At 43.7% G+C, this 71,846-nt stretch overlaps 2 protein-coding genes across 3 annotated transcripts; both read right to left on the bottom strand.

Annotated features, from left to right (window-relative positions):
* Nucleotides 1–23,513: 23,513 nt before the first annotated feature.
* On the bottom strand, nucleotides 23,514–24,780 carry MRPL17 (mitochondrial ribosomal protein L17). Its single transcript, XM_004590110.2, has 3 exons — nucleotides 24,555–24,780; nucleotides 24,303–24,371; nucleotides 23,514–23,982 (listed from the first exon to the last, which is right to left on the bottom strand). Exons 1-3 carry the CDS (start codon nucleotides 24,726–24,728, stop codon nucleotides 23,695–23,697), a joined length of 531 nt encoding a protein of 176 aa, XP_004590167.2. The 5' UTR covers nucleotides 24,729–24,780; the 3' UTR covers nucleotides 23,514–23,694.
* Nucleotides 24,781–35,716: 10,936 nt separating this feature from the next.
* LOC131480202 (interferon-induced very large GTPase 1-like) lies at nucleotides 35,717–64,428 on the bottom strand. Of its 2 annotated transcripts, none has more exons than XM_058663461.1 (2): nucleotides 64,354–64,428; nucleotides 35,717–43,455 (listed from the first exon to the last, which is right to left on the bottom strand). In XM_058663461.1, exon 2 carries the CDS (start codon nucleotides 43,451–43,453, stop codon nucleotides 36,152–36,154), a length of 7,302 nt encoding a protein of 2,433 aa, XP_058519444.1. In that variant the 5' UTR covers nucleotides 43,454–43,455; nucleotides 64,354–64,428; the 3' UTR covers nucleotides 35,717–36,151. The 2 variants fall into 2 exon arrangements, with proteins under 2 accessions (XP_058519444.1, XP_058519443.1); XM_058663460.1 differs by lacking the exon at nucleotides 64,354–64,428 and adding an exon at nucleotides 62,359–62,725.
* Between the last annotated feature and the right edge of the window lie 7,418 nt (nucleotides 64,429–71,846).

Raw genomic sequence — 71,846 nt, 5'->3', positions numbered from 1 at the left:
GTAAAGATAGTATTCAGAGTTCCCACATATCCTTCGCCCAGTTTCCTCTAATTAATGTGTTGGTTAACATGGGTGTGTTATTATTAACTAAAGAGCAGACTCCACCAGTTTTTCCACTAATATTCTGTTCTCTGTTCAGGATTCAATCCAGGAAACCACACTGAATTTGGTCATCATGTTTAATTTCCTTTAGTCTATGACAGTGTCTCCATCTTGTTTTTATGACTATGCCAGTTTTGAAGAGTAGTGGCCAAACATTACGTAAAATGTCCTTCAGTCTGGAAGTATCTGGTATTTTCCTTATGATTCAACTTAGGAGAAAAGGGCACAGGGTGAAGTGCTCTTCTCATCATATAATCTCATATTAGTATGTACGATATCAGTATGAATTTTTCACTGTTATTAATGTTGATCATTGGGATAAGGCTATATGATCCAGATCTTTCTCTTCTAAAGCTACGTTTTTTTCCCCCTTCCCAAATTTTATTTGGAAGTCACTATGTTCTGTACTCAGGGGGGAGAGAGATTAAGCTCTACCTCCTAGAGAGGATATATGTACATGATACATACATAAATATGTGTATAAAATACATATTAGAACAAATTATATGTGTTATTTGAAGTTCTTCCATATGGAGGATTTATCTCTTCTCCTGTCTACTGAATTTTAAATAAATGTTCAAATTCCTATTATAAGTGTACTTAGTTTAAAAACACTTTGTATCAACAACAAATTCATGACTTCCAGGGAGACTCTGGATGGTCTGGGTTGACCCTTGTGTTTAGATCAATCTGGGAAGCAGGGGCCAAGTTCACTTCAATGATGGCAGCTTCCATTCAGACTGACTATTGCAAATGCCTTGGCATAGACTTACCGTGTTCTCTGGGAGTATTTTAGTTCCTTCCTGTTACGTGAGTCCTCACTGAGCCTTCAGGTGTTAGCTGAAGCAACACAGTATCACATTTTCCCTGACCTGTGTGGCTAGGTCAAATCCCCACGTGATGAGTTCTCATGGTGCTTGGTAGTTCTGGGGAGGGTGCAATGATCACAGTTGCAAGTTTACATTCTTTCAAGTATATGAATGTTTGATTAAACGTCTATATGCGTCACTGAACAGTACATGTGGTTTGTTAACATTTTAGCACATACATGGAGTACCTGATTGTAAGTGATAGTCTATCAATATTTGTTAAGTGAGTGAATATCATGAATGAGGGGTATTGTTCCAGAATAAACAGAGAATATTAATGGAACTACTACTCACTGAGTGCCTGGGGAGGAGAGGTGAGGGAAAGTAACAGGATTTGGAGGAAAAGTGGGGAGGGTTAAGGGATAAGCAACAGGAACATGTTTAACACCACAGGTAAGGACCCAATGGGGAGGTAGTAGCTAATGGAGGAAGGGTGCAGAGGGACCAAAGAATTAAACATGACAGCGGGAGGCATTTTTTACAATTTTTATTTTCCATTCTACAGTTTTGTAGGTGTAGGGCTTCTTCCCTTTCCCTTCCTCCTCTCCATCCCCTTTCAAGGGGAATGTGGCTTCCTTCAAGGTGGAAAAAAAGATGGATGAAGATGCAAATAAGTGCATGTGTGACAGCATGTGGCAATGGGGGGTGGGGGGAGAGGATACTGCAGACCGTCGAATCTGATGATCTTGTTCTTTCTGGAAAAAAGTTTGGATTTTGTGAAAAATGGGTTTGAAGGAGGCACTGTTTTAGAAACGTTAAGGGAAGTTTCAAAGGATTGAGACATTATTATTATTTTTTAAAGATTTATTTATTTTTATTGGAAAGTCAGATATACAGAGAGGAGATACACAGAGAAAGATCTTCCGTCTGCTGGTTCGCTGAGCTGATCTGAAGCCAGGAGCCTGGAGCTTCTTCTGGGTCTCCCATACTGGTGCAGGGTTCCAAGGCTTTGGGTTGTCCTTGACTGCTTTTCCAGGCTGCAAGCAGGGAGCTGGGTGGGAAGTGGGGCCGCAGGAACATGAGCCGGTGCCCATATGGATCCTAGCGAGTGCAAGGCAAGGAGTTTAGCCATTAGGCTACAACGCCGGATCCTCAAAGAATTGAGACATTATTAAGGGGAATGACATCTGATAGCCTTACAGGCATAAAGGACCAAGGAACTGAGGGCACTGATGAGAAAACTTAGACTATAAACTCACCTACTCTGAAGTCCTTTTTGACAAAGAGGAAAATAATTTTACAACAACGCTGAGGAGGATAGAGGCTTGTATAATGAGATAAGATTCTCAAAGATTAGCGGATGAAGATAGAGTGGAAAATCTTTATTCTTCAGATAGTTGGAAGAAAGTGTACATGTGGAGTACCTAAGAAAAGCCAGGTCTGGGGCTGGCGTTGTGGCATACCACGTAAACCGCTGCCTGTAGCAACAGCTTCCCATCTGGGTGTCAGTTCGGGTTCCAGCTGCTCCACTTCTGATCCAGCTCTTTGCTAATGTGTCTGGGAAAGCAGCAAAAGATGGCCCAAGTGCTTGGGCCCCTGCAACCACATGGGAAACCTGAAAGAAACTCCTGGCTTCAGTTCAGCTCAACTCTAGCTGTTGCAGCCATTTGGGGAACACATCAGCAAACGAAAAACCTATCTTTTTCGATAGGTTTCTTCCTATTTCTGTATAGCACTCTTCCTCTCAAATAAATATTTTTTTCAATGCCAGGACCCTTGCACAGGAAGTGGGGGCTTAGAAGTGACTCAAGGGCCAGAATTTAGGGTCTTTTCCATAATGAGCTGAAGGTTTCAGAAGAGAAAAAATTGAAAGGTGGGCCCATGATGGGAAGGGCTAAAAGGCCGGGTAGCAGTAGGAGGGCAAATTAACCAAGGACAACAAGGGTTGTCTTTGGGGAGGACCAGACGAGAAAGGAGAAAAAAAAAATGATCCCAGGGATCTATCTTTGGAGCAGTGATCCTGAATGACATGATAGAGGCAGTGTTCACAGGCTGTTATTCATTTATTCCTCCTTAAGGAGGAGGAATCACTGGGTAGCATCAGTGCTAGGGTCCAGACGGCTGCAAGTCTTAGCTCCCTATTCAAAACTCATGGGAAGTAACAAGCCAGTAGAACTTCTCCAGAGAGCCCAGCATCAGAGGAAGTGAGCAGTATTAAAAAAAAAAAAAAAAGAATATGGTATTGATGCATGGATAGAATTGATATCTTTTTATGTGTTAGAACATTCTATTCTCCTAAAGCTGGTTTAATAAAAACAATCAAATTCTAAAAAAAAAAAAAAAGTGACCAGAGTTCAGCACTGATGTGCGATCTTTCAAGAGTATGTTTTCCAGGCTCGGAAGGACTTCAACTCTCTCTAGAGACTTTAGGAACGGAAACTATTTTCTGCCATAGAGCAAAAGCCAGAGAAAGCAGAAGGAGATGAAATCTAGAACACAGGTGCAGGGATTAATTGAGAAGAGGAAGGACTTCTGTCCTCTGGGATGGCAAGTAAGGAAAGCCAGTTTTCAAAAGTAATGGATTTGCTGGAATTTACCTATTTTTGTTAATTTGCTGAAAGTGGGTTCCTTTTAATTATTTGCGTGGTTTAATTATCTGCATAACTGGGCTTATTTTAACTACTTCTTAAGTTTTTTACAAAGCATCAGCTGACCAGTTTTAGTTTAACTTAGTTTTAGTTTTAATTTATTTGCAGCTGTTTCATTGGATTCATTCTGCCATGGTTGGCCAAAGTTCAGAGTATTCTAAGTTTTTCCTTACTTTGGATCTGTGACTTTTGGGAATAGTATTTTCTTCTGCATTTTACTCTCCAAATGTTGTGCAATTATTCAAATGTCAAAAATTTTACAAACAATCTGGGGGGTGTAGGCTCTCTCTTCCAAATAGTTTCAATCTGATAATTTGCCTTTTTCTTTTACATTTTCTGTGTGTTTGTAATTTTAACAGATGTGCAAATGCAGGCTGAAGTTTGACCATCAGGGATTCCCATGCTGATTGATAAACGCCATAATAGTTACTACCATAAAGAGTAAAATAATTATGTGCATTATATAATAAACTCAGCTCAAGGCAATTTTTCTGAGATGTTGTAATGGCTATTGATCCATGGGTCTGCCATGGCATCCATGAAACATTTGTGCTGTTTCTTCTAATTCATTTGTAATAACAATAGGAAGACTGCATTTTAGAAAGATCCCTGCTTATCCTTATGGTTGATTGGGTAATTCTTGTTACTTCTAAATTGCTAACTTTTTACTTGTTTTCATTTTATTAGTGACTTTACTGAGCCATAATGTGAATATCATGAAGTTTATTATTAAAAAACAAAAAGGTAATTTTGTTAGACCTGGCGTGGTAGCCTAGTGGCTAAATCGTCCTTGCATGTGCTGGGATCCCATGTGGGTGCTGGTTTGTGTCCTGGCTGCTCCACTTCCCATCCAGCTCCCTGCTTGTGGCCTGAGAAAGCAGTAGATGATGTCCCAAAGTCTTGGGACCCTGCATCCACATGGGAGAGCCTGAGGAAGTTGCTGGTTCCTGGCTTTGGATCGGCTTAGCTCTGGCTGTTGTGGCCACTTGGGGAGTGAATCAGTGGACTAACGATCTTTCGATCTCTCCTCCTCTCTGTATACCTGCCTTTACAATGAAAATAAATATTTTAAAAAGAAGTATTTTGTTAAAAGAGTAACAGAGAGAGGGAGAGGCAGAGACAGACACTGGTTTACCCTCCAAATGCCCATCAGGGCTGAGGTTGGGGTAGACTGAGGCTAGGATGCCAGGAACTCCATCTGAGTCTCCCAGTGTGTGACAGGCTCCACATACTTGGGCCATCTTCCATTGCTTTGCCAGGCCCCCTAGCAGGGAGCTGGACAGGATGAAGGGCAGCCAGGACTTGAACTGATGCTCACAGTTGGAATAGTGGTGTTACGGGCTGTGACATAATCCATTGCACTATAACATTAGCCACGAAGTTTCTCCCTCCCTCCCTTCCTTCCTACCTTCCTTCCTATTGGAAAGGCAGATTTACAGAGAAGGAGGCAGAAAGATCTTCCATCCGCTGGCTCCCTCCCCAAGTGGTTAAAACAGCCAAAGCTGGACCTATCCAAAGCCAGAAGAAGGAGCTTCTTCCTGGTCTCCTACACAGACGCAGGGTCCTAAGGTTTTGGGCCATCCTCCACTGCTTTCCCAGGTACAGGCAGGAAGCTAGACAGGAAATGGAGCAGTCAGGACATGAACCAGTGCCTATATGGGATCCCAGCACATGCAAGGCAAGGGTTTAGCCACTGAACCATTGCATCAGGCCCAAAGTTCATCCTTTTAAACTGTACAAGTCACAGTCTGCTTTAGTATACTCATAAAATAAAGCATGTATCACACTCAAATTCAGAATATTTTAATCATGCAAAATGAAACCCCATGTCCTATAAATTGACAACCCAAAAATTGTCCCCATAGATGTGGCGGGACTCAGGCCACCTGGCTCTTGGCCTGCCTATGTGGCAGACGCCAGGCTTGTGAGCCCTAGGAGTAGGGGATTGGTGGGGCTCAGTTTGCCTAGCCCTGGTCCTTGGGCTCACTTGCAAGAACATGTCTTCCTCAGTAAAAAGGGCAGAGCAGTGGACACAGACCCTGATGCAAACTGAAAATATGGCAGCTCATTTGGCTCCAAAGCAGAGGAAGGAGAACAGAACAAATTGGACAACCACCCCAGCCAAATGATGACAGCAAAAAATCTTGGTGAATGGAGACCTGAGGTTGACTGTCAGCCAATGGATGTTGGGAGAGCTGCATCATCCTTGGGTAGGTGAAATCGAATGCATTTCAGAACTACCCAAACACTGGAGCAGAACCATCAGAATATGAGCACATTGGGACCCTGGGTTGATATCAGGTGACAGTGTCTCATCCCTGGGTACTGGGACATTTGGAAAGTCTGTGGCTTCCCCCTCTTTCTCTCCCCTCCCACCCGGAAAAAGAAGAAATAGCAAATTTGGAAACAATGATTTCACCCCGGTTTCCCTAAACCTTGATCCTTCCCACCCTGGTCAACCATGTAGTCATTATAAAAAATAAAACTATTATTTAAGAAAGATTATCCCCATTAGTAGTAACTCTGTTTTCTCCTCTTCCCAAATGCTGGCAACAGCAACTAACAAACTACTTTTTATCTAGAAATTTCTGAATACTTTATATAAACTGAATTACACAATCTGTAGTCTTTTGCATTTGGCTTGCTTCATTTAACATGCTGTTTCTAATAATTCTAATATATATCCACATTGTAGTATATATCCTACCTACATTTCTTCATTATTTCACTTGGTTGAATGATACTCTGTTGTATGGCTATACCCCATTTTGTTTTTCTGCTCACCAGTTGATTATATTTGGGTTGTTTCCAAATTCAAGCTTTTACAAATAATCTCGTTATGACCCATTTTTCAGAATTATTTTTATGTAAAAGGCAGAGTTAGACAGTAGGCGAGAGAGACAGAAAGAGAGACAGAGAGAGATTTTCTAACTGCTGGTTCACTCACCAAAGAACCCCTGGCCAATTAGAAGCCAAGACCCAAGAGCTTCTTCCAGGTCTCTCACACAGGTGCAGGATCCCAAGGACTTGGATTCTCCTCCACTGCCTTCCCAGAAAACTAGCAGGGATCTGGATTGGAAGTGGAACCACCAAGACTAAAACTGGCACCCATATGGGATGCTGGCTTTTTAGTTAGAGGCTTAGGTTGCTATGCCACATTGTTGTCCCTATATATTCACATATCTTTTCAGTTCGTCTGGTTGTATACATAAGGCTGTAACTATTGGTATGGTATGTTATATCTATAGCCGTATACTTAACATTAACAATTTTTATTTAAAATGTTGGAGAAAGAGAGAGAGAGAGAGAGAGAGAGAGAGAGAGAGAGAGAGAGAGAGAGAGAGCCTCTTCAATTGGCTGGTTTACTTTCCCATTGTCTGTTAACAGTCAGAGCTGGGCTAGGCTAAAGCCAGAAGCCAGGAATTCCGTCTTCACATCCCGCATGGGTAGCAGAGACCCAAATACTTGAAAATTTTTCTGCTCGGTTCCCAGCTGCATTCACAGGAGACTGGATCAGAAGTCGAGAAGCTAGGACTCTTAACTAGTACTCGTAAGAGGCAGTTCGTCCTGCATGTCTCAATACCAGGATTTATGCTTAACATTTTAAGAAACTGCTTAAAGAAAGTTGTTAAAATGTTTCTTTTTAAAATTTTTATTTTTGAAATTTATCATACAATTCTGTGTAGTGTTAAAATGTTTCTAAAGCTATTGTGTGATTTTACATTTGCACCATTATAACTCATTTCTATGAGTTATAATTTCTCTAGATCCTTGCCAAACTTCATTCTTTGTTTTTAATTGCATTTATCCCAGTGAGTATGAAATGGTATGTTATGTGTATGTTTAATATTTATTTATTTGTAAAGCAGAGTTACAGAGGGAGAGAGAGAGAGAGAGGGAGAGCGAGCACTTCCATGTGCTGGTTCACTTCCCAAATGGCTGTAATTGCTGGAGCTGGGCTGGAGCTGGGCTGGGCTGGTCAGCATACATGTGGGTTGGGTCCCCAAGCCCTAGCTTTCGTGTGTGCTGGTGGATGGTGATCAATGCCAGCTAGCCCAGCCTAGATCTCCCACGTGGGTGGAGGGTTGCCTTGGTCTGACTCAGACACGTCCTCTGCTTTTCCTCCGCCAAACTACTTGACCTCAAGTTCCTTGTTTATCTACGAGTGTAGTGGTCTGGTCCGTACAAGTCCCCTAGAAGTGATTCCTCACCTGTGAACTACTTTCTCAGTGGTCCCCATTCCCATATACCTCCAATCCCCTTCTCTGGGAAATCCACAGCCTTTACACCTGCTTACATGTGAGGCCCCAGGCCTGGTCTTCTGGTGGTGTCCAAATCCTGGGTTTTATTATTTATTTTGGTTATTTGTATCTGGGGGCCAGTATGGCAGGACAACAAGCTAATCCCTTGCCTGCAGTGCCAGCATCCCATATGGCTCAAGTCCTGGCTGTTCTACTTCCTGATCCAGCTCTCTGCTTATGACCTGTGAAAGCAGCTTATGACCTGTGGAAGACACAAAAGAGTCTCCTGGCTCTTGGTTTCACATAGGCTCAGCTCCAGACATTGTAGTCATTTAGGAAATGACCAGCAGATGGAAGATCACTCTCTTTCTCTTTGTAACTCTGACTTAGAAAAATAAATCTTGAAAAAAATTTGCATGTAGGGGATAGCATTGTGGTACAGTGGGTTATGCTGCTGCCTATGATGCCAACATCTCATATCAAAGTGCTGATTAGATTCTTGGCTGTTCCACTTCAGATCCAGGTTCCTGCTAATGTGTCAGGAAAGGCAGCGTAGTACTTGTGTCCCTGCCACCCAAATGGACCAGAACAGAGCTCCTAGATGTGCTGTGGCCTAGCCCAGCCATTATGGCCATTTGGGGAGTGAGCAAGCAGAAGCTGGCTGTATATTTTCAGTTGAATTGTCTTCTTTCCTGTTGGGTTGTAAGTATTCTTAATACATTCTAAATGCAAATTCCTTATCAGATATGAGATTTGCAAATATTTTTTTCCCATTCTGTGAAATGTCCTTTCATTTCCTTGATGGTAAGCTTTAAAGAACATCATTTTAAAAAGATTTATTTTTTTTATTGTAAAGTCAGATACATAGAGTGAGAGACAGAGAGGAAGACCTTCTGTCTGTTTATTCACAGGGGAGTGAATCCAGCAATGGGTGGAGCTGAGCCAATCTGAAGCCAGGAGCCAGGAGCTTCCTTTGGGTCTCCCACGTGGATACAGGATCCCACTGTTTTGGGCTATCTTTGACTGCTTTCCCAGGCCACAAGTAGGGAGCTGGATTAGAACCAGCACTCTGGTCCATGCAAGGCAAGAACTTTAGCCACTAGGCTACCACACTGAGCCCTGAAGAATAGCATTTTAAAAGTTTATGCATTTCAACTTATAATCTTTTCTTATTTTTTTTTTGTGTGTGTGCTTTTGGTGTCATATCTAAGAAATCATTGTTCAAATCAAAGGCAAGATCTATTGATACATTTTCTTTTGACAGCTTTAATAATTTCAACTTAACATTTAGGTTGATGATACACTTGATTTAATTTTGTTTGCTATAGTGTGAAATAGGTGCACGATTTTTTTCTGCATGTGAATATCAGTTGCCCTAGTATCGTTTGTTGGGTCTCCCGCATGAATGACAAGGACCCAGGCATGTAAGCTGTGTGCTGGCTCTCTGTGTGTGCGTTGGGAAGCTAACTCTCAGGTGGCGCAAGGACCTGAAGCCACACACTGTGCTGTGGAATGCAGGTGTTCCACGGGGCATGTTAACTGCTGCGCCATCATGCTCATATCAGGTGTAGCTTGCTTATAATTGCCTTTTCATTAGGCTGAGCTATTTGTCTTTTTGCCACATTTATTGAGTATTTTATAATGAAAAGACACTGAGTTTTGTCCAATGCTTTTTTTGTGGTAAGTTGATTATGTGGATTTATGTTTTACTCTGTTGGCATGTTACATTAATTGATTTTAGGATGCAAGCCAATCTTGAATTCTTGGCAATCTGTGTAATTCTTTTTCTATGCTCTTGGATGTGGTTAGTATTTTGTTGAGGAAGTTCGCATATATATTCTTTTGGGAATATACTTATCTATATTTTTGCTTTGTTATACCTTTGGTGTTAGTATCAGTGTGATATTTGTCTTATAAATGCTCATTTTAGCTATTTTTTAATTCATGGAAGTGTTTGTCAGCTTGATCAAGTGAGTATAATTTGTTTTTTGAGTCTGGAAGACATATCACATACAAAACCTAATATTAAATGCAGTTAAAGTGCATAATTGATCTAATGGAAATACTTTTTTTTTAAAAAGATTTATTTTTATTACAAAGTCAGATATACAGAGAGGAGGAGAGACAGAGAGGAAGATCTTCCATCCGATGAGTCACTCCCCAAGTGAGCCGCAACGGGCCGGTGCGCGCCGATCCGATGCCAGGAACCAGGAACCTCTTCCAGGTCTCCCACGTGGGTGCAGTGTCCCAATGCATTGGGATTAGAACCGGCGCCCATATGGGATCCGGGGGCATTCAAGGCGAGGACTTTAGCTGCTAGGTCACGCCGCAGTTGAGGACGGCCCAAAGCCTTGGGTTCTTGCACCCTTGTGGGAGACCTGGAGGAGGTTCCAGGTTCCTGGCTTCGGATCGGCGCAGCACCGGCTGTTGCGCTCACTTGGTGAGTGAATCATCGGATGAAAGATCTTTCTCTCTGTCTCTCCTCCTCTCTATATATCCGCCATTCCAATAAAAAGAATAAATCTTTAAAAAAACAGTTTGGATAATTGGTAATTTCACCAAATTGGATTTTGAAATGTATAACAAAATTTTTAAGTAGATATACCTGGAAAATTTGATGAATTGATCTTGGGATAGCTTGATCCTTGGGTGAACTGTCATCAGTAAACATAGATACATGTTTATGTTTTATTGGAAAGGCAGATATACAAACAGAAGGAGATACAAGAGAAATATCTTCCATCTGCTGACTCACTCCCCAGGTGGCCACAATGGCTGGAGCTGAGCTGATCCGGGTCTCCCATGCAGGTGTAGGTTCACAAGGCTTTGGGCCGTCTTCTATTGCTTTACCAGGCTACAAGCAGGGAGCTGGATGGGAAGTGGAATGGCTAGGATTAGAACCGGCAGCCCTTTTGGGATCCCGGCACATGCAAGGAAAGGACTTTAGCTACTAGGCTATTGCTCTGGGCCTCAAAGAGGCTATTCTTATAACCTCCCTTCTTCCTCTCCCCACACCCCTTTACATCTGAGAAGTAGGTATTGAGCTTAACTAATGATATTTAGAAGTGAAGGTGATTCCAAGGGTTTAAAAAAACCATTGAAAGTTTGTAGGAATCAATGATGTGGCAGGAGTAACACCCTTGGTTTATTGTATTCTGGGCCAACTTTGTTGGTATCAATTACAATGGTGTGTGGGTTTTTTCGTTTGTTTTTTATTTGTTTTGTTCCTAGAGTGCTTAGTAATGAGGGCACCGGAGTAGAGAAATGTGGTGATTAGAAGATGGCTGGGGGAAAAGACAAGCAGTTGAATAGAGGCTGACATGACAATGGTGAATTGTTGGGATCATGACATGCAGGACGAATTAGGAAGGAAGACAAGCTTGGTACACAGAGGAGAAAGGCAGAGTCCAAAGGACTGAAATTTCAACAGGCTGAGGTTTGCCATCTGTGTGTAAAGCTTATGGAATGAGATTCAGGAGGACACAATCTGAGCAGTAAATCAGATGTGACCATGAAAGGGTCAGAAGGCTGGGTGGACGGCGGCATTATAATAATCCCAGTTCTGTCTCTCCTCTGCTATTGTCATTCTCTGTGCCTGGATTTTTTTTTTTAATAAAAATTTATTTATTTATTTTTTATTGGAAAGTCAGATATACAAAGAGGAAGAGACACAGATAGGAAGATCTTCCGTCCACTGATTCACTCCCCAAGTGGTGCAACAGCCAGAGGTGAGACCATCTGAAGCCAGGAGCCAGGAGCTTCTTCCAGGTCTCCACATGGGTACAGATTCCCAAGGCTTTGGGCCATCCTCAACTGCTTTCCCAGGCCACAAGCAGGGAGCTGGATGGGAAATGGAGCAGCTGGGACATGAACTGGTGATATGCTATACAGGATCCTGGCATGTGCAAGGTCAGGATTTAGCCACTAGGCTATGGCATTGGGCCCCCAGCTTGACTTTTAACTTCTTCCACTTCACAAAACGACACACAATATGTAGCCCACTCCCCCTTTTCTAGTCTACTGATTTGTCAGCTCCTTTCCATCAACCCTGCCGCTGACTTAGTCTAATTTTTCAGTAATTAGCCTTGGATTCCTAAACTAATCTCCTATTTGGTTTCCTTGCTTTTAGTTTTCCCCCTGTAGTTCATCTTCTAGTTTGATCCAAGAATCTTTCTGAAAAGTGAATCTGATCCCTTTTCTCTCCATTTAAAAATCCTTCAGTGGCTTTCCCAGAGATTCAGGATAAAATCCAAACACTTCATCATGTCTTACAGGGCTCTTTGTAATTTGATCTTGCCTGAATTTCTTGCTTTATTTTTCTATACTTTTCTCTCAAATGCTAAATCCCAGCTGTACCAAATAACTAATTGAAATTTCTTATCACTCCATACTTCTTCACAATCCAGTGCACCTATGCCTGCCCATCTTATTGCCTGGTCTGCTCTCCCGTTTAATGAAATCTCTCTTCAATATTCAGCTGTAGCAATTTTCTTCTGAAAAGTCCCCTATCAGCCAACTCTTTCTTTGCTACTACATAGACTTCTACTTTCATAGTGTACAGCTGCTTCAATAGTATCTTAAATACACTGTAATTGTTTGTTTATGATCTTTTTTCTCCAACTAGTCTGTTGGGCCTTGGAGGGGATTATCCCTGTATTCTCTGCATTAACATAATTTTTTAAAGGGAGAACAAATAAGCCTAATAGATTTATTTGATAATTTCTCTTTTCAGTGTTTCCTGTATACAAGGAAGACACTGTGGCAAGTACTCTGATGAATTCTGCAGATTTTTCTTAGGGCAATTTTTCATTCTCCTTCCTAGGTTCTGTATCCTGCCTGTTCTCTAATGTCTGACTTCAGCCTTCCCTCTGCACTCTGAGTCACTCCATCCATTTCCTTAGCTTTAATTGCTGACAACTCCCAAATCTGTTATCCCAGTAACAACCTCCTTCCCAAGATCCAGACGTTCCCAGGCATCTTCAAGTCAGCAAATGCAACCCTGACCTATCCTTTGTTTTGTTCCTTATGGAATAGGAGGAGGAAATAATTCTAAGAAAGTTTTGGCAAATATGTAAAGGAAACATTGTTAGAAATTAAGCTAGAAAAATGTTATTTGAGCTTTCAGTGACATCCCTACATACAGCTTTTGCACTTCCATCTTCTTGAAGCAAACAGAAATAACCTCCTTTCCATACTAGCGTACACAGTGGCAGCGTACACAGTGGCATACCAAGGAACAGATGAAGCTGCAGAGTAAATAAGGTTTGTCTTCTCAGAGTACCAATTTTGGTAGACAAATTTGTGTGTGTGCACGTGGAAGTGCTATAAACTAACTTATAAAAACTAAAAACACAGGCCCGCTCAATAGGCTAGTGACTAAAGTCCTCACCTTGAACACGCTGGGATCCCATATGGGCGCCAGTTCTAATACAGGCTGCTCCACTTCCCATCCAGCTCCCTGCCTGTGGCCTGGAAAGCAGTTGAGGATGGCCCAAAGCCTTGGGACCATGGACCCACATGGAGACCCAGAGGAGGCACCCGGCTCCTGGCTTCAGATGGGCTCAGCTCTGGTCGATGTGGTCAGCTGGGGAGTGAACCAGCAGATGGAAGATATTTCTTTCTGTATCTCTTTCTCTCTACATCTGACTTCCCAATAAAACTAAATAAATCTTTAAAAAGCACTAAAAATTTTACGTCAAAGAGATGCATTATGGAAGAGTATGTAAAAATGTCAGAAAAGTTAAAAAGTTCACAAAAGGTGATTTCCGCTATTAGAGCCTCTGATTTAACCACCAAGTTCATGTCCTAGAGCTAGTGGAAAGCTACACCACACCGATGGATTTGGGAGCACTGAGAGGAAATCCTTGAGGATACGGACATTATCCAAGTTTGAACAAAGAGGAATAAGCTTTGCAGGAAGTTCTTTTTCAGATGAAATAAGAGGAAGCAGGAGAAGGGAGGAGTTAGTCCAAATGCAGAGCCAGGCTCAAGAACTCAGTAAAACATGTTGATTCATTCACTAGACATTTACAGCTGCTTATTTTGTCCCAAGCTCTTTACTGCAGGGTGGGAGAGGTGAATCTGATGTGTTCTCTGTCTTCAGGGAGCTCACTATTCAGTGATTGCCAAACAGTAGAGCTAAGACATCAAAAAGAACAAAAAACCTCATTTACAATAACATCAAAAACTAAACTCTTCAGGAATAAATCAGAGATGAAAGATCTGTGCATTGAAATTTGTAAGATACTGAAAAAGGAAACTGAAGATACTAATAAGTGGAAAGAAATCATGTGTTCATGGGTTGGAATAATGTAATTAAAATGTTCATAGCACCTACTGCTTAAAATGATCGTTTCAATTCAATCCCTATTAAAATTCCAATGACTTTTTTTTTTACAGAATTTGAGAAAATCCTAGAACTCATTTGGAACACAAATAACTTTAGAGAGATAAACAGTTTTATTAGAGAACAAATTTGGTGTATTACTTTCTCTAACTTCAAACTGCATTTAATTTGTTTTTTAAAAGGTTATTACTATTATTTGTTAGATTTTAAAAATATTTATTTACTTTTATTGAAAGTAAGATTTACAGAGAGAAGGAGATATCCCTAGGTGGCTGCAATGGCCGGAGCTGAGCCGATCCAAAGCCAGGAGCCTCTTCCCGGTCTCCCACGCAGGTGAGAATCCCAAGGCTTTGGGCCGCCCTTGACTGCTTTCCCGGACCACAAAGTAGGGAACTGGATGGAAACTGGAGCAGCCAGGATATGAACTGCCACCCATAAAGGATCCTGGCACATGCAAGGCAAGGACTTTAGCCACTAGGCTATCACGTTGGGCCCTCAAACTACATTTTAAAAGAATAGCAATTAAAAAACCTATGGTATTAGAAGAAAAACAGACACCTATACCAACGAATTAGAGAACCCCAAATAAATCCAGGCGTCTATGTCCAACTAATCCTTGACAAGAGTGTTAAGAACATATGATGGAGAAAAGAAAGTCTCTTCTACAAATCATGTTGGGAAGACTGGGTATCCAATTTTACTACATAATTTATTAAAGACTAAAACTGGATCCCTGTCTTACATTATATTAACAAATTAACTTAAACTGAGTTAGACTAAAGTGAGAGATATGAAACTATAAAATTCCTAGAAGAAAACACAAGAAAAAAATTTCCCTAACATTGGCTTTGGTAGTGATTTTTTGGATAGGACACCAAAGTATTACCAAGCCAGCTGGACTAGAGCAAAGTAAAAGCATTCTGCACATCAAAGGAAATAATCAATAAAAAAAGGCAGCTTACAGAAAGGAAAAAGTATTTGCAAATTATATCTGATAAGGGATTGATATCCAAAGTATACAAAGAACTTACATTAAAAAACCTCTACAAATTAAACCAACATACTTAAATAAAAATGGGCAAAGTTTCTGAGTAGACGTTTTTCTGAAAAAGATAAGTATAATTGGTCTGTATGGAAGAGTGCTTAAAATGCTGAGTAACACTAGTCATCAGACAAATCAAACCAAAACCAGTGAGATCCCCATACCTCTTAGTAGGGCAATTATTAAAGATAAGCAATAACAAGTCTTGTTGGTAAGGTTACAGAGAAGTGGAACCCTTGTACACTGTTGCTGGGACCATAAATTGCTGCAGCCATTATGGAAAAAAGTACAGAGATTTGTCAAAAATTAAAAATATAACTGTCATAGCATCCAGCAATCTCACTTTTAGGTATGTATCTAAAGAAAGTGAGATCACTATCTCAAAAAGATATCTGCACTGCCCTGTTCATTGTAGTGCTATTTACACTAGCCATGACTTATAAACATATCTGTCAATACAAGAATGGCATAGGGCCCACCATAGTCTAGTGGCTAATCCTCACCTTGCACTTGCTGGGATTCCATATAGGCACCGGTTCATGTCCTGGTTGCTCTACTTCCCTTCCAGCTCCCTGCTTGTGGCCAGGGAAACCAGTAGAGGACCATCCAAGGTCTCGGGACTCTACCTGTGTAGGAGACCCAGAAGAAGCTCCTGGTATCAGATTGGCTCAGCTCTGGCCATTGCAGCCACTTGGGAGTGAACCAGTGGCCGGAAGACCTTTCTCTCTGTCTCTCTTTCTCTATATATATCTGCTTCTTTGATAAAAATCATTTTTTTTGTTTGTACTTTAAAAAAATTTTTTAAATTATATTTTTGGCGATCTTTACATAGTTAATTAGGGTAAAAAAGGTTCAAGGGCTATAGGAAAGTGGGTAAGACTATTATTTCCATATTGTTTCCTTCATGTTTAAAGGGAGGTATTAAGGGAGAAAGCTCACCCAATTTCCCACCCTCCCCAGGTCCTGGATGTAGAGCATGCTCCGAGGTTCTTGCTCAAGTGGTTTTGATGGTTCACCAATTACGAATCGCTGCCAATCTTGCCACTCCAAGCACGATGAGGTCTTTGAAGAATCCACTGATTGACATAGTCCATCATAGAGTCTCCATTTGCCCAGTATTTCGCTGCCAACATATAGCTGAGGTGGTTGATTCACCTTTTCTGTCTTCTGTCTTTTCTTGGTTAGAGTTCTGAGTCCAGCATTTTGATTGGGGAGATCTCTAAAGAAACTTTATCTGAGGTTTTCTCAGACCACATTCTTGTATGTTCTAGTAAGCACAGGGCCTGGCACAGTCCATCGCCCCGATCAGCTGGTGCTTGCGATCACTGGGTTGGTTCTGTTTTCAGCCCCGACTTCCACTGGAACCAATGGGTGTTGCAGTCCAGCCTGGTTCTGCCCAGCACATACTTGGCCCTCGCATAAACCAGTGGGAGCTGCAGCCTAGTTGGAGCGACCCACAATAACCCCAACCAGGCCCGCCCCCTACCCTGGTTTGCCAGTATGAGTAGCGGACTAGTCCAGTCTGTCCACACCCCATTCGGCTCTCATACATGTCAATGGGTATCAAAGCTTAGTTCCATCTGACCAGCTCCACTGTGCAGCCCACACACATGCTGTTGGGTATCTCTGTCTAGCCACCCCAGCCCCTGTCCTAGTTTTCATGCCCTCCCGTGTAAGTGGTAACCCAAGAGGGAGTAGCCCACTATTTCCCTCCCAGGCCTCTCCCACTCCCGAATTATGCAGTCTCCAGGTAGTTCTATGGTTTGACTTGACAGAATTAGACCCCAGTGCCAGCTTCTGCCAGCTGATGCTGTGGCTAAGCCCAAACAACCCTCAGCCACTCTAATTTTGTTTGTACCAGTAGGAATAATCAGCCCAGCCTGGCTTTTCCCTGATCTGGCCGCATGAGACGCATAGGTGGTGTAGCCCTGCCCAATCTGGTCTGCCCCCATCCCAACTCATGCTCTCCAGTGGGAGTAGCTGTCCAGCAAGGGAACCACCCCTTATTCCCCTGCCGGCTCTGGCCCCCTCCCTTCCTGGTTCTCACGTGTGCTGGTTAGGTGCTACAGTCACATCTAGTACAGGCAACCTCACCTTGGCTTTTTGTATTGTGCACTAGTTTTTGTAGCTACCAAACCTTGTTTGACCCACACTGTTCTGGTGCTCAGATTTGCCAGTGGATGACGTGAACTGATTCAGCCTGATCTGCCCCTGACCCATGCCAAATGTATGCCAGTGGGATACTTTCCATGGCCTCTTCTGGACTGTTTCCTATCATGTTTCTTGCGCTTACCTGCCAGGTCTGTGTCCTGCCAGAGAAGTTGCCCAGGCTCCTCCATCAGAACCCCTCCCAATGCCAGATTTTGTGCATACCAGGGGGTCCATGAGCCAGCCCTACTAAGTTCACTTCCTGTCCTAGCAGGAACAGTGGCTTTTCCTAACTGGCCTGCAACCCAAACTGGTCCTTGCTGTTGGATGTTTCAGCCCAGCCATGGCTCGTCCATACCCACATACGGCTCACACATGGCTCAGTAGGGGTTGAGACCTTGCCTAGTCCATCCCACATCTCCCCTGGTCCTCCAGGACACCAGATGGTGTTGGAGTCTGACCCGGATTGGTGCATCCAATCCCATTCCACACTTGTGCCAAGGGAGGCTACAACCGTTTCCTGATCAGAATGCAGTTTCCATTCCAGCCCACGTGCCCCTTGGTGGGAACCTTGACCCAGTTAGGGTGTCCCCCTAGCTCCCCAGCTGGGCCAGTTCCCAGCCATAGATCATGCGCCTGCCAGTGGTTGCTCTGACTCAGCTTAGCTCAGTCCCTCACCTGTCCCGGCCTCTGCCTTAGACACTGTGGCTTAGCATTCCTGGCTCATGCAGACTAGTAGGTGCAATAGTCTAGCTCAGCATGACCTGTGCTCCATCCTGGTCTCTAGTTTTGCTTGTGGGCTAGGGTTTGCTCAGTCCTGCCCGGTCCACCCTGTTCCATTACCAATTGACACATTGGCCAGCTGTTGGAGTTACTTTGCCCAGCTTGTCCAACACCCAGGTCTGGACCACATGTTCACCAGTGGGAGCTATGACTCGCCAAGGGAGTTTTCCGAGATCCTCCACTTAATTCACTCCCAGACCCAGTTCACATACATGCCATTGGGTTTTAGGCCAGTGCCCGGCGTAGTTTGGCCTTCCATTTGGCCTTGTATGAACTGGTGAACGTTGCAGCCCAGCCCACCCCACACTCTATTCAGGATGCACATTTGGGTGCTGCTGCCTTGACCAGTCCAGACTGTTGCGGGTTCCTTTACCTGTGATTGATGGCAGGCTCCTTGGTCACACCTAGTTTAGTCCATCACCAACCCAAGTCTTGAGCTAACCAGTGGGGCTAGAATTATACAGGGTTTGGCCCACATATTCCTCACAGAATCTACCCCAGGATGTGGTTCTTGAGTGCTAGTTAATGTAATGGCCCTGCTTAATGTGAATCTTCTCCTGATCCATCATCATGTCAGGTAACAGGATATGATTCTGCTGGACAAGCCCCGAGCCATAGATTTTGCATGGACTGGTATTTGGTGGTCAGCGTTGTTCAGTGATTACAAGTTTTTCAAAGGAAGAGTTACTGTCATTGGGAATCTTTACAATTGATTCATGTCCTAGAAGCTCATGTCCTGGAGCTACCTAAGCAGCAATTCAAAGAACCAAAACCCCAGAGCTGCCCGGCCAGGCAGCCAGCAGGTGGAAGCCTTGCGCCAAATGGCGCTCTGGCAGCCTGGGGACAGCTCACCATGTGCACATGGTGAATGGCATCTGGGATTCAGGCATGAGACGCCCCGTCCTGAGACCCACCAGCCCGGCTGCTGGAAGTTTAAACTCCCAAGCCCAAGGTTCCGCCCCTCCCCAATCCCATTCACCGCTCAATGAGAGAGGCGGGTGGGCCCTGGACCTGCCCAGTCATGGAGACCTCCCCCTTCAGTGTACTCACCCCGAAGGGAGCAGCCCCCGTGCCCAGGCAGCCACAGAGACAGCTCACCACGTGCACGTGGTGGCTGGCATCTGGGATCCAGGCATGAGACGCCCTGTCCTGAGACCCACCAATTTTTTTTTTTTTTTAAAGAATGGTAGAGTGTTAGAGTGCAGTTCATAATACCTTCCCCTCCCCCTACCCAGGAATTTTATTCAGCTTAAAAAAAAAAAAAAAAAAAACCTGCGATCATAACATAGAAGGACCTGGAGCATATTTTGGTAAGTGAAAAGTTAGACATCAAAAATACCATGACTTCACCTATATGTAGAAGTCTAAAAAGTCAAACTTGGAGATAATAGAATAGTAGTTGCTAAAGGGTTCAAACTTTGCCAGTTGGATGATGATAGATGTATTAATTTAAAAAGAAAAAGAAATTGAACCACCAGAGTAATATTAAGCTTTGCCTAGGAAAAGGGGTCATCATTCTGTCTGTGAGTTGGTAAGAAATATTCCAGAAAATTGTAATATAAAATATGTGGGAAATGATTTAGACATGTATTCACATTTTTTGACAATCATTGGCATTTAAGTTCCTGGAGAGAAAGGAGACCATTTCTTTTGCCTTAGATACTTATCACTAGAGCTTAGCACTGTCCCTGCAAGTGGTGTTTTAGTCTTATTCATCTCATAATTGAATATGGCACGGATGTAGTTTACTTCTCCTCAGTTAATGAGTACCTATTGAACACCTACTGTTAGCAGGTATTTATCAAGAATGACTCACAGCTCCTAGTGAGCTGAATGGTTAGTTAAATAGTAAAATGTGATGAGTGGTTTGACTAGTGCATAGTTCAGGGCTACAACAGCACATGTGAAGGGACCTAACCCTATTGGGACGGTGACGTGGAGCCTGGAGACTTAAAAAAAAAAAAAACACCTTCTTTCCTAAGCAGAAATTTGAATGATTGAGTAGGAGCTGATATATCAGAGGGAATAACATCATAAAATTATAATATATTCAGAGATTAACAAGTAGTTTCCTATGAAGGATGGCAGACAATACTGTTAGGAGAGGAAGCTAAGTGGCTGACACCAGACCATAGAAAGCCTTTATCATGAAATGTATGGAGTTTAGTGATGGCATTGGAATGCTGGTTGGGACATTTAAAAGGTTATAATCCATTAGGCTCCAAGACCAATTCAGTGAATTAAGACCAGCATTTTATAAAGTGAGCTAGAATACAGCAGAAAAATGCTGGTTTTTAAGCTTTATTTATTTATCTGAAAATCAGCTACAGAGAGCAAGGGAAGAGAGATTGATCTTCCCTTCACTGAGTCACTATCCAGATGACTGCAATAGCAAGAGCTATGCCAGGGCAAAGCCAGGAGCCAGGAGCCAGGAGCTTCTTCCAGGTCTCCCACAAGGCTGCGGGGGCCGGGGGCAGCAAGCACTTAGCTCATCTTCCACTGCTTTCCCCAGGCCATTAGCAGGAAGCTAGATTGGGAGTAGCCAGAATGTGACTAGGTGCCCATGTGGAATGCTGGCATTGCTTTACCCACTATACCTCAGCAGTGGCCCCCACACTTGTATAAAATTTTGTGAAGCATTTATAGCTATTTGAATCATATATATATATGTATTCACTAAAGATGATTGTTTTAGCATAACTTGGGATGTACAGCTTAGCAACTCCACTCTTGGTTGTTCTGTTAGTTCAGTGTCATTTCCATACTACTGCCAATCAACTAGTAATACTCAAAATAAGGTGTTAATTTACCCTTACAGGGAAAGGATTTCTATTGCCTCAAATTAGTTTAGGCCTGTCTCTCCTGAACTTATTCAACAGAAAGATGGAAACAACAGCACTATTAGACTAGTTTCAGTTGGATGTTTGAGAACCGATTGTAACGAATTGGAATGCAATGTGGCAAATTCATGTATTACAGAAACACCATAGAAGTAACTATTTTGAAAAAATGACGAATATAAATATGTTATGGTCACAGAGGTGCTACTCAAGTTTATATACAAATTAGGAAGGTAAAAATGGAAGGGGTCTCTTAGTGGTAGGGAGTTAATGAACAAAAAGGTAGTAAGGGGAGGTGTGCAGAGAAACAGCCACAATAAAAGCTTTTGTGCTTCTAGCATATGTGATTAAGAGGACAGGGAAGTAGCTGAAGCCTAGGCATAGAGATTAACTTCGGGTAAGGAAGCTGTGCTTTGTCCTCTAAGAATGTCACTGGAGAGGGGCTGGCATAGTGGTTTACTGGGATTTTCCTTCACTTGGAGCGCCAGCATCCCATGTAGGTGCCGGTGTGTCCTGGGTGCTTACTTCTGATCCAGCTCCCTGCTTGTGCCCTGGGAAAGCAGCAGAGGATGGCTCAGGTTCTGGGGACCCTGCACCCACGTGGGAGACCTGGGTGTGGATCAGCTCTGGCAGTTGTTGCCATCTGCGGAGTGAACCAGCGATGGAAGATCTTTGTCTCTCCTCTCTGTAAATCTGCCTTTCCAAGAAAAATTAGATGATTGCAGTAATTCAGGATAGCAATGCTTTAGATCTCAATGTAGGAAAAAGTGAGTAAATTTGAGAAACATTATATAAACAAAACTAGTGTGGCTTGTTAATTCCACTCTGGATGAATGTTAAGAAAAAAGTCCTTGGCTAGTCCTCTTAAGTTTAGAGTATCCAGTTAAGCCTAGAGTCAGTTATGTGTGTGTCCGTGTGGGGGACATTACTTCATCAATCTGTTAAGAACCTTAGATGGAGAATCTGACACTGGTGAGTGGGAATTTCTTTCTGGGTCTCTTGGAATTGTAATTTATTAAAGGTAGCCTATTAAAGAATACATTTCACCAAGGTGAAAATTGATCACTTCCAAGCCAGACTACCAATTTATGACTCATTGTAGTTTATTTCTTTGGGATATCCCTGAGCTGTTAGCAAATGTCAGTAAGATGCTCTCTCCATTTTATGAGTGTGAAAAATTAGAAAACACATTGTTCCTTGAAGACACTGTGACACTGGCAGCCCAGACTGTGAATTCCTCAAAGGCAGTTTGTCTATATCCCTAGTATGTGGCTCAAGGGCTAAATTAAGGCAAATACTGATAAAAATGCTAGCCCTAGTGCCTAAAATGTTGGGACCTGCAAATTCTTAGTGCTTAGGGAAGCATCAACAGTCCCAAAGGGAGACATATTTGTGGGGGTAAAAACAAAAGCCATGTGAATCCAACCACAATCTACCTGTTTCCAATACTTCTCAGTACAATGTTCAGGTAAAGCAGGGTTTAGTCTTAACTGAAAAATGTTTAGTGTCCCCATTACTCCAACTGTGATGTTAAGAGCATTTTGGCAACACTTTGAAGACAAATGGTCAGGAGAAATAAGTAGATTCCTACTGGGAGCAGCTAAGTTTCACATTAGGTTAACTGTGGCAGTTACACCAGAATAGATGTTCCCAAGTTCATATCTTTCTGCTAGACCAATAACCCCTCTCCTCTCACCTTTACTTATTAAAATCAACAGTGGATGAGTTCCATTGGCCAGATACTCTTAACAGTTAATTCCACATGAGATACAACCATCATGCCTAGCAGTTAAGAGCTGAAGTCCTTGCCATAACCATCTCCCCTTAGCTGCCTCCTGACATCAGGGAGGGGCAGCATGACTAGGCCAAGCCCAGCCTCCCAGTCATTAGTAGATAAGGGAGTTCCCTGCTTCACATATGCCCTAGCCATTCTGAAGCCGGATTTCCCTTTTCCGAGTTCCCAGAGAGCTCAACTTGACAACAATGAAAACTTCCAGGAAATTCCCAGCAAGTTCAACTTCCTAATTCTACTTATTCAACACACTCCTTTAACCCCTCCCTTAACCACCAAGAGGAAAGAGCTTATCCTAACCGGAACCCAGCATCTGGTGGAATGCCTTCATCCCTTTGGCCAGCAGTAGGGTATCAGCTTTCAGGTCCTCTCCTCTACGGCTTGTTCAGAAACTGAGGGCACCACATGGATGTCAAGTGTGATCCTGTCTACAAACCAAAGAACAGTGGCAGGGCCCCCTGCAGGTACCCACAGTAGTGGATTCACAAAGTTTCACTTGCAGGTGTTCATTTGCCAACCAACAGAAGGAATCTTTAAGAGCTCACGCCTTGCTGGGTGTCAAAGCAATCACCTTCAGAAGCCAGTATGGAATTATAAACTATGTGTCCCATCTGAACTGGCATTCAGAAAAATAAACATCCAGACCTCAATCTAAGAATCACAAAATCAAGCCATGAATTTACTTTCTCAGTTTTACTGAACATCTAGTTCTCATTCTCCAGAAATCCCAGAAGAAGAAGGAAAAAAAATCAAAATTTTACATATTAATGTAAGGAATTTTATCTATGATGCAAATCAAGGGCCATTTGGCTTCCCAGAAGATTCAGGACCCCGTTAAGACCATCCATTTCACAGTTCTCACGGCAGGGCTCCTCAGACAGGGAAGAGCTATGGAGGCCTGTCATTATGGACGCTGGGAGAGCTCCAGGCCCATCAGCTCTAGCTAAGCCCCCCGCGTGGGTGTTGTGTGGAAGCTGCCAGCGCTGGTTGCCTGGGTCCGCCTCAGGTCCTCCTGCAGTCCCTGCAGCAGCTGGTTGAGGAGTGTGAGGTTGCTGTCTCGGCGAGGCAGAGGCAGCGGGGGCAGGCAGTTCCCTTTATACTCGATCACAGCCATCTTGGCCCGATCCTGCTCGCTCCGATTTGGGATCTGCAGCATTCTCGTGTAGCCCCCATTCTGACCTTGGAACCGCGGTGCCAGTACTTTAAACAGCTTTGGGATCAAGTCCTTCTCCTAGAGTGGTGAGAATTATTCAGGAGAGAGTGTCAGGTATAATTGCACAAGTGTTTAATTTCCCATCACTCTCAAAGATAGGGCCCACATACACGCAGAACTCTCCCATCCTCCTCCTACAAGTAGCCCTCAAGATGAAGAATGCCATTTCCAGATAATTGCGGCAGGTGCATATTCACATCATTTTCAACTTAACACACAACTTCCTGAGTTCACAGCAAGGGTCCATGTGTCAGAACCGCAGCTGGATCCTGCCTGGTCTCCCCCTCCTTCCAACAATCCCCTTCTCCGTAAGGGCCAGCTGTGCCCGGGACACTCACCGTGAGCCAGAAGTCAGCCATGCGCATGGCTCGTTCGTTGGTGTCTCCCAGTTTCCCATAGTCGATGAGCTGCGAGGAGATGGCAGTCAGTCCACGGCGTCACTCGCTCAGCCCCCGACCCGGCCTCGGCCTGACACGCCGCGAGCGGACAAGCCCAGGGCCCCGGCCTCTGGGAAGGCTGATGGGGAGGTCCGGCTTCTCGCCAAGTCGGGCAGCCCCGCGCGCGCACCAGGGCGCCTCCTCGTTCCTTACCTTCTCGGCGTAGCCGCGCATCTCGTCCACGCGCGCCCATGACGCCTCGATGCGCTCGTGTCGCACCAGCCCGGTGAGCAAGTTCCGCAGCAGGTGGATGCGGGACTCGGGTCCGAGGCCCAGGCGGCGGAAGACGCGGCCGTGCGAGATGGCGGAGGAGAGAGACAGCCGCATGTCCGCAGCGGGCCCGCCTCCCCCGCAGACGCCGGAAGTGCGAGCCCGGGAGCGGGGCGGGCGCGCAGGCGCCGTGACTCGGCGCGTGGCGGACGTGTCTGCGTGTGCGTACCGCGTGTGCGTACCGCGGACTGCCTCGCTGGCAGCCTGAGGCGGGCGGGGAGTTCGGCGGCCTCCCTCGCTGGGAGCGCGCGCTGCGCAGGCTGGCGGGCCCGAGGCGCCCCCTGGCGGGAGAGCGGCGGTCCCGCGGCGGCGTTGTTCACGCGGCCTGCTAGCGGAGCAAGTCTGAGGGCAGCGGCCCCGGCGAGGCTCGCGCTGTGGCGGGCGGCCCGGAGGATGACCTGCGTGCCCGTGGTAATACCACGGTGTTCAGTAGTAATGGCGAAGGGAATTACCGGGATGCCCGGAAGAGAACGCAGTTGGTGAAGATTTTTCTGTTGTTGAGGTAATCAGCTCTGTGTTTTTTTTTTTTAAACTTCCCCATCGACATTTTTTTTTTTTTGATGTTAATAACCTGCTATTTTTTATAAAGGGAATATTGAGGGAGAAGCCCCACCCAGTCTCCCACCCACCCCAGGTCCCAGATGTAGGGCACGCTCTGAGTTCCTTACTCAAGTGGTTCCGATAGTTCACCAGTCATAAGTCACTGCCAATCTCGCCATTCCAGGCACGATGAGGCTGATGCAGACATAGCCCATCATAGAATCTCCGCTTGTCCAGTATTTCGCTGCCAACATACAGCTGAGGTGGTTGATTGACCTACTCCATCTTCATCTTTTCTTGGTTAATGTTCTGACTCCTCCATTCCGATTGAGGGGATCCCTAGAGAAACTTTGAGGTGTTCCCAGTCCAGGTTCCTATATGTACTAGCAAGCACAGTGCCCGCCACAGTCCATCACCCCATCAGCTGGTGGTTGCAGTTGCTGGGTTGGTTCTATTCTCAGCCCCGACCTCCACTGGAACCAATGAGTATTGCAGTCCATCCTGGCTCTGCACCTAAACCATCATCACGTAATCGGCCCTCACCTAAACCAGTGGGAGGTGTGCTGGTTGGGTGCTACATTTCTATCCGGCACAGGCAGCCTTGCCTTGGCATTTTGTGTTGTGTACTGCTTTTATCGCAACCGAACCTGGCCCGACCCCCACCCAGCTCCGGCGCTCAGACTTGCCAGTGGATGACGCAAGCTGACTCAGCCTGGTCCGCCCCCACCCCGTGCCAAATGTATGCCAGTGGGACACTTTCCATAACCTCTTCTGGGTTGTTTACTTCCATGCTTCCTGCGCTTATTTGTAGGGTCAGTGTCCTGTCAGAGGAGCTGCTCAGGTTCCTCCATCAGACCCCGTCCCGGTGTCAGGTTACTCGCATACCAGCAGGTCCATGGGCCAGCACCGCTCATTTCATCTCTTGTCCCAGCAGGAGCAGTGGCGTTTCTTAACTGGTCTTCAACCCATTCTGGTTCCTGCTGTTGGAAGTTTCTTTTTTGTTTTTATACATTTTATTATTATTGTTATTATTTTATAATACAGTTTCATATTCCCTTATCCCCTCCCCAATTCCCTCCCTCCCCACCTAGTTCCTCTATATCATTAATAACATATAGTTCTTCATACACAGTCATATGTCCATCATTGCGGGCATGGACAGTGGCAGAGAGTCCAGAATCCTATTGTGAAGATAAGTAAACAGTTTAATTGTAAGTCCATCTTTGTCTGGAAGCAGAAATGCATACCACACTGCATCCTCACATCTGGATGTTAGTCTCCATTTCACAGCTACTGTACATCCCCTTAAATGAAAAGTCATGATACAAAATCAACAATAGAAAGAAAAATAGAAATTTACAATGCCATGAAATTAAATGACATGTTACTAGATATGACAGTCTCCATTACACAACTACTGTACATCCCCTTAAATGAAAAGTCATGATACAAAATCAACATCCAGGAGAAAAAAGAAATTAACACCACCAAGAATTTAAATAACATGTTATTAAACAACTAATGTGTAGCTGAAGAAATGAAAATCAAGAACCTTCTTGCAGAAAATGATGCCACTGCATGATCTACGAGTCATTGAATGATTTAATCAGAAGAAAGTGTTTTGAAGAGCTGAAACCAACAGAAAACAACAAAACCCATGTGATATAGTTTCCGCTGATCTTTGTTGAAGTGTGTCTCTTCCAGACAATAAACAGATGGGCTTTGTTTTGTTTTTTAATCCAGTCCACTAATCTATGACATTTGACTGAGCCTAATCCATTTACATTCAGAATTTAATATACGTGGGTGGTACTTTGGTCCTGTCATTTTAGGAATGGGTTGTTCATTGGTTTAGTCTTCTGTTGTCATTTTACTGGGATGTTCTTCCCATTTGCCTTTGGTTTTGGTAGGTGCTATTCCTCTTCTCTGTGAAGAGAACATCTTGAATTAACATTTGTAGGGCAGGTTTGGAAGAGGCAAATTCTTTTAGTTTTTCTTTACTGTGGAAGAATTTTAATTCATTTTCAAAGACAAAAGAAAGCTTTGCTGAATATGTTATCCTAGGCCGACAATTTTTTTCTTTTAGAATCTGAAATATGTCACTCCATTCTCTTCTTGCCTGTAGAGTTTCCTGTGAGAGATTTCCTGTGAGCTTAATTGGCATTCCTTTATATGTCAATTGATTTTTTCCACGTGCTCATTTAAGGATCTTTTCCTTCTGTTCAATTGAAGAGAGCTTGATGATCATATGTCATGGTGAAGATCGTTTTGATCAGGCCTGTTGGGAGTTCTGAAGTTCTGAAGTTCTCTTAGAACTTGTTTCCTAATTCTTTCTCCAGATTAGGGAAATTTTCCTTTATTATTTCAATAAATACATTTGCAAACTCAGTTTCTCTTTCTGCACCTTCTGGGACTCCCATAACTCTTTTTTAAAATTTTTTTTTATTTTATTATTTTTTTATTTTGCATTATGTGACAGTTTCATAGGCTCTGGGGTTCCCCCCACCCCTCCTCATGCCCCTCCCCCACGGTGGACCCCCCTCCCCGTTGCATCGTTACAGTTCAAATTCAATCAAGATTCTTCCTCTGCAAACAGATGCCAAGCATATAGTCCAGCTGCTCATTGTCCAGATGGATTGAACAGCTTCTTGGGGAGACTATTTAGCTGCGATCAACCCCTAGTGGTTTTAATATTTCTCTAGTTATGAATCACTGCTAGTCTCGCCTCTCCCAGCTCGATGAGGTTGTTGTAGAGTTCACTGGTTGACACTGTCCATCATAGAGTCTTCATTCGCCCAGTTTTCGCTGCCAACATATATCCGGGATGGTTGATTGACCCGTTCCGTCCTCCGTCTTATCTTGGCTAGCGTTCTGAGTCCAGCTGGTCATCGCCACAGTCAGTTTGTAGGTGCAATTCCTGGCCTGATTTTGTTTTTGGACTGGAGTTGCTCTGGAACCAGTGGGTGTTGCAGACTAGGTTAATTTTGCCTAGCACGTATTTGGCACTTGTATCAACCAGTGGGGGCTGGAGCCTAGTCGGGGTGACCCACAATAACCCCCACTAGGCCTGCCCCCTATCCTGGTTTGCCTGTGTGTATAGCAGACTTGATTTGCTTTATTGCTTCCTTAAATTCTTTGAACTCTTGCATGAGCTTCTCATTGTTGATCAGAATCTTTAAAATGAGTCTTATGGATTCTGTGTCCCCCATTTTCTCGATATCTTCCTCAGTTAACTCTGAGGTTGGCATAGGATTTTGCTCCTTTGCAGGGGAGTTTTTGGTAATATTCATTGTGCCTTTGTCTCTTCTTTTGCTCTTGATCATTGTGCTTCTGGTTAGCAGAGTCTTCTTCTTGGGGCTGGTTTCTAAGCTGTGTCATCCACAGGTCTACAATGTGATTTTACTTGTTGCAGTTGGTACACAACTTCTTGCTTGCAGTCAATTGTGCCACAACCTCCAGCAAGTTCCAGGTCTGGGTTCTTATGTCAGATTTCCACCATGGTCTCCATAACCCCAGCTCTTGGCTCACCACTCTCCGCCTCCTGTGATACTGTGCTGAGGCTACACTGTTGTCTCTGCAACCTTTCTCCCACTTTCAGTTGGAGCAAGTCCCAAGATTAGGGAGACCCCAGGTGTCCTATTTAATTAGGTTGTTGGTGGCGTAGATCTTGTCGGAACCTGTTGGATGTTAGGTCTGGGTGCCACACGGACCTATTTTGACTGGGAAGATGCCACAGTTGGTATTATTTTCCTGCGGGACCAGTGCAATCCACTGAACTCAGCGAGTTCTCAGGAGCTCAGCACATGCGCAGCTCACTGTTGTCCCCTGCAGTCCCAAAGCTATTGCCACAGTGTACAAAATGGCGCCCGATGTACAACCACTACAGTTCTTGATTTGCTGGCCGTCAGATCTGAGGGCTATCCAAACATGCCCTGAGTGGAACCCGTAGAATGCCACGTCGTTGCAGTTCACTGAGTCAGAAATGAGCTCACTCCCAGCTCAGTGCATGCTCAGTCCTTTCCCTTGCCCTTTCCTCCTTACACAAAATGGTGTCCAATTCAGCTCTAGGGGGCTGACTGGGCTATGAAATCCACTTTGTTCTTGCACTGCCTGTCTGAGATCTGCTGCTCTGTCTCTGTTCCTGGTCAAATCAAACAGACCGGCATGATGGACAAGTCTTTGTCTGGGTTCACCTGCCAAGCTCCCAGTGAAAGTCCCTTCCCACTTGGTTGCTGGTGAGTTCTGGCTGCTGGTGGAGTTCAGATCGCCGTACTGGAGTATCAGTCTCTGCAACACCACACTGCTGTGCCCACTGCTTTCCTGTGTCGGTCATTCTCCAGGTACCCCTCTGCTGTTGTTCTGTCCTTTCCTATTTCCTGGAATGTGTCCTCTCTGCTTCATCCTGATTAAATGTTTTTCCATCCATTTAAGCGTGTCCTTACCCTATTCCGCCATCTTGATTCTCTGCTGTTGGACGTTTCAGCCCAGCCATGGCTCGTCCATACCCACATATAGCTCATATATGGCTCAGTTGGGGTTGAAACCTAGCTTAGTATGTCCCACATCTACCCTGGTCCTCCAGAACACCAAACTGTGGTGCTGTCTAACCCGGCCCGGTGCGTCAAGTCCCAGTCCACACTTGTGCCAAGGGAGGCTACAACTGTATCCCGACCAGAATGCAGCCCCATTCCAGCTCCTGCACCCCTTAGTGGGAATCTCCACCCAGCCAAGGCCTCTCCCTAGCTCCCCAACTGGGCCTGTTCCCAGCCAGTGTTAAGTGTGCCAGTGGTTGTTCTGGGTCAGCTCAGCACATCCCATAGCCTCCTGCCTTGTCACCACCAGCCCTCCTAAGCCATCCAGTGGGGTCAGAATTCCCACGGGGTTTGGCCCACACATCCCCGACACATTCTTCCCCCGGGTATGGTTCTTGAATGCCAGTCAATGTCATGATCCTGCCTACTGTGCCCCCTCTGCTGATCCCTCATCATGTTAGGCAATGGGGACATCCTGCTGGACAAGCCTGGAATTTTGGCTCTTGAATGAACTGGTGTTTGGTAATCTGCTTTATAAAGTGATTACAGGTTCTTCAGAGGAAGATTTACTGCCATTGAGAATCTTTAGGACTGATTCATGTCCCCAAAGCACTGTGGGTTCAGCCTGGAGCTACCCAAGCAGCAAATCAAAGAACCAAAATTCCAGAACTCCCTAGCTGGGCAGCCAGCAGGCGAAGCCTGGCACCAAATGGCGCACTGGTGACTGGGAACAGCTCACCACGTGTATGTGGTAGCTGGTGTATGTTCCAGGCTTGAGACATGCCCATCCCAAGGCCCCCTGGCAGCCGGGTGGCTGCTGGAGGTTTAACTGCTTAGGCCCAGGTCCCGCCCCTCCTGGTTCCTCCCCCAGCTCAAGCCGCATGGTGAGTAGTGGCAAGCCCCAACCCGCTTCACAGATCCCCAGGACTCACCCCCAAAGAGGGTAGTTGACGGGCTCTGGCAGGCCTGGGAGCATCTCACCACATGTACATGGTAGCTCGTGTGTGTTCCAGGCTTGAGACTCACCCATCCCGAGTGTTTCAATTATATTAACCTATTTCTTGAAAGAAGAGTAAAAAACACCCATTTATGTATTGAAGTAAGGTGCAATTAGATTGTTTCTTTCAGTATCAACTATGCAGGTATACTTTATAACAGCATTTATTCACATGTTTGAAAGGCAGAGCAATGGGGCAGTGGGGTTGGGGGGGTGTTGAAGGGATCTGGATCTTGTGTCTGCTGACTAACTCCCCAAATCGTTGCACTTTCAGGTCCGGTCAGGCTGAAGACAGCACTGGGTTCTCCCACGTGAGGCTCACTGCTTGGGTCACCTTGCCCTGCCTTCCCAGATGCCTTGGCAGGGAACTGGAAAGGAAAGGGTGCCCCCAAACTACTGTATTTATAGGTAAGTGAAGGGGACTGAAACCTGGTGGTTTGGAGAGGAGTGAATGAAAGATCTGTTTGGGTCAGACTGATTCACCAGCCCACATGGGAGTTCTGAGGCGGACTTGTTAGCACAAAATATCGCTAACTGCCACACACCAGCCCACACAAAAGCTATGGCTGGGGGCCTGTCTGGCAGGGCTAGATCCCCGTACATGACTGAGTGGCTGAACAGGGGATGAGTCACATTAGGCAGGTTCATGACCCTAACCAACAATGCAAGAGAACCAGGCCCAAGGGTAGATTCTATAATAGACAATTGAGCCAAACCCTGTGGAAATACAAATCCCACTGGTTAGCACAAGAGTTGGGATGCTGATGTGCTGAACTAGATGTGATCATGGAACCCACCAACCCTCACGGGTACTGGGGCTGAGAAAGGTCTGGGCAGGTCCAGGCTGTAGCACCCGCATGTGCATCCTAAAACAGGGTGTGAGGCAGGCAGGGCTGCAACATGCTCTGGCTCATACAAAGGCCAAGATGGAGTGGCAGGCCATGCTGGGCAAGGGTCTAGCACCTGCTGGCACATGTGAGATCTGGGTCTGGGAGTGGGCTGAGTGGGGAACTTGGGAAACTTCCCTACGGCATTATAGCTCCTGCTGGTGAGTACATGGTCCAGAACTAGGGGTTGGGAAGCCTGAGCAAGGCAGTTCTATCCGTTGGTAAGTGTGTGGGTTAGTTCTGGAAGGGGGCAGACCTGGCAAGGCTGAGCCAATCTTACCTCACTGCAAGAGCAGAAACCAGGCTGAAGCACAGGTCAACTCAGCTAGGCTGTTATACCTAGCAGTTTGCATGAGCCAAGCATGGGAGCAGACTGAGCAGAGCCAAGTTCCATCACCCGCCAGCAAGTGGTGAGACTTGGGGTAGGCTGGGTCAGGCCAAGAAACAGCATCCAAAGGCAAAAGCCAAGACTGTTGAGGGACTATGCCAAGCTGGTTCAGAGCAATCACTGTAATGCATGAGATCTGTGGCTGGATTCAGGCCTAGTTGGGGAGCTAAGGGCCTGCCCTGGCTGGATTGTGGTTCCCATTGGTAGGCACGGGGCTGGAATGGAAGCTCTGTTCTGATTTGGACATGGATGCAACATACCTTGGCACAACTGTGGACTGGGGCTGATAGCCCCGAACTGGGTTATACCCCAGCACCAGCTGGTGCACATGAGAACAAGGGTGGGTGAAAGGACAGGCTAGGCTAGGTCTCTGTCCTTGCTGAGCCATGTGTGAGCTGTGACTAGGTGTGGACCAGGCTAGACTGGGCTGTAACACCCAACAATAATAAACAGAATCAGTTGAAGGCTGGTCAGGAAAGGCCATTTTTCCTGCTAGGTCAGGAGGCGGACTGAGTAGGGCTGGCCCATAGACCAACTGATGGGTGAGAGATCTGGCACTGGGAGAGGTTCTGATGGAAGAACTTGGGAAACTCCTCTTTCGGGACACAGACCACACAGGTAAGCACAAGAATCATAAAAGGGAGCTGCCCAGAGCAGGCCAGGAAAGGTTACCCACTGGCATACATTTGGCTCAGGTCTGGGGTAAACCAGGCAGAGGCAGTTCACATCACCTGCTGATAAATCCAAGCACTAGAATGGAGTGTGGGTTGGGTCAGGTTCGGTTGCAACACATACCAGTATAATGAGGGCTTGAAATGGCTGCATACTGGGCTGGGCTAGGCTGTAGCCCCCACCAACCTGAACTGGACAAGGGCGGGGGATGGGCTGTTCCAGGCCAGGTAGAGCACCCACTGGCAAAAGCTGAGGAGAGGCAGGCTATGCCAGACCTAGCCATGGCACCCAACCAGCACACGAAAGACCCCAGGGGCCAAAGTTGATACAGGGATGTGGAGGGCTCCCCTGATGGATCACCACTCCCACTGGAGAGTGTGAGTTGGGATGGGGGCAGACCTGGCAGGGCTAAAACAATTATTGGTTTCACGTGAGCTGAACCAGGGAAAAGTCAGGCTGGGTTGACTGTTCATATTGGTGCAAGAATAGATCAGAGTGGGTGTGGGTGGGTTGGGTTCTGCTGCAGCATCAGGTAGCAGATGTTGTCACGGGGGACTAATTCTGTTAAGCTAAATTGCAGAACCATCTGGAGAGTGCATGATCCGGGAGTGGGAGTGGGCCTAGTAGGGAAACAGTGGGCACCTCCTTTCTGGGTTGCCACTCTATCTGGTGAGCATGGGAACCAGGACTGGGGCAGGCATGGCTAGACAGAGAGTGGCATTTGTCGGCATGTGTGTGGGCTGCATAGTGGGGCTGGTTAGGTTGAACTAGGCTCCTATGCCCATTGACATGTATGAGAACTGAATGGGATGTAGGACAAACTGGACCAGTCTGCTGTACATATTGGCAAGCATGGGAACCAGGGCAGGGAGTAGGCCTGGTGAGGGTTGTTGGGAGTCGCCCCAACTAGGCTGAAGCTTTCACTGGTTTTCAGGGCCAAGTGTGTGGTGGGCAGAATTGGGATGGGCTCCACACACCCATTGGTTTATGTAGAAGATGGGGCTGGAGGTAGAACTGACCCAGCGAGTGCAACCACCAGCATATGCATAGGCTGATAGGGGTGAGGAACTGTGCTGGACACTGCACTGAGATCACCTCAGACGAAGTTTCTTTGGAGATATACCCAACTGAACTGCCAAACTCAGAACCCCACACATGAAGAGAATTGTAGTTTCCATGGTCTGACCATGGAGTGCTTGTGTAAAAGTTGAGCCTCCTCATGGCTCAGACAGAGCTGTGGACAGCATATCCAGTTGCACATGGAGGATATGGTAGTACATTGGAGCCTGCAGAGGACACCTGGTACCATAACAGAGTACAGAACAAATTGATCAACAACCCCAGCCAAGTGTTGGCAGTGAAAATTTGGGCAATAGGAGATGGTAAGGTGGACTATTGTCAGCGGATTCTGAAGATTTCATCATGCTTGAAATGGCAAGAATGGCAGCAATTCAGAACAGTTGAACTATTGAAACCACTTGAGCAGTGCCCTCGGAGCATGCCCCACATTGGGGACACTTGGATGGTTGGGAGGGTGGGTGTGACTTCTCTCTTTGTCTCTCCCTTTCCCTAGATACAGGAAGGAAAAAAGAGAATGTGGAAATAATGGTCTTACCCATTTTTCTGTAGCCCTTGACCCTTACAGCCCTAATCAGCTATGTAAAGATCACCAAATAAAAAAATAAATACAATTAAAATGACTGGAGACCAGCTCCAGCTCACTGGAGAGCTTGCAAAGGATGCGTGGATCGGTGAGAAGATAAGAAAAGGAGACGTGGGCCACTGTAGTATGAAACTCATAATGGACAACTCAGAAAAGTTGCCTTTTTTATACGCAAATCATCACAAGATTTTGCACAACATCAATTTTTTTATTTTTACATCATTATAAAAGAATGATTACAAAAACAATCCTAAAAACATTATTATTATTTTACTACAGAGAAAATATTTTCAGCAAGCTCTTACTCATTCAAACCTACAGTCATCTGGCTCATGCCAGGAACTCCACGGTTGGCAGCACATGCGGTTACATAGTGACAGGTGGTTTACTTATATCCAAAATCAATTTTCACTAAACCTAAACTACTCTTACTTAAAATATCAAAACTACAGAATTAAAAAGAAAGCTCGTAAATGAAAGGAATTTATAAAGGCATATATCATAGATTCTTTTTTTTTTTTAAAGATTTATTATTATTATTGGAAAGCCAGATATACAGAGAGGAGGAGAGACAGAGAGGAAGATCTTCCATCTGATGTTTCACTCCCCAAGTGAGCCGCATCGGGCCGGTGCGCGCCAATCTGAAGCTGGGAACCAGGAACCTCTTCCAGGTCTCCCACGCGGGTGCAGTGTCCCAATGCATTGGGCATCCTCAACTGCTTTCCCAGGCCACAGGCAGGGAGCTGGATGGGAAGTGGAGCTGCCGGGATTAGAACCAGCGCCCATATGGGATCCCAGGGCTTTCAAGGCGAGGACTTTAGCCGCTAGGCCACGCCGCCGGGCCCCATAGATTCTTTCTTAAATCTTGTTATCAGTCATACACTAATTACCATCACCTTCACCTAGTACTGATTCAATTGTTTTCTGTTCTTTTGATCAAGGGCAGTGAAAAGAATCAAGGTTCATATTTGTCTCCCTTTAGAAGATGCCGCATATGCTTTCTGCTTTTGTGGTGATAAACCAATATTTGTCATTTCATGTGTTGTAACAGTTCGAGGCTACAAAGTAAACAAACTCTTTGTACCTCCATGATTGCCATCTGTTCCAAGATATTTTCAAGCCATTTCTTAAGGAAAACATTACTTATATAAGGGTAAGCTCCAGGACAAAGGTGGGCACATAACAGATGTTTGGAGATAATGTGGGCTCAATTGTACTATTTTATGCTTTCAGCTGTGTGTAATTTCCTTAAGCTGCTAAAGATTTATTTATTTTTATTTGAAAGACAGAGTTACAGAGAGGATAGACAAAGAGAAAGAGAGATCTTCTATCCACTATTTCACTCCCCAAATGCTGCCATGGTCAGGAGCTTTTTTTGGGTCTGCCACATAGATCCATGGGCCCAAAGACTCGAGCCATCTTCTGCTGCTCTCCCAGGTCAGAGCAGTGAACTGGAATGGAAGTGGAACAACCAAGATGTGAACTTGCATCCGTATGGGATGCAGACCCTGAAAGCATAGCCTATTATATCACTGCGCAAGCTTCATGAATAGGTGTTGAAGTGGATGATATTGATTTTATTCTGTGTTTGTGTATTTTACAGTTTGTTTTAAATCAGAGGGAGTTGAAGCACAGAGAAATAAAATCCTTTCAAAGGAAATCTGTAATTCCTAAACAGATGAATTGACTTTTATTTGCAGCATGTATTTTGAAAATGGCAGGAGTGTAGTTCTTACTGTGAGGAGGAATTTTGCATTTCTTCAGGTAGATAGATGCTGGGACTCTTGTGACTACAAAAGTATTACTGTTTTTTCAAGTCATCAAGCACTTGCTGCTTTGTGATTCTGGCCCATGCATCAGGGATTTGACCTAAACCTCTAAATTTATAGTTATATTTCTTTTCTAGATTTGATCTGAAGTGAGAGACAAACCACTTCCAATAGGGCTGGGTGGATGAATCTGGAGTGATGCTCCATGTGGCAAAATCCCCTCCTGCCTGTCGGTAGTTCTTGTATGGGTAGCTCCGACCATCATGTGAAATAAATGAGCGGTCACTTGCCACACTGGTAGTACAGCAATCAATGGCAAATATGGAAGTGAAATAGATGTGCCAGCCATCGACTGCCTTAGAACGGTGGAAAGGAACACTGTGGTCTCCATCATGTTCAGGTATTGTGTTTGTGCAGATGGCTTTGCAGAATGGACACTGTTTCCAGCAGCCACACAGGTGTTCAGAAAGTATTTTCTCAATCACAGGAACCATTTCATCTACAGGCTGACTCAAACAATTTTGTTCAACTATCTTTATTGCAGGATCCAAAGCTGCACTCATGGCATGCTTGAGAAACTGCATGTCTTTAATCTCCTGGTGTTCAATGCTTACCAAGTCACTTCGTGGAAAGGTGAGACAGCTCGCCAGGTGACCACAGAACAAATCCAGCCACTCAGAGGCAGTGCTGCTTTCTTCTTTAACTTCTTCTGTGGATTTATGAATAGCAGAGAGCAGGACATTCTTGATATAATCTAAACTTTGCTTTAAACTATCCTGTATATTTTGAGCTCCTGATCCGAAACAGTACTTTCTAACTCGCGTTTCAATGTAACTCCTGAAAAATGATTTTGGATCATGAATATATTGCCAGTACTTTTCAAAGTTCTCTTCCTCTGCCAGAAAGATAAGAATGTGTTTCTCCAAGTTAGATCTGTTTCCATTGAATTCAGGGCAAGTATTTCTCATATCCCCAGCAATTTTAGGGACTGTTTTTTGCCTTATGGTGGTGGACACAGCTGGAGAGAGCTTGTTCCACAGAAAATCAACAAATGCTTTGGTAGAAGTTGCTCCTTGGCAGGAGATTTTAAAACTCATGAAGAAATCATCTTTCTTAGACTCCAAATAGTTAACAGGGTCATTTGCTTTCTTGAATGCACTGTGTATTTCCTTAAAACACTGTGAAGCTCTTCTAAATAAACACAAAGAAATGTCAATCTTATATTTGTTTGTAAATGAATATCTTTCTTCTGTGCGTGCAGATTTCACTTCCTCTTCTATTATTTTTAGGATTTCATGGAAGTCACTGCAATCATAATCACGCCGTTGCAAGCGAATGTGGTCAATAGTTTCCTCAAATTTTCTAAAGATGTGGTTAGTAGTCACTTTAATAGATTCTTCATCACGGGGCTCTAAGTGCTTTGGGATAATGTGAAGTGTCTTACTCATTTTAACATGTGTGGGGTAATCAATTTGAAAATTCTCTGTGGAACTTTTCTTCAGTGCCTCCACCACATAGTTATTATCACTTTTGAAATAATCCAACAGGGTTCCTTCATAATCCGGCTTAATTTTAGGCTCTTCAACTTGAGGGATATTTGAGGACACATCACAGACCCATTTTGTCCAAAGTTGATTAAATTTCTCCTGTAGTTCTTCCTCACTTAACTCTTTATCCTTTATGTCTAAAGCCAACTTCCTACTCTTTTCCAGCAATTCTCTTTCATAGTCTGTTTTTTTCTTATCCAGCCTTTCTTGACTTTTTTTAAAACTAATAAGTTCATCAGCTTTTCTTCTGCATTCTGCAACAAGTGTCTCTTTAAGCATGAGGAGTTTATGCTCAAAATTTGCTTTCCATTGAATTAATATTTCACTATCTTTATCTTCTTTTAAAAATTTTTTAAATTCTTGCTTGACAGCTTCATATTTTTCTGTAACTGGAGCCTCAACTGTGCTTATGCTGAGTCTCTGGATTTTCCCATTCTTAATCTGGTTGGTCAGCTGGTTCTGCAGTTCCAGCACATGACTCCTCAGTTGCCAGGTCCACTGGTAATACATGGTTTCCAGTTTGCTCATGGCCATGATCTCTTGGGTGTTCCTGAAACTGAAAATAAAGTTCTCACTCACCAGAGCTTTCCACAGATCCTGAACATGTGATTTTACATCTGATATCTTCATGATGCTTCCCTTGGATTCCTGTTTTGCAATCCTGAGAATTCCACTTTTCAGTTCCTGGACATTGAGGCTGTAGCGAGGATTGGGTGGGGCCATTGGAGGATTGCCATCCCAGAGGTGAGCAAAGTAGTAGACTTGAGTGTTGACATCAAACTTAATGACATCACTGAAGCGGGTGATGTCTGAGCACTGTTCATGTTCTGCTGCTAATTTTGCCATTTCATCTAGTCTCTGTACTAGTCTCCTACGTGCTTCCATCAATTGGTCTTCAGCAGTAACTTCCCCCACATTCTGATGGACAAATATGCAACTTGGTGAGATTTTCACCTGTTTCATCCTCAGAAAGGCTTGGACAACTATCTGTAGGATATCCTGCATCTCTGATGGGTTCTCTCCAAAAATATTGATGAGAGTCAAATTACCAAGTCCAATGACAAAGGTTGCCAACTCGTTGTCCTTATTCTTGGATTTATTGCTGAGTTCTGGGGCTCGGAGACCTTCAGTATCCACAACAAGCACAAAGTCAAAGCCAAGATCCCCTGTGAATGTCTCCTCCACCTTCAGGAGCTGCATATAGGCCCCCCGGGTACACCTGCCTGCACTGACAGTGAACTGTAGCCCAAAGAGGGTATTCAGCAGAGTGGACTTGCCTGAGCTCTGCAGGCCCAGGATAGAGAGAACAAACAGCTTTTTGTCTCCAAGTTTCTCAGCAAGCTTGTCAAAAACAGCTGCCACCCACTTTAGAGGCACATACGAAGCATCACCATCCATCAGTTCAATGGAAACACCACATATCATCAGTTCTGCCGCAATTTCAGGAAGATGAAGAAATAGATTCTCTTTTTTGGAGGATGATTCTTCCAGAGCTTCATAGATTTGGCCAACTTCTCTGAGAAGGTGCTCAACTCCAAGGGTGCAGTTATCAATCTCTGAGGAAATGTCCTCTATCTGACTTTGCAAGTCTTTCAGAGAACTGACCTTTGCCTTGTTGTTCTTCTCCTCTTGTACCTTTTGCCACAATGATCTTTGCTTCTCATGCAGCTGTTCTAAGTGTTCTGCAGTCAGATTATCCAAAAACACACTCAACCACTGTAAAAAGTAGAGCTTGGTGTGAGTTTCTGAATTTCCTTGAAGAATTTCAAGAACAGATCTCATTAAGTCATTGAGAGGAAAGGCTCTGGTCAACTGCTGTTTCCGTATCTGTTGTTTCTCTGTCTCAATATCACTCTTGTGTTGCTCAATGCTCCGATTCCCCTTTTCTTTCAGATGGTAGAGCTCTTTGTCCTTGCTACACCACAGGTGCCACAATTGTCCCTGAAGGGGCAGCAAGTTTTCCTTCACATGAGATAACTCTGTTTCTGACAGGAGGGCCATTAGAGTGTCTGCCTTTTCTTTGGCTTCTTTGCAGTCTCTCTGGTCTTCATCAATAAGGAATCCTTGCTGGCGAGCAATCTGGGAACAGTCTTCTATGGTGAGAGAAGTGTCAGAGGACTTTAACAAATACCTGATTGCAGTTGTGATCTCCTCTGTTAATTCTGCCTCATTTCTATTCCTGATGCCAATTCCCACTCTCTTACCAGAACTTTTGGCCATGGTTTTTTCTTTGTCATCAAGCAAGAAGATCAAAGGTTTTGGTGAATTGTATATGTCACGAACAAGCTTGTCATTTTCTTCATTGTTATTGGAAACTGACATGAGGACCACGATGAGAGAAGAGATTTCCTGCAGGAAGGTGAGCTGCCGCTTATGTTCCTTTGCATCTCCATGAAGATTGGTGAAGGTCACACAGCTGTCAAATCTGTCCCTATTATCACCCCCAGGACAGAACCAGCTGACTTCCACTACACCCTCCATCAAGAGACAGTCTTTTGTGCTTCCTCTGCAGTGGCGGTGAAAAAACATATTATTCTTACTTTTATCAAGAAGACAGTTCATAATTTGAGATTTGGAAGCAGAGAAGTCATCCCCAACTCTGATGAAAGACACAATGGGTGTAGAGACACGGCACATCTGTTGATTCCTGAAATTGTTCTTTTTCCCACCTGCTGATTTACTAACTTGCTGCCAACTTCTCCTGATTTTCCTGAGAGACCAGAGGGAGAACTCAATCTGAGAATTGCAAGGATTAGGCACTACAAGAGGGAGGGCAAATTGGCAAATGGCAAGTTTGGCTAAAATATATTGTCTGGCAAAATCATCTGCACAATGAAAAATTGCCATCTGAATATCCATTGGGTGAATGTGGGGCTTGGTGGGCTGGGATTGTCTTGTATATGAATGTTTAGTGGAACTAGAAGTAACTTCAAAAAAGTCTTCATATGAATCAGAGTGTCCATTATCCTGATTGGAGGCTTCTGAGTCTAAGTTGTGTTCTCTGTCTCTCTCATCTTTGATGGCCAAGTGTCTAAGGCCATAATCCAACATTAGCAGCTTCTGCAGGAAATAAAAGGGAAGCTGATGTTCAGAAGTGGGCTGGGTGTTGTACACAAAAGTCTTATAGATCACATGGAAGTTAGCTTTGCTCATCTGTTTTGGGTAGTACTGTTCTAAGCCTAGGCGTTTCAGTAGGTCTAGGAAGGGCCCATTGTCTATGACCTCCCTTTTGGTATTTTCATTTTCATGTAGTTTATGGAGTTGTTTCTTTCCATGGAAGAGACTTTCCAGCTGCCTTTTGACTTTGTCCATTGGCAAAGAAGACATGGTGGCTTCATAATTCCCGTCAATAAGCAATTTCAGGTCTTTCTCCAGAGAATCCCAATCATGATCTGCTCTGCATTTGCCTAGGACATGGATTACCTCTTTAGACCATGATTGTCCCATGTGTTTTTTCATTAATGCCATGCGTTGTCTTTTGTCTTCCAGAGAAACAGCTGTGACTCCAACTGTGGCTGTCAGACCCGTGAGTATCAGAAATGCCTGAGCCCTGTAATTGAAAATACTTAAGAGTTCCTGGTATTTATTGTGAGCAGTATGCATTACCTTAAGTAGATAGAATAGTTCATCACTCCCTAGATACCGGAAAGTGTTGTTTGCCACCTGATATCCTGCACCAGTTGCAATGGAAAGTAGCAAGAGGTGTGTGTCTGTCTGGCCTGATTTTTGCAGGTAATTGAAGAAGGAGCTGAGGGCCAAGCTGGTTCCATAATTGGCCTTTCTTTGAGCTTCTTCTATTGACTCTGGGGACTCAGATTTCATCTGCAGGTCCATGAGTTCATTGTAGGTTTTTCTTAAGATGTTAACTAATTCAGGAAATTCAGTGACATTAAGTTGCTCTGGTTCTGTCTCTGCTTGAAAGATCCACGGCTTGATGGAGTGAGCCTCAGGAAAGTTTTTCACTTTATAGATGTGAGGATCCAGAAGACTGCGCAACTGAGATTTAATAAATTTAGTTTGGTAATTGGACAACTGCTTGCAAAAATTGACCGTTTTTACTAGAAAATTCTGCAGATCACTATTTGTAAGACACATGTTAATCCATGTATCATAACCTTTCATTTTCTGGTTCAAAATCTGCATGAAATTTATTAAATTTTGAAGCTGCTCTTCAGGATCTGATACTTCCCAGGATTTCACATCCTCTAAGAAATCTTGAACTTCCTTCACAATACTCAGTGGTTCCTCCCCATGCTGGATCTGGGCATTGAGGCTTGTCACAGTAGCATAGGTGTCTTTTAGGCACTTAGCCACCTGAACGGCATTTTTAAAATCACTTTTGTGGCTAGAGATGATAATGTCCCAAATGGGCACTAGTTTATGTCCCCGGTCAATGACACACCACGTTTGGTTATTGACAACAAGGCCAGCTTTCCATTGCATAAATCCATCTGCTTCTGGTGGGCCACCTGTCTGGGCCATAGACAGTTGCACTTTGGCTTGGAGATTTTGGGAAGCTCTTCTCTGAGAGTCTGCTTTTGCATGAGTGTTGGACACATTCCCACCTGCAGCAACATTCACTCCAAAGCCACTGTAGCTGCCCCTGATGTAAGCATCCAGGGCCTCTGCTGACTGCTGCTTCACTTCTGCCAGTTGCTCACTCTGGAAACCCTCAGAAATGGCCTTCCACCAAAAGATTCCTCCCAGGTGCAGAGGGCCTTGGTTAGCATGAGAGCCAAACCTGTGGAAGAAGTTTTCTGTCCTGTGCCTCAGCATGTAGAGTTTGTCTGGGCCTGAGGTGTGATCCAGGAGTTCTTCAATGCACTTTAGATCCCGTAGAGCAGCCATGGATAATCGGAGCTGATCCATGGAGAAGTGACAGGAGGCCAGGGGGACATAGCTGAACTTGGCTGAGCAGTAATAAGAGTGCTCAGAATGTGATTGTTTGGTTTCCTTGGATTCTGAGTGTTTGTTCTGATCCATACCAGCTTCTAGACTAAACCCCCAGCCTCCACCCTTAGCTGATGCAACTGAGCTGAAGCCCAGCTTCTCTATACTCTGGGTGAACATGGACTCTGCTTCATGAGAGGTGAATTCAACTGTTTCCATCCATGTGCCCTGCTCAGGGCCAAAGAATGAGAATTTCTCAGGCACAGCGAGTAGTTCCTCTTTTCTGTCTAGCAGTTGCATTTGCTGGCTGGTTTTGTAAATGCCCTTCAGGGCCAGTCCTCCAGATGCCCATCTCACCAGATCTCTGTCTGGAAGGTTTTGTCTTGTCATCAGGGTCCCCTCTGTGAGCTTGAGCTGTCTCTGCATGTTGTCCAAGACCTCCTGAAGGGGCTTTTCAGGTGGTGGCCAGTACTCCTCGGGTATCTCCATTGCTTGCCTCAGCTCCTCTTCCTTTCTGTGCACCAACTCTTCTTGTCGCTGCTTCCCTTCTGACAGCAAGCTTTGTAGCTCCTGTAAGGCCTCTTCTGCCTGCATCTGTTTTTGGTTCATTAGTTCCACAGGAGTCTGCTTTGACCCTGAAAGACCTGACTGTGACAGGTGCAGCAGCTTCTCCAGGGCCCTTGTTTCCCATGGATGTTGTGCCTGGGATTTCAGCTTCTGGAGGTCCTCTTCCTCGAGGTGTTGTAAGGCCTGGGCACAGGTCACACCCAGGTGTTCCTGCAGCTTTGGTAACCAGTACTCAGCAGCCAGCCCCACTGCTCTCAGCCTCTCTTGGAGATCTTGCTTCCTTTCATCTTTCAGGAGATGTTCATCATGGGTGTGTTCTCCTGTGGCCATGGCTGCATGAAAAACATAAATTCAGTTAGCCTGTCTGCTTCTTGAAATAGGAAGTATATCAACCTCATGACCAATGGGGTAAATATAGAAAAAGTAAGTACCTCCTTGAATTGTTCAAACACTAAATTTTTGGCCCACATCCACTATTTCTTTTCAATTTATCCTCTTTAATTTATCTCTGTCCCCTACCAACTATCCTTTTGTCATTGTCTTTATCATTGCTTTCTTGGATTGCTGTACTAGTCAACCCATTTGCTAGGATTTAAAGTTTCATCTCTTCCAAAATTCATGTTGTTCAGTGCTGACATTCAAAGCTGTCCAATATCTGTGACATTTACATTGAAGATGGACTTTTACCATGTCCTGGTTACTTCATGTTTGATTCGGCTCATTGAAACTTTATCTCGGAAAGCAGCAGAAGTGTTTGGGCCCCTGCACCCACCTAGGAGATCCAGATGAATCTCTTGGCTTCAGCCTAGCCTAGACATAAATATTGCAGCAATTTGAGGAGTGAATGATAGAACTCTGTCTCACCTTCTCTCTGTGTAACTATCTTTTAAGCAAGTAAAAAAATATATTTAAAATTCATGTTACATTTACTTGTACATGTAACAATATTAAGAAATTATTGTGCAGTGAAAGATGTGTGCTATTTTGTCTCTTCCCTTCTCCAAGTGGCAATGAAGGAAGAAGATTCTAACCAGTTCAAAGGCTTACACTTCGATTTTGGGTTTCCTACCATCCTGAAGTATGAGCCAACAACTTTGGCTAGCATAAATTTTTCAACACAGTTATTTTGTTATAGTATCACAAATTATACTAAGACAAAAATCAGTGCCAGATTAGTGGGATGTTGCTGTAACAAACACATAAAATTATGGAAGTAACTTTTGGGTAATGGGTAGATGGTGGAAGATTAGAAACAATAGACTAAAGAAATACAATATTTCTAGGAATGGATTATTAGGACAGTTATGATTAGGACTCAGGAAAGTCTAAACTTTTTAAAAAAAGATTTATTTGGAGAATCAAGATGGAGGAATAGGGTAAGGACACATTTGAATAGATGGAGAATCATTAGACAAGGTGAAGCAGACAGGGCAGTTTCTAAGAAATAAGAAATGAAGGCTGGTTGCGGAGGGGCATCTGGAGACTGATGGATATGGGAATGCAGTATAGACAACTGTGTGGTGGGTGTGGTGTTGCAGTGAACAGATGCTCTGGTGACAGTCAGCGAGTGGTAATCAGAACTCCACAAGTAGCCAGAGCTCCACCAGCAGTCAGGTGGGAAGAATTCACTGAGAGCTGAGGAGATGAACCCAGGCAAAGAACTGCCTGTCCTGCTGATGTATTTGATTTGACCAGGAGCAGAGAAAGTACACCAGAACAGGGTGGATTTCATTGCCCAGAGTCCCACTAGAGTCGCATGGGGCACCATTTTGTGTAGGGAGGCAAAGGCACCATTTTGTGGAGGGAGGGGACAGGACTGACTTGGGAGTGAACTAATTTCTGGTTTAGTGCATGGCACCGATATGGCTTCCTACAGGTTATATCCCCAGACCTGATGGCTAGCAAATCCAGAGCTCCTCCACTGGCACATCAGGCACCAGTTTTGCAAAGGCTGTGAGATTGGAGGGGCAGCAGTGAGCTGTGTATGTGCTGAGCTAGGAGTGAATTCACTTCCAGCTCAGGGCATTGCACTGTCCAATGCGGAAAATAATACCAACTTTGGTATCCTAGAGGTCATAATAGGTCCAGGTGACTTTCAGATCTAATGGCCAGCAGGTTCTGGGAAGATCAGTACCACCAACAACCTAGCTATTTAGGACATCTGGTATCTCCCTAATCCTGGGAACTGCTCCATCCGGAAGTGGGAGAATGGTTGTATAGACAACAGTGGAACCACAGCATGGGGTCACAGGAGGTGAAGAGCGGAGAACCAGGAGCTTTGGCTATGGAGACTGGTAGAAGTCAAACAGAAGAGTCCAGACCTGGAACTCGCTAGAAGTAAAACAACTGATTTCCAAACAAAGAGCTGGGTACCAAATGCAATCATTAAAATTGAACTATAGACCTGTGGATGACACACCTTAGAAACCTGCCCTAAGAAGAATAATCTGCTAAGCAGAAGTACAATGACCAAGAGCAAAAGAAGAAAAGTGGCACAATGAATATTACTGCAAAGGAGTAAAAGCCTTTACCACCCCCAGACTTAACTCAAGAATACATCGAGGAAATGGGGGATATAGAACTCAGAAAACTCATTATAAAGTGTCTTATTCAAAAAGGAAAAGCACCTGCAAGAGTTAAATGAATTTAAGGACTATGTCATACAGGAAATAGCAACACTGAAACACTGAGTTTCAAAATGTATTTAGTGGAATAATTTTTTAAAAATTCCATCGTATGGAGAAAGAATTGGGAAACAGCATCCAGGAGGGGCACAGAACTCCCAACAGGGATGACCAAAAGCAATCTTCACCATGATACATGATAATCAAACTCTCTCAGTTGAACATAAGGAAAAGATCCTTCAATGTACATGTGAAAAAAATCAATTGACATTCAAAGGAACCCCCAATCAGAGTCACAGCTGACCTCTCAGAGCAAACTCTACAGGCCAGAAGAGAATGGAATGACATGTTCCAGATTCCAAAAAGGATAAAGTTGTTGTTCCAGAACAATGTATATAGCAGAGTTTCCTTTCTTTTTGAAAATGAAATAAAATTCTTCCACAGTAAAACTAAGTTCAAAGAATATGCCTCTTTCAGACCTGCCCTACATGTGATAAAATTTAAGATATTTTCTTGACAGAGATAAGTAATAGTATCCACCAAAATCAAAGGCAAATGTGAAGAACATCCAAGTAAAACAGAAGACCAAACCAAAACAATGAACAAACCATTGCTAAAAGGAAAGGATCAAATGAACACCTATTCATATTAATCCAGAATGTAAATGGCTTAAATCCATCAATCAAATGTCACATTCTGGATTCAAAAATATCTATCTGTTGCCTAATGGGACACGTATCACCAACAAAGATCAGCAAAAACTGTCTCATGAATACTGATGCTTTTGATTTTAGTTTCATTTCTTCAAAACAGTTTTTTTTCTCATATTAAATTCTTCACAGACTCATAACTCATACAGTGGCATGATTTTCTTCAAGAAGGGTCTTGATTTTCCTTTCATTTCATCGTCAGCACTAATTAGTCATTCAGTAGCATGTTATTTAATATCATGGCATTGTAAATTTCTTCCCATTGCTGATTTTATTTTGTGGCTTTTCATTTAAGGAGGTGTATAGTAACTGTTTAATGAAGAAGATCTTATCCACTGTGAGGATACAATTCAGTGTGCATCTCTACTTCCAGATCAAAAATGGACTCTCAATGAAACTTAAATATATCTTGACAATAGGATGCTGGACTCTGCTATTAATTGTCCATGCCCACAGCGATGGAGAAATGGCTGTTTATGATGAACTATACTTGTGTGTAATAGTGTAGCTATCAGAGAGATAGGGGATATAATAGGGGAATAGGGGATTATAATAGGGGAAATCAGTGGGGGAAGGGCTGGAGATTTAGGGAGGGGATAAGAGATATCCCAGAGCCTATAGTATTGTATCATAGAATAATAACAATAAAAAATGGGAAAAATACATGGGTTGTATGAGAAACTACTATGAATAATTATGTTTGACAAACTGGAAAATCTTAAAGAAATGAATAATTTCTGAGAGAAACCAAGAAGACATAAATAAACCTTCAAGTTTGAGAAAAAAATTAAAGCAACCTCCCTTCAAAGAAAGTCCAAGATGCTGATGCCTTTTTTATAGGATTCAACAAAAACACTTAAAAAGGAACTGGCACTCACACAATTTCTTAGGAACTTGTAGCATCAACATCCCATATGGATGGCAGCTCTAGTCCTGGCTGCTCTTATTCCAATCTAGTTCCTTGTTAATGTGCCTCAGAAAGCAGCAGAGCATGGCTCCAGTCCTCGGACCCGTGTACTCATGTGGGAGACCTGGAGGAAGCTTTTGGCTGCAGATTGGCTCATCTCAAGCCATTGTGGCCATTTGGGGAGTGATCCAATGAATGGAAGATCTCTCCCTCTCTCTGTCTCTCATTCTCATTCTCTCTAAAAATCTGACCTTAACAAAGGAAATCTTAGAAAAAATAAAGAGGAACTAATACCAGTACGTTTCAAACAATTTCAAAATATTGAACAAGATAGGATTCAGCTAGCCTCTTTTTGTGAGACCAGCATCACTGATGCCAAAACCAAAGACAATACAAAATGAAACCGCAGACAGACATTCCTGATGAACAAAGACACGAAACTGTCAACAAATGCTAGCAAGCAAAATGATCACACATCATGATCAAGGTAGATTGAGCCCCAGAGATGCCAGGGTGGCTCAACATATGCAAATCCATAAATGCTATAATCATACCAGCTTAATGAAAAACAAACACATGATCATTTCAGTACATGTGGAGGAAGAATTTAATGAGATTTATGTTTTCTTCATGAAAAACCCTCCACAAACTGGGTCTGAAAAGAATATATCTTATTTCTTAAGGATTGTGTTAATGATAAACTGCTGTCTGCAATGTTGTCATCCCATATGCATCCCAGTTTAAGTCCTGGCTACTTGTGATCTAGCTCCCTGCTAGTGTTTTGGGAAAAACAATAGATAATGATACAAGTGTAGGGGCCTCTGGCTATTACATCCATCTGTGGAGTGAACAAACAGCTGGAAGATATCTCTCTTTCTGTCTCTCTCTTTCATCCCCCATCTCCCTCTCAATAACTCTAACTCCCACATATTTGTGTATGAATATGTATATTATATATGTATGCATGTATTTGTATATATTCCAACAAAAAATAAATCCAGTTAATAAATGAGCAAAGGATAGTATCAGACAATTTTCAAAAAAAGAGTTACAAATGACTAAAAATGTGAATCTTAACTACAATGAGATATCTCTTCATCTCTGTCAAAATGGCTGTTCTCCAAAAGAGCAACAAATGCTGGCAGGCATGTAGAACAGGAGAGAACTTACACACTGCTGCTGGGAGAGCAGCCACTGCAGAACATAGTGTGGATATTTCTTTAAAAAGCTAGAAATAGACTTGTGTAAAGATCCAGCAATCCCATCACTGGGCATGTATCTGTGTGCCTACGTATGTATATACACATAAGCACACATGAACTCACAATATCAAAGTGCCTGCTTCATCATGCATGTAGCAGCACTGCTCAGAATAGCTAAAATATGGATTAGACCAAGATGAGCATCAAGGTCATTGGCACAGATATGCAGTTGAATATTATTCAGGTGATAAAAATGCAATTCTCTCATTTGCGTCAGAATGCTTGGAACAGGAATACATCATGTTGAATGACATAAGGCAGACACAGAAAGACAAATATTATGTGTTTTGCCTTAAATAGGGGGATAAAATTTAAAAAGCAAAAAAAGCCCATGTTGCTGGTTTTGCTTGAAATCTAGTATTTTCTTAAACTTTGTTTTAAGAAATTTGTCTAATTGATAGGAATTTCACATTACTATAGTTTTTTTTTTTTTTAAGGAATATTTTGGGGCCGGCATGATAGCCTAATGGATAAATCCTTGCCTTGCATGTGCTGGGATCCCATATGGGCACTGGTTGATGGTCTAGCCGCTCCACTTGCCATCCAGCTCCCTGCTTGTGGCCTGGGAAAGCAGTTGAGGATGGGTCAAAGCCTTGGGACCCTGCAGCTGCGTGGGAGACCCAGAAGAGCTTCTGGTCCTGGCTTTGGATTGGCCATTGGATGGAAGATCTTCTTCTCTGTCTCTCTTCTTCTGTATATCTGCCTTTCCAAAAAAATAAGTAAATCTTTAAAAAAAATATATATATATATATGCAAATAAATCAGTGTAATACACAATGCAAACGGAAGTGAGAAAAAACCTTGCAGAAAAAACTCAATAAAAGCAAGAAAAACACAACAAAATCCAACACACTTTCATACTTTCATGATTTCATGATTTCATACATTAGAAATATAAGGTGTTTTGAGTAGAATCAAGATGGTGGAATAGGGTGTGGACATGTTTAAATGGACGGAGAAACATTTAATCACAGTGAGGCAGAGAGGACACATTCCAGGAAATAAGAGAGGACAGAACAAAAGCAGAGGGGTACCTGGAAACTGACAGACACAGGAAAGCAGCTGACACAATGGTGTGGTGTTGCAGTGACTGATATTCCAGCTGCATTCAGCTAATGGCAATCTTAACTCCACCAGCAGCCGGAACTCACCAGCAACCAGGTGGGAAGGGACTTTCACTGGGAGCTTGGCAGGTGAACCCAGACAAAGAACTGTCTGCCCTGCTAGTTCGTCTGATTTGTACAGGAACAGAGACAGAGTAGCAGATCCCAGATAGACAGTGTAAGAACAGGGTGGATTTCATAGCCCAGTCAGCCCCTAGCACTGAATTGGGCGCCATTTTGCATCAAGGGGCAAAGGCAAGGGAAAGGACTGAGCATAGGCTGAGCTGGGAGTGAACTAATTTCTGACTCAGTGAACTGCAGCAACGTGACATTCTACAGGTTCCACCCAAGACAGGTATGGGTAGCCCCAGACCTGGTGGCCAGCAGATCAAGAACTGTAGTGGTGGCACGTCAGGCACCATTTTGTACGCTGTGGCAAAAGCTTTGGGACTGCAGGGGACAACAGTGAACTGCGCATGTGCTGAGCTCGTGAGAACTCGCTGAGTTCAGTGGATTGCACTGGTCCCGCAGGAAAATAATACCAACTGCGGCATCGTATGGATCAAAATAGATCTGTGTGGTACCCAGACCTAACATCCAACAGGTTCCTACAAGATCAGTGCCACCAACAACCTAACTATATAGAGCACCTGGTGTCTCCCTAATCTTGGGACCTGCTCCAACCGGAAGTGGAAGAAAGGCTATACAGACAACAGTGCAGTCTCAGCACAGCAGCAAAGGAGGAGGAGATCGGTAAGCCAGGAGTCGGGGCTACAGAGTTCCTTGTGGAAATCTAACATAAGAACCCAGACCTGGAACTCGCTGGAGGTTGTGGCACATTGGCTGCAAGCAAGAAGTTGTGTACCAACGGCAGTAAGTAAAATCGCATTGTAAACCTGTGGATGACACAGCTTAGAAAATGTCCCAAGGAAAAAACTCTGATAACCAGAAGTACAATGACCAAGAGCAAAAGAAGAGACAAAGGCACAATGAATATTACCAAAAACTCCCCTGCAAAGGAGCAAAACGCTTTTCCAACCTCAGAGTTAACTGAGGAAGACATTGAGAAAATGGGGGACACAGAATCCATAAGACTCATTTTAAAGATTCTAATCAACAATGAGAAGCTCATTCAAGAGTTCAAAGAATTTAAGGAAGCAACAAAGCAAATCAAAGCTGGTATATCAGAAATTAAGAACACAGTAGAGCAAATTAAAAGTACGGTGGAGAGTCTCCAAAATAGAATGAAGCAAGCAGAAGAAAGAATCTCAGAACTATAAGGTACTTCCTGTCACCAGGGGGAAGCAAACCAAAAGCTGGAAGCACAGCTGGGTCAGGCCAAAAAAAGTATTCAAGAATTGAAAGACACTATTAAGAGGCCTAACATAAGAGTTATGGGAGTCCCAGAAGGTGCAGAAAGGGAAACTGGTGTTACAAATATATTTAATGAAATACTAAGGGAAAATTTCCCTAATCTGGAGAAAGAATTGGGAAACAAAATACAGGAGGGGCACAGAACTCCCAACAGGCCTGATCAAAAGCGATCTTCACCAAGACACATGATCATCAAGCTCTCTTCAATTGAACATAGGAAAAGATCCTGAAATGTGCACGTGAAAAAAATCAATTGACACATAAAGGAATGCCAATTAAACTCACAGGAGATCTCTCACAGGAAACTCTACAGGCAAGAAGAGAATGGAGTGACACATTCCAGTTTCTAACAGAAAAAAATTGTCGGCCTAGGATAACATATTCAGCAAAGCTTTCTTTTGTCTTTGAAAATGAAATAAAATTCTTCCACAGTAAAGAAAAGCTAAAAGAATTTGCCTCTTTCAAACCTGCCCTACAAAGGATACTTCAAAATATTCTCTTGACAGAGAAGAGGAATAGTACCAAACAAAACCAAAGGCAAACGGGAAGAACATTCTAGTAAAATGACAACAGAAGACTAAACCAATGAACAACCCATTCCTAAAATGACAGGACCAAAGTACCACCCATGTATGTATTAAACTCTGAATGTAAATGGCTTAAGCTCAATCAAACGTCATAGATGAGTACACTGGATTAAAAAACAAAACAAAGCCCATCTGTTTATTGTCTGGAAGAGACACACTTCAACAAAGAAAGATCAGTGGAAACTATATCGCATGGGTTTTGATGTTTTCTGTTTGTTTCATCTCCTCAAAACACTTTCTTCTGATTAAATTTTTCAATGACTCATAGATCATGCAGTGGCATCATTTTCTGCAAGAAGGTTCTTAATTTTCATTTCTTCAGCTACACGTTAGTCGTTTAGTAACATGTTATTTAACTTCATGGTGTTGTTAATTTCTTTTTTCTCCCAGATGTTGATTTTGTTTTGTGGCTTTTCATTTAAGGGAATGTATAGTAGCTGTGTAATAGAGACTGTCATATCTAGTAACATGTCATTTAACTTCTTGGCATTGCAAATTTCTACTTTTTTTTTCTATTTTTGATTTTGTATTATGACTTTTCATTTGAGGGGATGTACAGTAGCTGTAAAATGGAGACTAACATTCAAATGTGAGGATGTAGTGTGGTATGCATTTCTGCTTCCAGACAAAGATGGACTTACAATGAAACTGTTTACTATATTTTGACAATAGGATTCTGGACTCTCTTCCATTGTCCATGCTCACAATGATGGACATATAACTGTATATTAAAAACTATATTTTAGTAATGATATAGAGGAACTAGGTGAGGGGGGGAAATTGGGGCTGAGATAAGGGAAATACCAGAAGCCTATGGAACTGTATATTAAAATGAGAATAATAAATAAATAAATAAATAAATAAGAAATATTGGTTGTTTTCTTGATATAATAAGTTATATGCAAAAAAATTAGTATAGTGAAACTTACACTCAGTGGCAACAGCCTGAAAACCTTCCTTGTAAGATCAGGCATAAGAAAAGGTACACATTTTTACTGCTTTTTTTTTTCCTTTTTAAAAATTTATTTATTATTTTTAATTCATTAATTACATTGTATTATGTGACACAGTTTCATAGGTACTTGGATTCTCCCCACCCCTCCCCAAACCCTCCCACCATGGTGGATTCCTCGACCTTGTTGCATAACCACATTTCAAGTTCAGTTGAGATTCCCCCATTGCAAGCATATACCAAACATAGAGTCCAGCATCTTATTGTCCAGTCAAGTTCAACGGTTTTATTGCTTTTTTAACATTGCAACATTGGTTCTGTCCAGAACAATTAAGCGAGAAAGTGGAGGGGACCCTATTCATATTATAAAAGAGGAAGTGAATCTACTACTATTAGTAGAGATACACATAGTTATTAGTGATTATAAATTCAGCACAATTTTCTGATGTAAGGTCACAAACAGCTATATTTCTGTACACTATGACATAAGAATCAAGTAAGCAATTTATAATAGCCTAGAAAATACTAACGTTCTTAGTTTGAAATTTGTGAAGAAGCTGGATGACACATATGCCCAAACCTACAAAATATTGCTTAGAGAAATTAAGAACCCCCACAGATTAGAAAACTTGCTGAGGGCAGTGAAGTTGTTGCTTGGGACATCCTGAATTCCAATATGAAGCATCTGGAGGAATCTAGGTTCTTGTACTTCGAATCCAGCTTCCTGCTAATGCCCATCCTGGAAAGCATCCTGGGGGCTCAAGAGCTTGATCTCCAGGCTTTGGCCTGGACCAGTTCTGGATGTTCTGGGAAGGAACCAGTGGGTGGAAAATTTCCATCTATGTATCTTTCAAACAAAGTGGAAATAAATAAAAATAAGAAAGATTGAAATATCAACATATGCTACTATGTGGATTACCTTTTACAACATTGTGTTAATTGGACAAAGTCAGATAGAAATGCCAAATATTGTATGATTTCCTAATATGAAATATCCAGAAAAGGTTAAATCATAGAGAGTAAAGGGAAGGCGATAATGGAGAGTGGCTGCTTAATATATATTGGATCTTCTGTTGTGATAACTAAAAATCCTGGAACCTGAGGGAAGTTTCAAAAAAACTTCTGTTTCTCTCTTTTTCTTTTCCCTATCCATTTGATATTCCTCCTGAAACACTCAAGGTATATTTTGAATAAATCAAGAATGTAGTCTAATAAGTGTTTTGTAAGAGGAGAGCAGGAGACCAATGATTCAGGAAGCTTGGACCAACTGGCTTTGGGAACTGAGGGGCAGAGCATGGCAGCTCTTATTTCTGACCTCTTGCTGCTGGAGATTCTCTCGGATCCTGGCCACAATTTAATTACCTTTGACTGCATGCATATATGTATATATCCAGAGGATCTGTATAATGAGGCAAGTATACCAGGAAGTGGGGATACATTGAAGTTCATCTCTACTTCTGATTAAAAGATGGACTCACAATTAAACCATCAAATATATCTTAACACTACAATGTTAGACTTTATACTATTCTCTATAGCTCCAATGTCAAGATACACTTAAATAGCAGAATGATGGGCTTGAAACTGTTGCTGAGGGACTAAACTATTGCTACAGTAGGGGGAAAATTAGGGGTGGGAGGAGGTGGGGAAGGGTAGAAATGAAATTTCCTGAACCTAAGAAGCTGTTTCATGAAAAAAAAAAAAAAGAAAGAATTAAAAAAAAAGAATACTTCAAACCAAGGAGACTTGTAAGATTTTTGGCCCTCAGAAACCGATACTGTGACCAATGGAAATAATACTGAACTGAAAAAAATGAACTCAGAGTTCTGAGTGTGTATCTTACTTAGGAATTCACTGTACCCATATAAATTTACAATTGATGTTGTTATATTCTTAGATGTTGTGGCTACATAAAACTATCAAAGTGAAAGTGTATTACTGCATTTCTTTCTAACATAAAAGAAGCTTTATCATCAAAGGTGTGGCAGCCCAGCAGCCAGGACACCTTGTGTTTCATCATGGCTTGGATCTGGGCTGCACCATGGCCTCTTTACTACAAGACTTTGACTTGCAGGCAGCTTTGTGTCTTTGAGAGAACAGAATCTCTGGATGGATTTCCTGGGAAATTTTACTGACTTACAGCAGTGTCTTCTGTCTGTCAGCTTAGTATTTACATTATTTCAACGTGGTAGCTGGGACTTGGCTTGGCATTCTGTATAGAAAATGTACCTAGGGCCCGGCGCCGTAGCCTAGTGGCTAAAGTCCTCGCCTGGAATGCGCCCCGGGATCCCATATGGGTGCCGGTTCTAATCCCGGCCTCCCTGCTTCCCATCCAGCTCCCTGCTTGTGGCCTGGGAAAGCAGTCGAGGATGGCCCAATGCATTGGGACCCTGCACCCACGTGGGAGACCTGGAAGAGGTCCCTGGCTTCGGATCGGCGCAGCACCGGCCGGTGCGGTCACTTGGGGAGTGAATCATCAGATGGAAAATCTTCCTCTCTTTCTCTCCTCCTCTCTGTGTATCTACCTTTGTAATAAAAATAAATAAATCTTTAAAAAAAAGAAAAAGAAAATGTACCTGGATCCCATTTCTCCATGGTAGTGACACAATCACAAGTGTGGGCTCATTAGCCAGCAAGCCCCAGTGTAATGTCCACACCCATGTGGCTACCTGGTCATGCTTCAGTTATGAGAATCCTAAATCCATAACTCTTCCTCTTTTGGATGTGGGCAGCACCCCCTAGAAGCCAGTGATTCCACAGTTTAAGTTTCAGTGCCTTGCCAAGATGAAGGAAGGAGAAACCCATGTATTTCCCCACCACGACCCTGTCAGTGGCCACCAGCAGCATGGACAAAGCCCTGGTGGAGAAAGATAAAGGTAACCGTGAATTCTTTTATCTCTCACACACACATACATATTCAGAGAGAAGAGGTAACAAAATAAGAGAAGCAACCTGCAGCAGCCCAGTTTACCCTAAGCATCTTTTTATGTCTAACTTGCTTTTCCTAACCTAGGGTCCAGAGGTGATTTACTTTACTCCCAAACAGTTTTATTTGACCCAAACCCTAAAAACATGGCTCCTGGAAGTGGCATTAGGGAATAATCTTGTTTAAGTGGAATGTTTTTGAACTATGATCCCTCTAGCAGTCTGATTCTGGAAGTTTTGCCTTTCAGGCCTGTGGAGAACAGAAGATCTCTGTATTGGAACTGATCTGTGCCCAAGCCACCTGAATGGCTTTGTATCTTGGAACCTTTTAGTTCCCCAAGATGAACATCCCTGCAAAGGGAAGAAACAGCTAACCCTGACTCATGATTTCAAATCCTGTATTTTGTTAAATGTGTACACTTGAATGCTTTCTATTACAGAGACTCTGGATAGAGGGTTTTGATGTCCATTCTCTTTCTAACTCATCTCTGACAGAAAAAGTCATATGCTTATGTGTGTTTATTTGAGAAAAAGAAGTGTCTTCTGGTTCACTTGCGGAACTGTATAGTTTCATTCAACTCTCACATTCAGCTCCTTGTACTCATCACGAGTAGCCTGCTGCACACTGAAAGTGAAAGCCTTAAGCCAACCTTCCCCAAGAGGAGCTGGCAGCTGTTTGATATGTTTCCACAGGAAATATGGTTTGGGAGGGACCAAAAAGCACTAGTTTGCACCTTAAAGGACACCACTTTTGATCACCAGATCTAACAGAACAAGTTGGATTTTAAATTGATTACAGAAAGACCAATGATAAGGTTAACTTATGTACAAGTATTTAATCCTCACAAAAATGGTGAGTCCCTTGTCGCTATGAAACCTACTAAAATGATCTCTACTGAGGACCAATGCAAAGGCATTTGCTAGGTGTACGTAGGTCTAGAACATGTTTTAGTATTTTTCTAGGCCATAGTTCCCTGAATAGTTAGGAAACATGCCAGGATCTGCTTTCCCTTATTCAGGGTGTCTGGGAAGAGATCATTTGCAATCACATGAGTCAGCTTTGTCAGTTCCAGACAGGATCTAGTAAGTCAGAGGTTTACATCTTTGTCCAAAACTATGGTTTCCTTTTTCACTGAGCAAATATCCAAAGAAAATGGGTAAAAGGCAAAGTGTATAGTTGAGAACTGTGTATCACCCTATTATTCAGAATTTTAAAAGCCATCTCTGTTGCATTGTGTATGTAGAGATTGTGCTGGTATTGTGTAATAAGGAGCTAGTAGGGTCATGAGCAATAGGAAAGTAGAAGAGTAAAAAAAGATAAATGTCCCTGATTCAAAGCTATATTTCCCACACTAGAGGACTTTTATGCTAAAGGTGAATTATTTGTCCAAAATTTCAATGCTGGGAAAATCCAGAGGATGACTTTTTTCCTGTATATTGTAGGTCTTTGTTCTACTTTGCCATACAAATTCAGAGCATGAAAGCCTTCATTCAAGAAAAGACCAAGATGTATAAGCAACCTATTTGAGGAGGTGTGTAGGATCATAGGTTCCTTGCTTCTATGCATGCTCTAACTAATACATTTGTGGATTAAATAGTCTTAGGTTTCAATCAATTCATGCTGAAAGTATGAACTAATATTTCAGCATAGTAGACCTGATTATTATATCCAACATAATAATCACAGGCATCATTGAACATGTTGCTCACAGAGACTCTGATGTGAAATCTGGCTGTTGTCAAGGAACTATTATTTTCTTTAGAGATATTGAACAGTAGTGGGTAGTGTATGTGTGTGTGTGAGAGAAGGGAATCTTCCACAAATAATGCCTGCAACTGCAGCCAAGGTTGGGCCAGACTATAACCATGAGCTAGAAGCTCCTTCCATATTTCCAACATGAGTAGTGAGAACACACTTGAGCCATCATTACTGCCTTCCCAGGTGCATAAGCAAGAAGCTGAATCAGAAACGGAGCATCTGGGACTAGAACTGTTACTCTGAAATGGGATGTGGTCACTATTAGCAGCAGTTTAGTGCAGTGTACTACAATGCAGATCCCAAAGAAGCATTATTTTTATAAATACTCTAAATTTTATTTGATGGGGCTGGGCAATGGCTCACAAGTTATTTGATGGTGGATGCACCTTCAAATGCTGACATCCTATATGAGTGCTATTTCATGTCATGGCTGCTCCACTTCCCATTGAGCTTCTGCTTGTGGTCTGGTAAAGCAGCAGAGTATGGCCCAAAGCCTTGGGACCCTGCACTCACATGGGAGACCTGGAAGAGATTGCTGGCACCTGGCTTTGGATTGGCTCAACTCTGACCGCTGCCGCCATTTGGGAAGTCAGCTAGTAGATGGAAGATCTTTCTCTCACCTCTCCTTCACTGTAAAAAAAAAAATCTGACTTGGCCCCAGCATGGTAGCCTAGTGGTTAAGAACTTGTGTTTCATGCTCCAGGATCTCATATGGGCACCGGATCATGTCCTGGCAGCCCCACATCCCATCCAGTTCCCTGCTGTAGTTGAGGACAGCCCAAAGCCTTGGGGCTTAGCACTTATATGGGAGATGTAGAAGAGGCTCCTGGCTGCTGGCTTCAGATCAGTTCAGCTCAGGCCTTTGCATTCATTTGGGGAGTGAGTCAGTGGATGGAAGATCTTTCTCTCTTTCCTTCTCTCTATAAATTGGGCTTTCCAATAAGGCAAATAAATTAAAAAAAGAGCTGCCTTTCAAGTAAATATACACAAATATTTTTAAAAATCCCTAAATCTTATTTGATAAGGCAGTGATGATGGCTCAAGTGTGTTCTCATTACTCATGTTGGAGATGTGGAAGGAGTTTCTAGCTCATGGTTATGGCCTGGCCCATATTGTTACTCACATTGCAGGAAACATTATTCTTTTTTTTTTTTAAAAGATTTATTTATTTTTATTACAAAGGTAGATACACAGAGAGGAGGAGAGACAGAGAGGAAGATCTTCCTTCCGGTGATTCACTCCCCAAGTGAGCCGCAACGGCTGGTGCCATGCCGATCCGAAGCCGGGAACCTGGAACCTCTTCCAGGTCTCCCACGCGGGTGCAGGGTCCCACTGCGTTGGGCCGTCCTCAACTGCTTTCCCAGGCCACAAGCAGGGAGCTGGATGGGAAGTAGGGAGGCCGGGATTAGAACCGGTGCCCATATGGGATCCCGGGGCGTTCAAGGCGAGGACTTTAGCCTCTAGGCCACGCCGCCGGGCCCAGGAAACATTATTCTAAGGAGACATCTTCATTGGAGACATTATGGGAATATCAAGACAAATATGACCATTCTGGATGGTTTAGACATGAAGACAACTTCTTAGAGACTTTTTGCATTCTACTTTTCCACTGAACCATTCTTTCTGTCTTACTATTCACCTGAACACATCTGAAGGTTGAATTACTATGCTAGAGTATTGAGCTGACTCACAAATTAGGAGTCAAAGGGTAAAGAAATGTAAAACAGGAAGCATAAAGAGACATGGGGCATAGGTCTGGACACAGTGCCAACTTGGACTGATTCTAATATGATTTTGAGGTCACATAAGGAAGAATATGGAAGAGAAATGATCAAAGAGACAATATGAGAACACATTCTATTTTCCAGACCGAATTCTCCATTTTGAAAGTACTGGGGGAGGCGCTGGCATCACAGGCTAATCCTCCACTGTGTGACACCAGCATCCCATATGGGTGTCGGTGCACTTACTTTCAATCCAGCTTTCTGCCTGTAGCCTGGGAAAGCAGAGGAAGATGGCCCAAGTCCTTGGGAATCTGCACCTATGTGCAGATTTTGAGAAAGGTGTTCTCTCTGAGTCAAGGTGCCAAAGAACTCCTGGTTTAGAGCTCTGTATCAGCTCAGCAAGGTCATTGTGGCCATTTGGGGAGTAAAGGAACAGATGGAAGATTTTCTTTCTCTGCTTCTCCTTCTCTATAAAGTATGCCTTTTAAATAAAAAGAAATAAATATTTAGCCCCTTAATAAGTAAATCAAGGGATTGTCATGGTGGTGTATCAGAGTAATTCTCCGCCTGTGGTTAAAGTTTTCCTGTTGCACTGGTTTGAGTTCAGCTGCTCCACTTCAGATCCAACTCCCTGCTAATGGTCTGGAAAAATCAGGGGGAGGATGGCACAAAGCCTTGGGTACCTGTATCTATGTGGAAGATCTAGAAAACGTTGCTGGATCCTAGTGTCAGGCTGGTGCATCTCTGGCATTGCAGCCATTTGGGGAGTGGATCAACAACATGTAACTGAATTTCAAGTAAAATAAATAAATACTGATGCAAGTGAATAATAATAAGAAGAAAAGCACTGTTTAAATTCATTCTGGAATAACCCTTCTGTTCTTAAAACAAGAAGTTTAATGAAATAAATGAACAAATATTTGCTTATATGTAAGTCAAAAGCAGATTGACTCAACAACTACACTGGACACTGCGTGATCCTACTTCAGAAATTTTAATATTCGTAAGGAGTACAATTTGGAACCTAAGATGAAATCACACCAAATTATTAAAGTAACAAGTAAAACTATCAGTGTATCAGTATTGGTGCTGTTATAAAATTAAAAATTCTGTGATTTAAATCCCATTTGGTTCAGTATATAAGAAGGTTTAGTATAGAGGAGGATAGAGTGGTGATAAGGGTGACCGTGCACAAAATTGGAGATTTTTTTGGAAAGTGTCAAATAACAATATTGAAACACATACAAAAACGATAAATTGTATTGCAATGAATGGAACACAAACTGAAACAAATCAAATTTGAGTACTATAAACCTAAGAAACAAACAACAACAACAACAATAACAAAAATACAAGCAAAATGGGAAACCAAGTGTGTAGAAAAACCAGAATGATATAAATACTCATCCTGGCCCTGGCTCCTGGTTTCAGCTTCCTACAAATACAGACACTGGGGGGCAGCACTGACAGTTTAACACTGACAAGATTCTGGACAACAGAAGGGAGATAAGCTGAACTTGCAGCTCCTGGATTCAGCCCAGGCACACCCATGAAAAGATTCAGGACAGCTCTATTAAAAAAAAAGAAAAATCACAAACTAGAAACAACCCATATATGCATTTATCCAAATGAGTTAGGTAAATTATTTGTAGAATTTAATTTTGTGCAACAATGAAAACAAATAAATTCAGTGACACACAATACTATGGCTCAATTTCACAAAATTAAGTTGTAAAAAGAACCCAAACATAAAAGAATATGCACTGTGTGCTATTATATACAGAAATAGATAGGTGAAAAATAACATATTTCTGTATTTGTAGTATATTAAGTCCCAAATGAAATAATTTATGAATAATCTTTTTCCTTTTTCTCCACAGACACCTCATCTTTATTATTATATATTTATCTTTTTAAAGTTATTTTTACAAGTTTTTTACCGGAAAGTCAGATTTACAGAGAGAAAGAGAGAGATTTTCCTCTGCTGGTTCTCTCACCAAGTGGCTGTAATACCCAGAGCTGAACCCATCTGAAGCCAGGAATCAAGAGCTTCCTTCTGGTATCCCACATGGGTTCAGGGTCCCAAGGTTTTGGGCCATCTTCTACTGGTTTCCACAGCCACAAACAGGGAGCTGGATGGGAAGTGGAGCAGGCAGGATACAAACTGGTGCCCATATAGGATCTTGATGCATTTTAGGATGAGGACTTCAGCCACCAGACTACTATTCCGGGCCCTATTATACATTTACTTTCTACAGTCTTAGTGTTTTCTTCTTAAATGCTAGACACTTTTTAGAATAATGGGTCAGGAGAGATGAATTTTAAAAAGTCTGGATAATTTGGACTCAGTTCAGCAGCATAGAAAAAAACTATGAAAGCAGGAAAGATTTACATCAAATAAGGCATTGGTTGAAGTTTCTCTCAGGTTTGTTGAGTTCATTTGATAGATTCTATAGAATGCAGAAGCCATTGGTCAGCCCTTTCTCACTCTTCTAACATTTCATTTTCTAATTTAATATCTGTCTTTGTATATCTCTGTCTGGTCCCTAAAGTAGTTAGGTGTGTGCTATATCAAAACATACATATGTTGTATTAATACATTGACTATTTCAAGTTGCAGTCACTTGAGGAACTGCAACTTCAGAAAGGGTCATTTGACCTGTTTTTCCTTTTACGTAGTAAGCCATAGAGATTCTTTCGGGAGAGGTGGCCTGTCTGAGTCAAGGCAGCGAAACAACCACAACCACTGGAGACTGGGAATTTGAGCAGCTCAGAAACTCTATGGACGAACTCTTACTTTCTATTGGCTTTTATAACGATTTGTTATATCTCACCATCGAACTTGCATCCCTTACAAGCACCCTCTGTGACCAGTTTGTGCAGTAGGTCAAATACCACCTGCATCATTGGGGAATCTCTTCTTGCAGAAGCACTTCAGGATCCAGGTGGAGTTCCTGGATCCTGGCTATGGCCTTGCACAGTAATGACCACTTGGAAAGAGAATCAGTAGATGGAAGACCTCTCTCTCTCTCTTTCCCTTTGTAAATCTGCTTTTCAAAACAAATATTAAAGCAAGAAGCCATCCTCTATCATCTTCCCTCTAACTCTAAGTATGTATATCTTTTACATAATTTTACATGAGCCCATTCCCACCTTCCTTGTGTGAGGCTTCACACTCTTAATCCAGGTCAACTTTTTATTTGTGAAGCCTTCCATTAATACTCCAAGTCCTGTTGGTAGGTTTCTTTTCTGTGCTTTCAAAAGTATCTGCTACTCACTTGACTCAGATTGACAATGCTCAACTTTACCTGAGCCTTTGCTGTGGTCTTTTTGTGTCTGGAACAGATAATACTGCAAAGAGTCTCTCTTCCCCAGGTGACTCAGGGAAGCAAGCCTCATGTCTCGTTTAAGCTCATGACAGGTGACTTAGGACATCTTTCAGTTCCTATGCTTTGCTTGATAAAAGATTAGAAGTATTTATTTCCCTCAGCTGACAGAAGTAAGGGCTTGTGAGCTTCACCAAATACTAAACTTCTCCTTTCTTCAGTGTTCTGAACTCTGACTTACTCTTCTTCTGTCCCCACTGTGACCCTTCCCAAGAGTGTGCTGACCTCAGGAAAACATCCCCTCATTACCCCACCCTCTCCTCACTGAGCTCTTTTCTGCCCTGCTTCTATCCTCCACGGCGGTGGTGGGAGGGTTTGCTGTGTCTTTGGAGTTCTTGAAGCTCTTACCCTTGTACTAATTTCCCTATTGCAAAAGACTTCCTCCCCATTTTGCAATAATATTTTTCAATGCTCTCTGGTTAGCAATGCTTTGATTTAGTTTAATTGATAATGCAAGGTACCAAAGTGTTTCTTGTCTGTTTAGATTATATGTTCCCTCTTCTCCCTGATTTGAAGTTTTTTTTTTTTGAAAAATGATGACACCACATTTATGTATTCTTTGCATATCTTGTTTTAGTTTCTTTTTTTTTAAAAAAAGATTTATTTATTTTTATCGGAAACTCAGAGATACAGAGAGAAGGAGAGACAGAGAGGAGGATCTTCTGTCTTCTGATTCACTCCCCAAGTGGTCACAATGACCAGAGCTGAACTGATTCAAAGCCAGGAGCCAGAGGCCTTTTGCGGGTCTCCCATATGGGTGCATGGTCCATGTCCTCGACCGCTTTTCCTAGGCCACAAGCAAGGGGCTGGATGTGAAGTGGGGCAGCCGGAACACAAACCTGGTCCTGGTGCATGCAAGGCAAGGACCTTAGCCACTAGGCTACCACACTGGAGCAGTTTTTGTTTTGTGTCTGTTTAAAACTAGTGTTTCAACTGTTTTTCCTCACAGCTGGCCCATCCCCTACCCTTACCGCAGCTCAAAGAGTCTTCCAGAATTCACCGGCCTCCCAAACATTACTCCATAGACGTCCTGCTTCCTCTACCACTCTCATTCTCCACAAATCGCTCTGTCGCAGGAGTCCTCCCCTGCTTCTGAACCCCATCCACATGAATGACTCAGAATCACTCTCCAATTATCATTCCCCCACACTCCCGAATGACCTCTCTCAACAATCCGACTTAACCTGTTCCCCTCGACACACCCTCACTCCCAGAAAACATCAAGTTCCTACTTACACATCTCACCAACCAAGACAACCCCCTTTCCCTGCCACACAATTTGGCTAGCCCCCGAAATTCTCCCGGGGTTTCAATTCCAGTCCTCTCCCTCCGGTCCACGCTCAGCTGGACTCCCTCCCCACCCCAAACCCAACCACAGGGAAGAGACCTGCAGGTACCTCAAAGCCCCATTCTCTGCCCTTAGCCCAAGCTAGGCCAACCCCTTTGCTCTTCTCCCGCTCTGCCTTGCTGGCTCCCTTCGTCCCCCTCTGCCTTCTGCCTCACATCTCCATAAGGTTCCCTTTGCCCACCATTACGGGTCCTGCCTCCCACTCCCACCCGGGGGGAGGGTCACTTGGATTCCCCCCTAACTCTCTCCGCTGCAGTTCCCCCACCATCCCTGTCTCGTCGGGTTGTCCTTCCCCAGGGTCTCTGCTCCCTGTCTCTGGGCTGGCCACCTTCTTCTGCAGCATGCGCTCCTCCTGGCCCCAGCTCCCTAGCTGCCTGTGCCCTCTTGCCAGCCCCGACCTCTTTCCCAGGATCCTCCCACGTTCTCTCATGCTTGCCTGGGGCCTGACCTGTAATGGCGGCTGCTGAGCCATGGGGGAAATGGGTGATCCCTTTACATATCTTAATCCCAGTGTCCCTGATAGTTCCCTATGATCATTTTGTCTATTTCCCACTTTGTTCTTTACCTACCTTTTGTCTCCTTGAAGCCAAGTTCCTGTCATCAAGCTGCTGCAGAGAGATCTGGTGGAGTGGGTTTCTTCCCTGACTCCTTCCCAGGGCTTGGTTCCTTATGTGAGTGAGAATGGGGTGCTGTATTTATCAGAGCAGGCAGGAAATGAAGACCTTGGTTTCACTTTTACTCTCCTTTTTTTCCTCACCACGAATATTTTTATTTGCTTGTTTTAAGGCAGTTAATTTAAAGGAACCCTGTGTGTGTTTGAATCTTGGTAAAAAAATTTTTTTTCTTTAAATCTTTTTTATGGTATTTTCTTTCTTTTTTTTCATTTTTTTAAAAAATAATCTTACTTAGTTGCTTAGGGTAAAAAGGGTCAAGGGCTACAGGAAAGTGGGTAAGACCATTGTTTTCACACTAATATCATCATTTTCACCCCTGTATCTGGAGTCAGGGAGAAACAAAGGGAAAAGCCCCACCCATCCTAGGTCCCCGATGCAAGGCGCGCTCCAAGAGTCCTGCTTTTGCAGTTTTGATAGTTCAACAGTTTTGAATTGCTGCCAATCTTGCCACTCCAAGCACGATGAAATCTCTTCAGAATCCACTGGATGACATAGTCCCTTCATGGTCGGGGTTTTGAGATCAGTTCAGTTGGAGGGATCTCCAAAGAAACTTCGTCTGAGGTGATCCCAGACCTGATTCTTGTGTGTGCTTGCTAGTACAAGGTCCGGCACAGTCTGTTGCCCCAATTAGCTTATGCACATGCTGGTTGTTGCAGTTGCTGGGTCAGTTCTGTTTCCAGACCTGTCTTCCATGTGAACTGATGGGTGTTGTAGTCCAGCCCGATCCTGCTGACTTCATACTCAGCCCTCATGCAAACCAGTGGGAGCTGCAGCCTAATTGGGGTGACTTTCCATAACCCCCACCAGGCCTGCCCTCTACCCTGGTTCCGATGCTTGCCCATATGTACCACAGACTAGTTCAGTCTGTCCCACATCCCATTCAGCTTTCATACATGTCAATGGGCATTGAAGCCTAGTTCAATCCAACCAACCCTACCATCCAAACCACACATATACTGGTGGGTGTCTTTCTGTCTAGCCACCCCTGTCCCTGTCCTGGTTTTCGTGCTCTCCAGCATGAATGGTAACCCAAGAGGGAGATGCCCACTATCTCTCTACTAGGCCACTCCAACTTCCAGATTGTGTACTCTCCAGGTGGTTCTGGAGTTTAACTTAACAGATTAATCTCCCGGTGCTAGCCTGTGCCATCTGATGCTGTGGCAAAGCATAACCAACCCTCACCCCCTCTAATTTTTTGCTTGAACCAGTTGGAACAGTCAACCCAACCTGGCCCTTCACTGATCTAGCTCACCTGAGCCCCACAGGAGTTGTAGGCTTGCCTTGTCTGGTCTGCCCCATCCCAACTCACGCTCTCCAGTGGGAGTGGTTGTCCAGCAGGGGAGCCCACATTCCTCCTGCCTGCCTGCCCTTCCCCCCAGTCCTCCCCACCCCCAGTTCTCACATGTGCTGTTTGGGTGCTGCAAGCACATCTGGTATGGCTAACCTCACCTTGTCATTCCATAATGTGCACTGGTTTGTGTTGCAACCAAGCCTAGCCTGACCCACACTCTATGCTCAGATTCACCAGCGAGTTTGTGAATGGGTTCAGCCTGATCTGCCCCCCACCTATGCCAAATGCATGCCAGTGGGTATCTTCTTCTGGCCTGGTCTGGGTTGCTCCCTATCGTGGTTTTTGCGCTCACCTGTAGGGACTGTGTTCCGACAGTGGAGTTCCCCAAGCTCCTCCATCAAAACCTCTCCCAATGCCAGATCTTGCGCATACTGGTGGTTCCATGGGTCAACCCTCATTGCTGGCCTTCAGTGCATTCCAGTTCTTGATGTTGGATGTTTCAGCCCAGCCAAGGCTTATCCATACGCAGACACTGCTCAGACATGGCTCAGTAGGGACAGAGACCTAGCCTAGTCCATCCTACATCTACCCAGGTTCTCCAGAGCACCAGATGGTGCTGACATCTAGACTGGCTCAGTGCGCCCAGGCCCAGTCAACACTTGTGCCAAGGGAGATTGCAGCCATATCCAGACCAGAATGCAGCCCCCACTCCAGCCTCCACACTCTCCCATGGAAACCTCAACACAGGTAGGGTGTACTGTCACAGCACCCCAAATGAGTCTATTTCAGCCCTAGATTATGCGCATGCCAGTGGTTATTCTGACCCAATTGGCTAAGATACCCACCTGTCTCAACCTTTGCCTTCTATGCTGTGGCCTCATGCAGACCAGTTGGTGTAAGAGCCTAGTTCAGCATGACATGTGCTCCATCCTGATTTCTGTTCTTTCTTGTGAGTTGGGGTTTGCTTGGCCCTGCCCAGTTCAACCCCTTCCAGTTGCAGCCCGGCCCACCCCACATCCTATTTTAGGATGCACCTTTGGGTGCTGCTGTCTTGACCTGCCCAGACTGCTATCGGTTCCTTTATCTATAAGTGATGGCAGGTGCCATGGTCACACCTAGCTCAGCCCATCACCACCCCAGCTTGCGAGCTAATCTGCGGGATTTGAATTTCCACAGGGTTCGGCCCACACCTCCCCCACAGTTTCCCCTGGACCAAGTTCTCTCGCGTGCTGGTTAGTGTCTTGACCTGCCAAATGTGACCATTCCACTATTCCACCATCGAGTCAGGTAATGGTACCTCGCCCTGCCAGGCAGGCCCCCATTCATAGTTTTAATGTGGACTGGTGTGTGGCAGTCAGTGATGCTCTATCCTAACAGCCCATCTCAAGATTCCTAATTGGGCTGGTGAATCAGTCTGGCCCTCATAGATCTTATGGACACTCCCTTCCAAACCATCAGGTCTCAGTCCCCATGCTTGCCCAAAAGTTTCATGACCCCGTTACTGGGAATCACCCAGAATTCATCTCTCACCTACACTAACACTGTCCTTACTCATGGGTGTCCCTAGGCAGCAATTACATATCCTAAAAACCCCTTAGTTCACCACTGGGCAGCCAACAGGCAGAGCCTGGCACCACTTGGTGCACTGGCCGCCCAAGCTAAGGACTCAGTCACTGCCTTTTGGCAGTGGCTTTGACCTGAGACCCCAGCATTGGGTCCGGCCCAGCAGGGGAACCCCCTTCAGCTGCTACACTGTTGGGAGCTGCTTTTGCCCTCAACCCCAATGCCTGAACCCCTCTTTGAATCTTAAGTATACTCCTTGGCAGGTGTCTTTAGAATCTGGTAGGATCAAGTTCAAATGATTCAAAGTTCAGACAAGAAAGACAATTTTGTGTTATTTGAGTACTATTGGTCATAGTCTATTCAGTATTTACCAGCAATCATGTCAACTGTAAAACAGCCTCATTAAAGAAGTAATTATCTTTGTAGTTAGATTGGTAACACAAGTTACATTACCTGGAGACTAACTAAAAGGGACAAGACAATTAGAAAATCCTGAAACAATAGAGATTTACTATCCCCTACTGAAGATGTCTATCAAACCAACTGTTAACTGCTGAAATACATCAGTGTGTTTTTCTCTGATGAATGTTATCAATCGATTTGGTGCCAATATTAGAGAACTGTAGTAGCAGGCATTTTTTAAATTAAGCAACCTATGGTGGCAAATCAGGGGAGGGCTAGTGTCTCATTCAGATCATACACAGGCTCTCCACATTGGCACAGAGGCACTAAAGCAGCATGATGTTCTACTGAGTGCTTGTTGAACACAGATGCTCTCACCTTCTTTCATGGTGCCTTCTACATGTCTGAATCCCTGGCAGGTCTGATTGACAACAACATCCAAGAGTTCATGGTGGGGGTCCTGATGCAATGGATTAAGTGGCTACTTGCTATGTTCACAGCTATTCTGGGATGTTGCTTCCAGTCTTGGCTTCCAGTTATTGTTGCAGGGAACTTAACATGAAACACAGCAGCAACTTCATTTCTTGTGTCACGTGAAAGAAGAATTTTCATGCAGAAAACTCTACTTTGCAAAGCATGATTTATTTAGGAAAGGAAGAAAGAGAACTGCTGTTATAATGACAGGAGGGGTCTCCGAGGGAGGAAAGACCCCAGGAAATGGTGGAAATGATGTCTTTTACACACCATCTCCAGGAAGGAGTTCATGTGAGTCTCCCCAAAAACAGAAACAAACAAACAAACAAACAAAAAAAGATTCATAATGAGCAGTAATGTCTAACATCTCACCCAGAAACAAAAGGGTGAGACTTGTGGCTTCCTTCTCCCATTCCAATAAACTGAAAACCAAGGTGCCATTCTTTTGGACAGTGACCCCGGGATGGGATTAGTGTGGGCCAGTCTCCTAGCTTTTTGTTGTGACTGTAAGGCCCAGCTGGGGTACGTGAGGGGTAGCCCAAGATGAGGCTGAGAAAGGTGGCTGATATGCCTGCACCTGCAGAATACAGCCCCTCTTCAGCCGAGCAGTGACATATGGATTCACCAAGGTTGAAAAGAACCTATAGCACTCTGTAGCACTCTATAGCACAATATAAGGCTCATTCCTTTGTCTCCCAAACCCTGCCTTTTCATCCCCCTAATAAAAATGACCCTTAACATCCTCTGGTGCGACTTCTCTGGCCCACTGTCAGTACAGGACCAGTGAACCTCAACTGGGTGCACTCCCAATAAAGCTTGTGTGTGTGTGTGTTTAAGATTTATTTTATTATTTTTTTGGGGGGGGGGGAAGTCAGATATGCAGAGAGGAGGAGAGAAAGATCTGTCTGCTGATTCACTCCCTGAGCAGCCTAATGGCCAGAGCTTAACTGTTTTGAAGCCAGCAGCTAGGAGTCTCCCCCGGGTCTCCCATGCAGGTGCAGGTCCCAAGGCTTTGGGCCATTCTCCACTGCTTTCCCAGGCCTCAAGCAGGGAGCTGGATGGGAAGTGGAGTAGCTTGTATTAGAACTGGCGCCCATGTGGGATCCCAGCACTTGTAAGGTGAGGACTAGGCTCTAGGCCCAATAAAGCTTGTTTTAATTTGAACTTTATTCTGTGTGAATTTCTGGTTCTGAACATGAACCAGAACCTTATAGTGACAACAGTTCTAAGAGATAGGGATTGATACATTGATTCTGTCCCTTTGCTCCCCATTCTCCCCAGAGGGAAAACCTGCTCCAGGAAGGGTACAGGAAAGGGGAAAGCACCAATTTTACATTTTAAATGGTAACTTCATCAGGGACCAGAGACCCTAACTGCCTACTGTGCCCTCTGACTTCTCACATTATGTGCCTGGAAAGGCAGCAAACGATGGCCCAAGTGCTTGGACCCTGCCACACATGTAGGAAACCCCGATGGAGTCCCCAAATCCTCATTTTGACCTAGTCCAGGTCTGTCTGTGGCAATCATTTGGAGAGTAAACCAGCAGATGGAAGTTGTGTGTGTGCCTTTCCTGTTAAAAAAGAGCAAGGATGAAAGTTCCATATCTTTTTTTTCTTTTTCTCTCCCCTTCCCCCGATGCACTGTACTCAAGGGGATACATCATGGAAATGTAATGGGTATTAATATATTCATAGGTAGAAACTGAGAGGAATAAACCTCATACATGCACTGCAAGGATGGACTCACAACAAAATGACTGACAATCCCCTACATTGTTGGGAGACACCCCAGTGGCAACATGATGGACTTGTGAAAATTCACAAAAGACTCCCATTGTAAGTCTGGAGGGGAAAACAACAGGGAGGGGAGGGAGCATGGGAAGAGGGAAGGGAGACCCTAACTAAACTGTATCAAAAGACAATAAAAAATGATTTTTAAATTTTTGTTGGAAAGACAAATTTAAAAAGAGAGGAAGAGACAGGGAGAAAGAACTTCTGTCCTTTGCTGGTTCATTCCTCAAACACCTGCAAGGGCCAGAGCTGGGCCAATCTAATGCCAGGAGGCAGGAGCTTCTTCTGGCTCTCCCACATGGGTGCAGGGTCCCAAGGTTTTGGTCCATCCTCCACTGCCTTCCCAAGCCACAGGTATGGTGCTGGAAGAGAACTGGAGCAGCCAGAGCTTGAACCGGTGCCCATGTGGGATCCTGGCACATGCAAGGTGAGGATTTAGTCACTGGGCCATCACACACTCAGTTCTTGTTTCATATGAAAGAATTTCCATGTGGACAAATCAATGAGCTAGCAAAATTTGTTGAAGATAGAAACCTCCTGCAATAGCTGACCAGAGGAGTGCTCTAAGAGAGGAAGACCCAAGAAAATGGTGGAAGTGGAGTCTTTCAAATATAATCTGGTTAGAGGAATAACAACTAACAATCAACTAGAAAGAAGGGAAAAAACCTATCAGAAGACAAGGAAAGTAATTCTGTCTATCTGGTTCATGATACAGTCAAAGGGAGGAAAAAGCCATCCAAAGGCCATAATTATTAATCTCTTATTTCTATTCCCATTTCTATCCCCATATTAAGCTAAACTCAGATTGATGGGACCACTGCCACCTTGCTATTCTCATGATGAAAGTAGAAACTCAGGAGTGGGGTTGGCATGCTGCCTTTTTAGAGGAAGTCTCTGGGTAGGAGCAAGAACCTTGTGCATTTTTAACATAAAATTCCACCCACCCCCTTTCTTAACTCCTACAGAGACCTGAGGATAAATACCTATTAGCTTGTCTGTCATCATCTTATCTCCCCTCCTTGTCTCTGTCATGCTCCCATTCAAATAAATACACTATAATAAAAATTTAAGGTTTGTTTTTTTTCTAATTTATGAGCTAGGTGCAAATACTATTTATTTTTAAAATTAACACATATATATTGTACATATTTATTTAGTACCCTGTGATTTTTTTTTAGATTTATACACAAAGTGTAATGTCCAAAAGGGTAATAATTTTTATTTCTTCAAATATGTGTAACATTTTCCTTATGGTGAAAACTTTGAAAAATGCAATTGAGGCTTTCCTTCAAACAGAGACATTCATGCATACCACATTTCAGCTCATTCATCGATCGAGGGATACTTCATGTTGCTTCCACATTCTTTCCTCTTTTGCATAGCACTGTAATGAGAGGGCAGATGTGTCTTTGACACAAGGATTTCATGTCTCTTGGATATATGCCCGCTAGTTGTTACTGCAAAGTTTGGTGAGTTCTTCAATATAGAAATAAAAAGTTTGGAATTGGCTTCAGACAGAAGCATTTATTTATTTTCTTTTTTGTGAAGTTAACAAGTGAATGTGCAAAGAAGGGGCACATGCCTCCCAGGAGAGATCTTGCAGATGGAGTGTCTCCTGAAACGAGAGAGACACTGAGGTTTCCAGAAATGTCTTGAGTTGTTAAGGTTTCCAGGACTGCTTCTTCACTGGGCATAGACTTGCCAACGTCCTTTCCCATTGCTGGTCTCTAACCAATTAGGAAATGTCTGATCATGCCTGTGTTACCCACTTGAAGGTATTATTGGGTGATTAACAAATGATAAGTTTGCTGACACATAGTGTATGTGGGAAATGGGGCAGTAAAATGACGGCCTAGCGAACATGGTCA

Source organism: Ochotona princeps, chromosome 4, assembly GCF_030435755.1.
Source record: "Ochotona princeps isolate mOchPri1 chromosome 4, mOchPri1.hap1, whole genome shotgun sequence".
Lineage (NCBI taxonomy): Eukaryota > Metazoa > Chordata > Mammalia > Lagomorpha > Ochotonidae > Ochotona > Ochotona princeps.
This window is presented reverse-complemented; position numbering and strand designations above follow the sequence as displayed.

Coding starts and splice junctions, on each gene's coding strand:
- MRPL17 (XM_004590110.2), bottom strand. CDS start 24,728: ATGCGGCTGTCTCTCTCCTCCGCCATCTCGCACGGCCGCGTCTTCCGC. Junction 24,372..24,554: donor TGCGCGGCTACGCCGAGAAG/GTAAGGAACGAG, acceptor ATCTCCTCGCAG/CTCATCGACTATGGGAAACT. Junction 23,983..24,302: donor TGGCTGACTTCTGGCTCACG/GTGAGTGTCCCG, acceptor TCACCACTCTAG/GAGAAGGACTTGATCCCAAA.
- LOC131480202 (XM_058663460.1), bottom strand. CDS start 62,449: ATGAGGCTTGCTTCCCTGAGTCACCTGGGGAAGAGAGACTCTTTGCAG. Junction 43,456..62,358: donor AGACCACAGCAAAGGCTCAG/GTAAAGTTGAGC, acceptor TTTTTCATGCAG/CCATGGCCACAGGAGAACAC.